General features: G+C 40.8%; 1 protein-coding gene across 2 annotated transcripts; it reads left to right on the plus strand.

The window, feature by feature from the left end:
* The first annotated feature begins 16,644 nt into the window (after positions 1-16,644).
* Positions 16,645-42,584, plus strand: DYRK2 (dual specificity tyrosine phosphorylation regulated kinase 2). Of its 2 annotated transcripts, XM_060777492.2 has the most exons (3): positions 16,645-16,815; positions 17,894-18,060; positions 39,036-42,584. In XM_060777492.2, exons 1-3 carry the CDS (start codon positions 16,764-16,766, stop codon positions 40,635-40,637), a joined length of 1,821 nt encoding a protein of 606 aa, XP_060633475.2. In that variant the 5' UTR covers positions 16,645-16,763; the 3' UTR covers positions 40,638-42,584. The 2 variants fall into 2 exon arrangements, with proteins under 2 accessions (XP_060633475.2, XP_060633476.1); XM_060777493.2 differs by lacking the exons at positions 16,645-16,815; positions 17,894-18,060 and adding an exon at positions 18,442-18,565.
* The last annotated feature ends 29,505 nt before the right edge of the window (positions 42,585-72,089 follow it).

Raw genomic sequence — 72,089 nt, forward strand, 5'->3', positions numbered from 1 at the left:
GAGATGTCAGAGAGTAAGTGAACAAGGATAGGCATCTGCCCACTTTGGAATAAATCCTTCTTAGGCTACAAGACATGATAATGTAGGCTGGGAAATATTGAGAGCAATGTTATAAGAAAGTGATTTCTCCAAGTTTTGATTTTGGCTATGACCCCACTTTATTTTAAATCCATTCCTTCTTACTGTTAACATTCAGCCCTTGTCCAATACCACACATACACAGCTTCCTAAGCTTACCAACCTTCTTTCAAATCCAGAGTGACACCTTTTAAAGGATGTTGTATTTGACAGAAACAGGAGATGCTGCATGCTTTCCATAGGGATCATTCACACATTTCTATACTGCTTCCAAATGACCCTACTTCTGGTCTTCTTCCCAGATTCTAGTTTTAGGCTGATTTCAGGGTGGGACTGTCAAACTTTGGACATACTGTATATACTTGAGTATATGCCTAGTTTTTCAGCGCATTTTAATGCTGAAAATAGCCTCCTTGGTTATACTCGAGTGAGGGTCCTGGAGGGAAGTCATAGGGCTGAAAGAAACCCTTTCCAGGGCTCCTACCAGCTGTGCCTCCTCCCCTTTTGGCACAGAAACCTAGCTGGATCTCTGTGCCAACAGAGGAAGAGAGGAGAAGCTGTATGCCTCAATTAATGTAATTTTATTGGTATCTAATTTTATTTTGAAATTTACCAGTAGCTGCTGCATTTCCTACCCTAGACTAAGTTTTCCCAGTCTTTTGTGGTAAAATTAGGTGTCTTGGCTTATATTTGGGTCGACTTATACTTGAGTATATACAGATATCATGAGAAGACATGACCCACTAGAAAGGACAATAATGCTCATTAAGATAGAAAGCATAAAGAAAAAAAGAAGACCACATTACAAATAGATGGCTCCAATCAAGGAAGCCATGTCCCTGAATCTGCAGGACCTGAGACGGATGGCAGAATTACTTGGAGGTTCTTCATCCATAAGTTTGCCATAAGTTGAAGCCGATTTCACAGAAGGTAGCAACAATAAATTAAGAATAACTGAACTTCCATGATATAATTTATCCAAGCATCACATCATACATATTCAATGGGTCATTTGCATCTAGTCAAAATTAAAAGTGTTTGACTGAAAAAAAAACCATGTGGATGATAAATTGGTTGGTAGCCGAAATTAGATTGGGTAAATATGACAGCAATCCTGTTTGGGCTCATCCAGAATGTAAAGCTTGGAAAAGTTACTTTCAGGAATAACAGACATTTCCTCCAAGGGCATTGGCTGTGCTGATTGGGTAACTCAATTGGGTAACTCAAGCAATTATCATCCAAAACATAACTTTGCTTAGAATATGTTTAACTTTGTGCATTGACTGGGACGTATTTCTGAGTAATGTATTGGACTGCCCAGCAATTGCAAAAGAGGAATCATTCTGTTATTACACTGAGACAATATTCTCTTGAAAGTCATGTCACTTGATATTTCTAATTAGATAGAGATGCTCCCTTTGAGTAATATTAAGTTTCTTCTCTGTTGTTGTGATGACTGATGAGGTTTCAGACCCATATATCATGACAATCAAAACAAAGGCATTTCACGGCCCTGCTAATTATTGAAGAGCTTTTACAGAACCTTCCTGAGATAGGAAGAATTGTGTTTGCTAACCAGACATGGACCTTGACAGCATTCCAGCTTAGCTTACCATGATGTAATAAAAACAAATTCAGAAGTGATAATGATTTGACATCTGTTTATTCACAAGTAGAGGGGTGATCTTATTCACTGATGTCTCAGGTGACAATAGCTACATAATCCAGATCTTTTTACCAGTTTTGCATCATGACAGCTTCAAATGTTGGACATCCTAGTCTTTAGCTGAGAAACATTATGGGAATTCAGAGTCCCCTAAATCAATTGAAAACTGCTCACTGTCCTTAAAAATAAACTCTTAGGTTTTAAACAAGGAAACACTGCTCCTCAAAAAGATTAGGAGTGATTACTTTCTTCCAAGGCAAGAAATAGGTATACCTTTTCCTAGTTTTCTCTACAAAATCCATTTTATTATTTATAGTTTTAGTAAAGGATAAAAAATATATTTTAAGTGAGTTGCAATCTGCAGCAAGTCCCAGGAGGTCTAAAACAGTTGTTCGTAAATGTACAAAACAAGGAGGAAAGAGATAGAAAGCTGAATAGACATGTAAAAATGCAAAACGTTTTCACTGATGGGAACACTGATGTAGAGACCTACTAGCTCACTACTAGTATTGATGAAGCCATTGAATAATGGGTTTTTCCTTAATGGTACATTACTATTAGAACAGTGATTCTCAACCTGTGGGTCCCTAGGGGTTTTGGCTACAACTCCCAGAAATCCCAGACAGTTTACCAGTGGTTAGGATTTCTTGGAGTTGAAGGCCAAAATATCTGGGGACCCACAGATTGAGAACCACTGTATTAGAACCAGGAAGATCCAATACGTGTAGTAATTGGTGTGCTGAGCAGATTCAAGTTACCACTAAGCCATAAAAATACTAGATGGTCTTGGGCCATTCATTCTCATCCACTCTGTCCTACTGCACCACATTTTTGTGATAATAAATCAGGGAGAACCAGACCTTTGTACAGCTGACCTTCTGTATCTACAGATTCTGTACAGCTAACCTTCAGCATCCACAGATTTAACCTTTCATGGTTTTAAAATACTCCTTTAAAAACCTTAGAAATAGCAACACTTGATTTTGGAATTTGATATAAGGGGTGCCATTTTGCTATGTCAATGTTTTCAATAGAATTTGCACATATATGGAGTTTGGTATCCATGAGGAACCAGCTCCCCGGCAGACATCAAGAGCAGCTCACTGTACATTGCCTTTACTTGTTCAAGAGAATGGGAGATGTAATGTAATAAATACATATTTAAACCACCTGAGGAGGAAATTCACTGCAAAAAAAGTTTCCAAGTCCACGAATACAGATGGATCAGGACTGTCAAATACAATAACTCTTCCTGAGCTCTTCAAATTGCTATGACTGGTCTAGAGCTGGTGAATCATGAGATGGAAGACAGAATAACAACATACATTTTGTTAATCCCACACATTGGCATTTGAAAAGGAAACAAATGACTCGAATGAAAAGAAGAGGGATTGGTGAACAGGATGCAGTCTGAAAAGACAGTAGGCTTGCATAGGGATTTTTAAAAAGAAAAACATGAAACTGCAAGTTTTAGAAGAGGGTAGAAGAAGCAATACTAACACATAAATGGACAGAAACGGAGCCTAGAAAGTGAAAGGGTATTATTTACCTTTTCATTCATCAGCATAATTTTCTTTCCCTCCTTTCTGTCTGACCTTGGGAAATGTTGCACTGCCTGTTGTGTCTACCCTTTGCCTCCCTTATCTGCAGAGAAAAGCAAGGACATTTTCTTGCTCAGCCTTTATGCAAATTCTTTCCTTAAGGGCAATAGTTTATTGTTCATGGCAGGCATTCCAGTCCCCCTTTTCCAAGTCCCATAAGTTCAGACACACAGCTGTATTTAGCAGGTGCCGATGCTGATGACCGATTCTCTCTCCCTCCTTCTTCACTTCAGTTCAATATCCCCGAGCAGGAGAAGACATAATTTATAGCACCATGCCAGGTTGATGCATTACTATAATGTATGGAATACATTTGAATATAAAAATGCTATGCCCTAGCATGCACATTGATTTTTTGTAAAACTGTAGTTCACAGGTTGATCTGCAAGTCTCAATATAAATTGTAAGTTATATTTGTTACTGACAATGACTGGCTTTTGTTTAATGTGAGTCCTTTCCTCTTTATTCATTGGTTGTATAGTTGGGAATCATGCAATTCTGCAGTTTTAGCCAATATAGTAAATGTTGAGGAATGCTGGGAGATGCAATTCCACAATATCTGGATGACTGCCTAATTCTCACCTTGATCTACAGCAGTGGTTCCCAACCTTTTTTTAACCAGAGTCCACTTGAATGTGGTTCACTTTGACCAGGAACCTCTCTCCAACAGTAGTACCAAAAGGGTTACAAATCAGGTTTTGGTCAACTTTCGATTTGGTTTGGTTATCAGAAAACTGCATTGGATAGACCACATCAACTCTAGTTTCGGATATAGAACATAAGTCATCCAGTAGTTTCCATCTGCTCACCCACAGAAAACCATATTTAATAATCTACAGCTGATGTGGTAGTGGTAATCTTTCCTGGATAGTCAGCCTCTCTCCTCCCAACATCCCCATTACCTCAGCACTATAAGAGGGTTTCATGAGACCAGTGGCTCTATGTTGCCACATGGTTTTGAGGCAACGGTGTAATAATGGTGAGGTCACTAACCATATTTTCATTCTTGCAGACCACTGATGGTGCATGGACCACAAGTTGGGAATCACTGATCTAAAGTGAAACTATTTTTCATCAGGCAGATCCAGGCCTAATGACTAAACAACATTGCTATGGAAAGGTCATTTTGTGTCTTTTCCTCCTTCCCCTTGAGTGAAGTATTTCCTTCTTTGATAAAGTATGGGAGTAATAAAGATTACAGTAGTTTCTATTGCTTAAAAACACCCACGCTTGTATGTACAGCTGTTGCCTTTGCAACAATCCTGCAGATACAAATGCCAATATTTCTAGACTAGAAGAGGTTCCAGAATACAAAGAAACTACCTTAAAACAAACATTTATATAATTATAGACAAATGTACTTAAAATGCAAGGTCCATGTAATTGGTCTTAGTTCAATGGGCAAGGGCTGAGAAATGTGCCATAATAATACATTAATGAAGGAGAGAAAAGTGTACATCTGCTGGATTTGCAGCATCTTGAACCTTGGACCTTAAATTGGGTGTGGTTGGAATACTATTTTTTGTTTTGACCCAAGCAGCAAAATACCATGTTTATCTATGATTCTATGATTCTCTCTCAGCCCCTTAGACTTGCAGTAATAGGTTCAGCAATATTTTTGCCACGAACTTTTTTTCTGCTACTTGTGTGATTGTCCAAATTGTCCAACTGTCTGAACTTGGCAGGGACAATCTCCATCATCAGCGGCTTTTAAAATGTCCCAGTTTCTCTCTCTTCTTCACACTTTTCTTCTTTTTCTTTTGCTCATTTTAATTTCTGCAAACTTAGTTCAAAGTGTCAACGTAGTTTGCATTCAATGTAAGACAACAAAATGGGGAATCCTGACCTTCTGTCAAAGTCAAGCAAAAGCATATTTGCCTGTTGCAGCATTATAGTTTCCTCCTCATGAATAAGTTTTGCCACATGTATCCCAGTTTTCATCTGCAAAATATTGGGGGATATGTCATAGAAATCTCTTGTTAATAAAAGCTGTCACTATTATGCCTTTAACCAGCGTAACTTTCAGGGCACTCTGCAGTAACACTGTCCTGGCAAACTTTTATTTCACTGCATAAATATTTCATGAGAGAGGTGTTAAGCCTTCTGCTTCCAAGTTCCTTAAGACCCGAATGTATACCGCTAAAATATTCTGTGTCCCTTCATCTCCAAACTTAAGACCCCAAAATAATAACACGGAACAAAGATGGAGAAGTAGAGACACTTCATATATTGCTGGACTACATTTTCCAGAATCCTATATCATTGTCATGCTGGCTGTGGAGGAAAGAGATGGACTCCATTGTCCAGTGAGCCACCCTTTCTTCATCCCTAGCACAGGAGCTATAAGCTACAGAAGTTTGTATGAGACTGAGCAGTATAAACTTCCAACCATTGACTTCTACAGCACAATAAAGAAATGAACACATAGACTTTCAAAATGAATATCAGTCTTAAGAGACTATCAGTACAAAAAACTTGAGATATACAGATGAACACACTCAAAAGATGTATAGGGACAAAGCCAGTTTAAATTTGGAAACCTGAAACTGTCTTGAAATGTGTTTATATTGAAAGAACTAACAAAACTGCTTTAACAAATACAACTGAAATGTGTGTGGGGGGATTGCTAATGCAGTAGCTTAGTATGCTGGGCATCCAGATAGAGTCAATTTATTCTCATAGCTAGGTGTCCCCCTGCCCCCTAATTCCCATTTTGTTAAGGCTAAGTTGATTCTGTCTCAATTCTGCATTATACTGGGGTTTCTATTTTCAAGTACATCATATTATATATTTTACTAACAAACAGACTTTTATATGCTTTTTTAGAAATGTGCACATTTTGAAGCACTCTACTTAAAACATTTTGTCCAAATGCATAACCTCTATTCAACCTTTTGAAAAATGTATGGAATTTAAGTGGATTTTTACAAAAAGAATTGCTGTGGTATTTTTGATATTTGGGTTGTTTGTGTGGTTTTGGTTTCACAGTACGATGAGGATACAGATTTGTAGGAAACCTGTGACTTATCCCACCTCTCAAAAAAAGAAGTTAAGTATTGAATGTAATAGTAAATCTGAACTGTCCTTATTGGTGGAAGGGTGAGGACAGTGACAACATACGCATCCAATGATGCCAAGGCAGATGATTCCATCAGCAGCTCTTTCGGAGCCTCCCCAAGAAGTTCAACTAGGGTTTGTGATTTTGCTGCATGTGCTACAAAAAACATGGTTTGATTGATGAGTACAGATTCAAAATGAACCACCTATACACCGACATCAGCTGCATTGTTGACTTCAACACTAGTCTATGCAGACCCACCATGCCTTGGTCACAGAAATATGATGGCATGATGAATTAAACCACTGAGCTGCTGAAATTGCTGACCAGGTTGGTGGTTCAAATCTGTGGGATGGGGCTGAGCTCCCACTGTTAGCTCCAGCTTTTGCCAACCTAGCAGTTTGAAAACATGCAAGCGGGAATAGATCAGTAGGTACCACATCGATGGGAAGGCAAACAGCGCTCCATGCAGTCATGCCGGCCACATAACCTAGGTGGTGTCTATGGACAACGCAGGCTCTTCGGCATCGAAATGGAAATGAGCACCACCCTCCAAAGCTGGAGATGAAAGGAGAATCCTTTACCTTTATCTGTGTATCTGTGTTTCATGGTTTGCCTTTATGTCTGTATATGCTGGAATCTGCTCTGAGTCCCCTTGGGGATATAGGGTGGAATACAAATATATTATTATTATTATTATTATTATTATTATTATTATTATCTACAGATATTTTTTTATGAGGCTACACTTGTTTTCTTTCCAGGTAAGCATCATCTTGGACTGAAAATAAATCTCATGTTTTTACGGAATGCCTCTGAGAGGACTCCTCACAGACCACTAAAACACCTATTATTATAGTTTAATGACACTATAAAAGTGACAGCTTTCCTAAAAGACAAGTAGACAAGAGCTTAGGAACAAGAATTAAATATGAGAATGTGTTCCCAGTATATCATTAAAACAGTGAACAAATGCCTGGAGATACTTGTACTTACTAATCCTGATGGGAATTCATCCCATCTGGATTAGTAGGTTTTCAGGGTCCAGGAACCATGGCTTATTAAAAGTTCTTGTGGAAAAAATTGATTAAATGTACTTGTCATGTCGCCAGCAAAAACTAGACCATGTCAGATTCACAGTGCATAGTGAGGGAGAGCAAAAAGAAGAAAAAAAAGCAGATGAAGCATATCAAGCATCTTTGGTACCAACAATTATTATTCCCTTCTAAGAGCTTTGAATGGTTTTAAGAATGATCCCCCACATAAAGTTAACTTAAGTCCTGTTTCTGAGTAGTACCGCAATATGTGTAAGGGATTCTGTCCCATTAAAATATATATATATATAATAAAGAGCCAAACCAAAACAGGGTTGAGGAACGGCTAGATTGCTCCAAAATCATTGCAATTTCACATAAGATGGACTCCTGCTTCATGACTGACTTGAATCAGTGAACTGTATCACACATATCATTTCTGAAATACGGTCTTCCTAATGTGTGTGTTTTTAAGGTGAAATTTCAGCTGGATTTTTTTTCGAGGAGCTGCTGTTCATTCAATTTGTATGAAGTGTATAAATTGCTTTAATGAGAGTCATAGCATCCTTTTTCTTTGTGGCAGAATTGATTCCCCCAAATTCCCAGTAGATATATTCTGCTGCTGGAAGGTGAGACTGGGAAGTGGGGTGGATTGAAAGTTCATCAATTGCAAATGTGAATATTGTGTAGATATGGGGCTAAAATTCTGAGAGTGCCTTGGACCACAAGAAGATCAAACCAGTCCATACTCAAGGAAATAATGTCCGAATCCTCATTGGAAGGAAAGATATTAAAGGCAAAGATGAAGTACTTTGGCCACATAATGAGAAGATGGAAAAGCTTGGAGAAAATAATGATGCTGCTGTGGAAAATTGAAGGAAAAAGGAAGAGGGGCCAACCAAGGGCAAGATATATGGATGGTATCCTTGAAGTGACTGCCTTGACCTTGAAGAAACTGGGGGTGGTGACGGGACAAGAAGCTATGGCATGGGCTGGTTCATGAAGTCATGAAGAGTCGGAAATGACTGAACGAATAAACAACAACATGGGATTAATTGTGTAGATCTGGCTGTTTGGACAGTGGGGGCCTATGAATACCCCCATGACATATTCTGATTTTAAAAAATGAGACATTTTCAAAGAGCAGACATTCCAAAAAGCAAGTTTTTAAAAAATATACAATCTTCTGTCCATTGAGAGCTTTTGTGGTAAAAGTGGTTCCAAAAGACACTGTCACCTTCACCATTTGAAGTTGCCCATTGATTATATACATTGTGGTGGCAATCTCTGAAACGTGTATTGTATCATATCTATAATATCCTATGTGATATTTGGTGCTAAATTCATAAATATAATAACTACTACATAACTTTACCATGTATTGAACTGCTTTTTCTGTTGATTTGTTGGAAAACATGATATTTTGGTGTTTAATTAGTAAAATCATAACGTAATTTGATGTTTAATAGGCTTTTCCTTAATCCCTCCTTATTATCCAACATTTTTGCTTATCCGTGATTAATAAGAACATCAGCCCTGGCCTTGTCTTACTCAACTGCTGAGTATGCCTGCCCTGTTTGGCATAGGTCTGCCCATGCAAAACAGGTGAACATAGCATTGAATGAAACATGCAGAATAATCACAGGGTGTCTTAAACCTACATCTGTTGATAAACTCTACAAGATAGCTGGCATTGCCACCCCCACCCCCCACCCCCATGTGCGCTGGGAAGTTGCTGCTACATGTGAGAGAAATAAGGTTGAACACTGTGAAAGTCACACACTGCATGACTATCAGCCTCCTCCCAGTAGACTCAAATAAAGGAAAAGCTTTATGAGATCTACCACTCCTCTTGGCGTCCCTCCAGCAACAGCAAGGATATCCCTCTGGGCAGCTAAATCAGGAAATCCCAACTGGATTGCCCCCTGTGAAGGTCTTCCTCCAGGGGCAAACCAAGAATGGGCAACCTGGAAGTCCCTGAATAGACTCAGAAATGGAGTGGGCAGATCAAAAGACAATCTGGCAAAATGGCACTACCTAAAAGAATCCCATACCTTGTGTGACTGTGGAGCAGAACAGACAACTCTGTATGTTTGTCCATTGTGCCCTGCCTTATGTACAGAGGATGAATTGTTGGAGGCTACAGACAATACCATTGTTGTTGCCCGTTTTTGGTCAAAAGATATTTATCGCCTGCACACCTTCTATTTTTATCAGTTTTATACTAATTTATGCAATGCTTTAATACAAAATAAATAAACTATATTTCAGTTCTTTTGTCAAACCACATTATACTTCTTTCTTTGCTGCACTTCCTGTGTGCTATTGTCTAGGAAGCATTTGTTGATATATAGGTTGCCAGGTGTTTCCTCTCAGGTTGTGTAATGCAAATACTTTCCCTTTCCTTTCCCTCAAAGCCAAATCAGCATTGATAACTGCTGTCAATTGGATCTGACAGTACTTTTCAAAACCCAAAAGACTGCCTTTCAGTATCTCTAATGTGAAGGACCAAGGAAGGCACACTGTTCAGACACATTGCTGTGAAATATCCACACATCCAAAAGTCCAGGACTATTTTCTTCCATTTAAACAGGATCTGAGATGTTTCTCTCAGTGAGGTTTTACTGTGCAATCACTCAGGGCCATTTGCAGAATTTTTCAAGGCTCCCATTTCTATCTGTCCTGTTGTTACTTCCATGTTCTTTCTTATCACATAAAATGCATTGAGAAAGAAACAGAATCGGTACATGGTGCATTTTGACTGGTAAAATTAGAAGTCCTCTGAAGCACCTTCAAAAGGTATTGAACCTTGTGCTGTCAACTCAAATTGAAAAAGTTTAGCACACACAAAAACAGAGAAGAGGTGCCTACATTTATGCTCTTCACTGTCCCTTCTTGTCATTTTGTTATTCTTGTGAGACTGTAAAGTTCAAGGTAAATTTTTAACTTTGTAACATTGGCCTCTCTCTGTAAGAAACTAATGCAGCATTCAGTACATTTCCACTCCCTTCCCTTGGAGTCTTTTCAGTGACCCTTGGTTAATATTGCAGCAAATTAACAGCCATTGCTCCAGTTTCCAGCAAATGCTTTAGGACTGGAGTCTTATCTCAAAGAAGGGGTTCTGTTTTAGGATGTTCATATTCTCACAATGCTATTAAAGCATTGCAGTTCTTCCCCACTTAACAGAACCACTCCTGAAGACTACATGGAATCCAAATGTCAGGAGTGCCTTGTGGTACGGAGAAACAAGACAGCTCCCCATTGTGTCCCCATAATTTCTGTTTGTCTTTTCAAGGAAAAAAGTTCCACTTCTCAATCAGAACATGAATGCATACAATCCTCAAAAGAAGTGGCAAGTGCCAACAAATGTATTTTCTATACACATTGTACTACACCACTGAACATAATGGGACTTGAGTATCCAGGGAACTAAACTCCAGTAGATGCCAAGGGCATACTGTATGGCCATACCATGAAATGTTAACTGCTATTATGTTGATATACTCTGAAGACACTTAAAATGAAGTTCTCAAGTGAAAGCTCTTCTGTGGAAATTTGAATATGTGACATTTCCCAGAAGATATTGTAAAATTCAGCTTCTGACTCTTGACTGGAACATTATATATTGTTGTTGTTGTGTGCCTTCTAGTTGTTTCTGACTTATGGCAACCCTAAGACAAACCTATCACAGGGCATTTTTGGGAGGATCTGTTCAGCAGGGTGAGAGTTCCCTTTGCTTTTCCCTGAGGTTGAGGAGAAGGTGACTTGACTAAGGTTGTCCAGTGATTTCCATGGCTGAGCAGGGATTCAAACCTTGGTCCCTAGTCATAATCCAAGACTCAAACCATTACACCATGTTGGCCCTCTAAAATCCTCTGAACAAATGTTCCATTGCAAAACCTAAAGTTCCGATATAGCAAAAGGTTTTGACAATATTTCCTATCAATATTTCCTATCATTTCCTATCGGTTTTTCTGTCTGTGGCCACTACAAGATAAAATATGCTTGAAACATTGTTGAAGGCTTTAATGGCCTGAATCACTGGGTTGCTGTGAGTTTTCTGTGTTGCTGTGAGTTTTCTTGACTGTATGGCCATGTTCCAGAAGCATTCTCTCCTGATGTTTCACATCTATGGCAGGCATCCTCATAGGTTGTGAGTCTTATATATCTGTGGAATGTCCAAGGTGGGAGAAAGAACAACACTCAGAAAACAGGGGAATTCTAGATAGGAAACAATCAGGGCTAACTAATACTTCCTAACAAAGGATTCCCCAAGGCAGGAAGCAGCCAGGCTTTGAGGTTGCAAGGCCATTCAATGCTAATCAAGGTGGCCAATTGTAACATTCACACTCACCTCCAACAGACAAGAGTTATTTCTTCCACCCTGGACATTCCACAGATATATAAACCCCACTTGCCTCATTACCAACACACCCCTCAACCTCTGAGGATGCCTGCCATAGATGTGGGTGAAATGTCAGGAGAGAATGCTTCTGAAACATGGCCATACAGCCTGGAAAACTCACAGCAACCCAATGCTTGAAACATACATTGACTTATTCTCTCACATTATTCTGACTACACTCTGAGCTTTTGTTATGGTGAAGAATAAAGTTAGAACTCTTGACTATTTCTTTAGGGGTTCCTTATTCTGCATAGTTACCAGTCTTGCCTCTTACTTATCTAGACTGAGACAGCTGCTTTTTCCTTCTTTCTTCACCAGCACATCCTTATCTCCCTCTCCCTTCAGCAATCCTATAAATGGACCACTCCTATCTGCCACATATACAGTAAGTTTAAAAGAAACATGCTCACTCAATAGTTAGCATTTGGCAAATTGCTGGAGTAAGTGTTGTACTGCTTACACTTTTATTCATTTCCACAATGGGAATATTTGTGTTTTATTAAGAGTATGTTTTGTTAAAGGAACAAGATCTCCCTCTTTACATTTCTTTTGCTGTTGCCATGTGCCTTCAAGTCATGTCTGACCTAGGGCTACCCTAAGGCAAAACTATCACAGGGCTTTCTTGACACAATTTGTCCAGAAGAGCTTTGCCATTGTTTTCCTCCGAGGCCAAGAGTGTGTGACATACCTAATGTGGGTTTTTGTGGTTTATAGGAGATTCACGTCTTGCTCTCCAGAGTCATAAGGTGCATCTACAGCAGGAATGGGCAAACTTTAGCCCTCCAGGTGTTTTGGGATTCAACTCCCACAATTCCTGAGGGCCGAAATTTGCACCTACCTGATCTACAGTGTAGAATGAATGCAATTTCATGTGGTGGCACAATGATCAGGACTGCTAACGGAAAGGTTGGTGGTTTGAATCCAGGGAGCAGGGTGAGCTCCTGACTGTCAGCTCCAGCTCCTCATGCCGGGACATGAGAGAAACTTCCCACAGGATGGTAAAACATCCTGACGTCCCCTGGGCAACATACTTGCAGACAGCAAATTCTCTCACACCAGAAGTGATTTGCAGTTTCTCAAAAATGAAAAAAAAACCTTTAACTGCCGTGGCTCAATGCTATGGATTCACAGAAGATGGCAGTTTTCAAGGGCTTTAGACATCTCTTCCAAAGAGCACTTGATGGGAGAGATCAAACTGCATCAAACTGTAATCCGCAGCATTCCATAGCATTACCTCCAGGAAGTTAAAGTGGTGTCAAACTGTCTTCATATTACAGTTTAGAGAGATATACCTTATGACTCTGGAGAACAGGGCTCCAGTCTCAAATCATATTGGAAACCCACCTGGAGACATTGGGCAAGCCACACTCTTGACTTCTGAGGAGGGTCGCAAGAAACCCCTTCTGGACAACTCTTGCCAAGAAGACATTGGGCATGTGGATGTCCCACACCCCAACATTCAAACCACTACACTATGCTGCCTCCAAAGCTTTCCTTTGCCCTCTTTCGAAAGGGAAAGCACAAACCCAAAGAAGGACAAGAGATAACTTATCATCCTCCCTGTTCCCTGCTTATCTCACACTAAAGTTTTTTTTCTCTTTCTCTCTAGAGTTTCAGAAGGAAGTTCTTCCTTCTGCCTTTCCAGTGCATTGTTTATAAACAACTCTCCGCCCACGAAGAGAGGGAGGGATTCCTTCAAGTAGCAGGCAAAGAAGGGGGGTGAGAGGTTTTCTCCTTTGGGCTCTGGAGAAGGAACACAGAGCAAGATTTCCCCATAGAGAAAGACACTTCTACAGCCTTAGAAGAGGTCACTTAGGTTGGGCAATGGGCATCCTCTCAGTGTGGCTTCAAAAATAACCTGCTAAGAGTCCACCTTGCATCTCAGTTACAAGATTATGATAGAATAATAATGATAGAATGAAGCTTCCCTTGATTTTTCCAGGGTCTATCCTAGGCATGGGCAAACTTAGGCCCTCTGGGTGTTTTGGACTTAAGCGGCTGAGGGGGAAAAGAAAGGGGCCTGAGGCTGTTAGGAATGGTGGGAGTTGAAGTCCAAAACACCCAGAGGGCCCAAGTTGGCCCATGCCTGGTCTAGCCTTTTTTCTCCAGAGGAAAATCCAGTCCATCTTTCCCCACTCTGTCCTAGACCTGACCTTCATCAGAGATGTTTCATCTTTAGAGATGTGCTCACCAAGGCTTCCTCACCAGATGTTCACCAATGCTTCCTCTTCATCCTGGAAAGAAGTGATGGGTGGAGTGCCACAGGGTTCCCTCCTGGGCCCGGTCCTGTTCAACATCTTTATTAATGACTTGGATTTTTTTTTTGTCGTGTCAGGAGCGACTTGAGAAACTGCAAGTTGCTTCTGGTGTGAGAGAATAGACCATCTGCAAGGACGTTGCCCAGGGGACGCCCAGATGTTTTTGATGTTTTATCATCCTTGTAGGAGGCTTCTCTCATGTCCCCGCATGAGGAGCTGGAGCTGATAGAGGGAGCTCCTCTGCGCTTTCCCCTGATTCGAACATGCGACCTGTTGGTCTTCAGTCCTGTCGGCACAGGGGTTTAACCCACTGCGCCACTGGGGGCTCCTAATGACTTAGATGAAGGGTTGGAAGTCATGATCATCAAGTTTGCAGACGACACCAAATTGGGAGAGAGAGCCAATACTCCAGAAGACAGGAGCGGAATTCACAAGGATCTTAATAGATTAGAGAGATGGGCCAAAACTAACAAAATGAAGTTCAACAGTGACAAATGCAAAATACTCCACTTAGACAGAAAAAAATGAAATGCAAAGAATGGAGGATGTGTGACTCGATAGCAGTATGTGTGAAAAAGATATTGGAGTCCTCATGGGCAACAAGTTAAACATGAGCCAACAATGTCATGTGGTGGCAAAAAAAAAAAAAAGGCCAATGAGATTTTGGCCTGTATAAATAGGAATCTAGTGTCTGTATCCAAGGAAGTAATGCTACCCCTCTATTCTGCCTTGGCTAGATCACACCTGGAATACTGTGTCCAATTCTGGGCACTGCAATAGAAGGGAGATGTTGACAATCTGGAATGTGTCCAGAGGAGGGTGACTAAAATGATCATGAGTCTGGAGAACAAACCCTATGAGGAGCGGCTTAAAGAGTTGGGCATGTTTAGCCTGCAGAAGATAAGGCTGAGAGGAGACATGATAGCCATGTATAAATATGTGAGGGGAAGTCATAGGGAGGAGGGAGCAAGCTTGTTTTCAGCTGCCCTGGAGACTAGGATGCAGAAACATGGCTTCAAACTACAGAAAAGAACATTCCACTGAACATTAGGGAGAACTGTGAGAGCTGTCGAAGGCTTTCATGGCTGGAATCACTAGGTTCTTGTGGGTTTTTTCGGGCTATATGGCCATGTTCTAGAGGCATTTCTCCTGACGTTTCGCCTGCATCTATAGCAAGCATCCTCTGAGGATGCTTGCCATAGATGCAGGCGAAACGTCAGGAGAAATGCCTCTAGAACATGGCCATATAGCCCGAAAAAACCCACAAGAACCAACTGTGAGAGCTGTTCAGCAGTGGAACTCTCTGCCTTGGAGTGTGGTGGAGGCTCCTTCTTTGGAGGCTTTTAAGCAGAGACTGGATGGCCATCTGTCGGGGGTGCTTTGAATGCGATTTTCCTGCTTCTAGGCAAGGGGTTGGACTGGATGGCCCATGAGGTCTCTCCCAACTCTATGATTCTATGATGTGGTAACCCGCCTCGAGCCACGAGGAGATTTGGGCAGGAAATACTACTATTGTTAGGATGCTGATTGCGTCTCCTCGCCCCCTCCTTCTATGGCCTCGCGCCCCATTTGGAAGAGCGGCTCCTTTTCTCTTTCAGGACGTGCCCCACGTTATTTGGCCTCCCTACAATCTGAAATCTTTTGTTTCTCGTCGACGGCCGCTCTCTCTTCTCACAAAGTGAAGGCGCCGCGGGGGGGAAAGGAGAAAGGGCCTGAGGCGAGCACCCTCTTCCCCCTCTTTTGCGTGGCCCGGGGCGAGCAGTAGCCACTGCCTACGTGTGTGGAGGAGGAGGAGAAGGAGGAGGAGGAAGGGAAGAGGGAGGGGCTGCACATCGCCGCCTCCCTCGCCTTTCAATTCAATCCAGGGCCGGGGAGGGGCTGCCACTCTGTCAGATCCAAGCCAGTGAGTGAGGAGAGAGTTCGGGGAAAGTGTGAGGGGCGGGGCCAAGGGCGAGGGGCGGGGCTTGGCTTGCTAGCCCCTCTCCTTGGGCTCGAGGCGGTCGCTCCGCCTGTGTTTGCCTCTTTGAAGGGGAGAGTGTGTCGCGCCGGGGAGGGGCTGCCATTCTGTCAGATCCGAGCCAGGGAGTGAGAGGAGAGGGTTCGGGGAAAGTGTGAGGGGCGGGGCTAAGGGCGAGGGGGCGGGGCTTAACTTGGCTGCCCCCCTCCCTCCTTGGGCTCGAGGCGGTCGCTCCGCCTGTGTTTGTCTCTCTGAAGGGGAGGAGAACGAGAAGGAAGGCAAGAGGGAGGGAGGGAGGTGGAAGAAGGGAGCCCCTCATGCTGCCGCCCCCCTCCCCTTCCTCCCGCGAAGGCACCGGGGGACCCTGGACGCTGCCCGGGTGATGCCTTTGGTGCCTCCGGAGCAAGGAGGAGAGGAGGAGGAGGAGGAGGAGGAGGAGAAGGGGAAGGAGGAGAGAGCGGAGGCCGAGGCCGGGCGGGGCGCGCGGGGCTGCTTCTGCCCGGCGGCGGGCCCGGGCTCTTGGGGGACGGATGCCGCGGAGGGGCCGGGGCCTGGGGGCTCGCGAGGCAACGCCGGCGCCCAGCGCGGAGGAGAGGAGCGCCAGGAGGAAGAGAAGGAGGCGGAGGAGGAGGAGGCGCAGGCGGAGCAGCAGCAGCAGCAGCAGCAGCCCTGAGATGCGCTCCCCAGTCCTTCCCCACCAGCGGCCATGTTAACCACCAGGAAACCTGCTGCCGGGGCTGGAGGAGCCGCTGCTGCTGGTGAGATTGAGCGAGGGGTTGGACAGGGCAGCGGGGCCCAGCCCCCAGTGGGAAAGGCCCTTGGAGGAAGGCCCGGCGCCGCAGGTCCAAGGGCAACCCTACAGCCCAGAAGATCCAGGCAGAAAATCCCACAATATCTGAGCGTGGGCTTAGGGCCCTTCCACGCAGCCCTATATCCCAGAAGATCAAGGCGGAAGATCTGAATGTGGACTTAGGGCCCTTCCACACAGCCCCAGAAGATCAAGGCAGAAAATGCCACAATATCTGAGTGCGGACTCAGGGCCCTTCCACACAGCCCTATATCCCAGAAGATCAAGGCAGAAGATCTGAATGTGGACTTAGGGCCCTTCCACACAGCCCCAGAATATCAAGGCAGAACATCCCACAATATCTGCTTTGAACTGAGTCCACATTCAGATAATATGGGATTTATGCCTTGATCTTCTGGGAGATAGGGCTGTGTGGAAGGGCCCTCAGATAACCCAGTTCAAAGCAGATATTGTGGCATTTTCTGCCTTGTTCTTCTGGGCTATAGGGCTGTGTGGAAGGGCCCTAAGTCCACACTCCGATATTGTGGCATTTTCTGCCTTGATCTTCTGGGCTATAGGGCTGTGTGGAAGGGCTCCTAGAGGACAGCGACGCTTCTATAGTCGGCGTTGCAGGGTCATCTCTTCCCCCCTTGAGGGAAACGGGGACAGGCAAAAACCCACTTGGAGTGGGGTTCCTGGGCTGGCCTTGGATCGGGCTCTGCGTGAAGACCCTTCCCTGCCATCGAGGCCCCAGACCAAGCGGAGAAAGGAGGGGGGAGGGAGGAGGGGACTGCACGCCACTCAAATCCCCCCTGGCTTCTCCCTTCTGCCTCTGCGGCGTGTGGGTTGACCGTGGATGAAGGAAGGTTGACCCGAGGGGAAGGGATCGCCCCTCCCTCCCCTCGCGAGCACCCCATCCCCCACCCCTCCGCAATAGAGGAGGGGGCGGGGGGGCTCCCTCTGTTGTGTTTCCCCCCCACTTCCTCTTCCTGGACCCTCTCAGGCTCTCCTCTTTAGCCTCTCTCTTCTGGCTTCTTCTCCCTCCTCAGGCAGCAGGGCAGTAGCAGGAGGAGGAGGAGGAGGGGAGGGCGCCCTCCAGTGCCAGCCTTCGCCAGGCCTCGGCGCCGGAGGGGCCTCCCGGGCCGGACCGGGCACCGCTGGACCGCCTTCGCCCATCGCTTTGCCGCCGCTCAAGCCCAGCAGCGCTGCCCACACGGTGAGGAAGAGCGAGGCCGGGATTTAAGGGTGGGGGCTTTGGAGGGATGGGTATATATATATGATCTGCTCAGTGTCAACCTTGGACTCTCCCTCGCTCTATCTCTCTCTCCCTCCCCTCCATCCCCATCCCCAGAAGATTTGAATGCCAGCTTCTCATAAGCCCCCCCCAACTGCCTCCCCCAATTGCTTCTGCTCTCCCCCCCCCCGTGCCAACCTTGGACCCTCCTCCCTCCCATCCATCCCCAGAAGACTTGAATGCCAGCCACTCATAAGCCCCCCCCCCTCCACTGCCTCCCCCAATTGCTTCTGCTCCTCCTTCTCCTCCTTTCCTGGGTATTAATAGCAAGCAATCTGCAAGGTACAGTCAGGCTGCCAGCCAGCCTGTCTGAGTGGGAGGTGGGCATGAGCTTGCTTTCCAGGGCATGGAGGAGCCCCATTAATTCCCCGCCACCGCCGGCATGTCTCAACACGTCCTAGTCCTCTTCCCTGTCTGGTTTCAACAGGTACTTGTGATTTCGTTGTAGAGGGGCAGAAGGGTAAGAGGGGAGAAGCAAGGTCTGGAGGCGCTCTGGAGACTGATGAACGCTCTGGGCCACTTTGGCAAGGAGAGATGGAGCCCTCCAGTCAGGTCACCTGTGTGAGCCATGCAAGGGTGTTGCATCGCTCACATCACAACTGGAGGAGGCTTTTGCATCTTTCTCTCTGAGGCTCATTCAAGATTTCAGTGCTGGGTGATGGATTTGAAACAAAGGAAAATAAAAAGGGGCCTGCTCAGGAGGTTGACGAGGTGAGAAAGAACGGTCCTTGTGGCTGGACTGAAAAGCCACTGCTGGTTTGGTCATCTTTCTGGTGGCTGTCATTTTCTCAACAAGTTTTTGGTACAGTCTAGTCAATGCAGTGTGGTTATAAGAGTGTTTCTGGAAGATGTAGTTAGTCGTTTTATGACAAAGGATTCACCTCTCAGAACTAAAAGAAAAGTTCTTATTTTGGGTTGCTGTGAATTTTACGGGATGTATGGCCATGTTCCAGAAGCATTCTCTCCTGATGTTTCACCCACATTGATGGCAGGCATCCTCAGAGGTTGAGGGATCTGTTGGAAACAAGGCAACTGGGGTTTATATATCTGTTGAATGTCCAGGGTGGGAGAAAGAACTCTTGTCTGCTTGAGGCAAGTGTGAATGTTGGAATTGGCCACCTTGATTAGCTTTGAATGGCCTTGCAGCTTCAAAGTCTGGCAAGTTGCTGTCGGGGGGGGGGGATTCTTTGTTGGGAGACGTTAGCTGGCCTTGATTGATTCTTGTCTGGATTTCCCTGCTTTTTGGGTGTTGCTCTTTCTTTACTGTCCTGATTTTAGACTAGTTGTTAGACCACCCCAGACCTGATGATCCATTTCCAGTGGAACAGCCAGAGACAGTAAAGTAGGCTGGAGTGTGACACTGCCCTTGTAAACACCATTCACTAGGGAAACAGGTGTTGGCATTATTTGCAAGGCTGTGGTTTCTCACATAATCTTCAAGTTGCAGCTAATCTGCTACAAGGGAGGGAACTTCTCAAGCATGATGATCTATTTATGGAAGGTGGAGAAGGGCAGAATATATTTCTAGGTGGGTAGAAATAAGGTCTGTTGAGGTTTTATGCATTGATTCTAGCTGTTGCATCAAACCTGAAAAATATGTTGGACTGTAAAAGAGATTTTAGAATCTAAATTATGATGCCTTCTGATGCAAAGACAGCTCCTCGGTCTAGAATCTCCCTTCTCTGATGGATTTGTTGCTGGCAGTGTGGCACTCTGTATATATTTAGGGGCATTCAACTTTCTAGCTTACATGTTTTGAAACTGATCCCTGGAACTAAAAATCTGTTCCAGAGCCAAGCTTTGCAATGCTGTGGCTCGAATTAGGGTTGTGTGGAGAGGGAGATACTGTCTGCATTTGGATTTCAGTATTGGGTGATCTTCCAGAGTTGCAACAACATTGGAATGATATCACCTGCAAAAGTTAATCATTTTGATGCACACCCATTCCATTAAGAAGCATGTCATGCATTGGCTTCTGTTAGCCTGCATCAAAACTGTGACCATGCAGTAATGCACATGTTCACACCAGTATGTTTTGCATTCATGCTGTATGATCAAATTGGTGAAAGGGTTATGTGTCATTTAAATATTCTAAGTAGACCAAAATATTCCATCTTCATACTGGCATTGAATGTTTGCCTTTTATGTTTGGAATCCACCCTGAATCCCTTTGGGGAGATAGAGTGGATTATATATAACGTTTATTATTATTATTATTATTATTATTATTATTATTACTGCTTTTCAAGGTTATAGACAGATAAATATACCCCTGGTGGTGCAATGGGTTAAACCCTTGTGCTGGCAGAACTGCTGACCAAAAGGTTGGCAGTTTGAATCTAGGGAGCAGGGTGAGCTCCCATCTGTCAGCTCCAGCTTCTCATATGGGGACATGAGAGGATGGTAAAACATCTGGGTGTTTTACCACAGGATGGTAAAACATCTGGGTGTCCTCTGGGCAACATCCTTGCAGACGGCCAATTCTCTCACACCAGAAGCGACTTGCAGTTCCTCAAGTCGCTCCTGACACACACACACACACACACACACACACACACCTGTCAATTCACATTTCACTTTGATTTTCCCTTTCATTTTTTTAAGTGTCCACGAGGCCCTTTTCCCATCAAGCTCTTTTTCCAAGAGTGGTTCCTTCTCACCTTTTTCCACCTCTGAGGTTTCTCCCTTACACAGTAAGCTAGTGCCATTGGCATAGTATTTCTCACAACTGCGCAAAAATGGAACAATTGATATTATACTTTTTGCATTAAGGTTTTGTGTAATTAACTTGTAAGTTATACTCCTTAATGAAATATTGACTGTCATGTCCCTGTCTGATTTATTTAGTGTGCCTGTTGTTTTGTCTCTTCAAAAATTGTCCTTTTAAATGAGTCCAGGATTGATTTTTGTCATAGAATGAAAGTACAGGAGCTTGAAGTCTGAGCTTTCTGAAATGCCTGAGTGAGCTCATGTGGGGAAGTGCTGTGTACTATAAAAAAAACTGGGATTTCTGCTCTGTATTTATGGCAACCTGTGTTGCTAAGCAGATGGTCATCTGTGTGTTGCAAGTGGAGCTGTCTTCAGACTGCAGTTTGTTCCCCAGCCCACATTTTCATTGCCTTGCAATTGCAGTCAGGGAGTTTCTCATCATATTTAAGGCTCCATCGCACTTTTATTTTATGGATTTTTTTTACTTTGGGAGCATTATTTCACAGCCCATCTCTTTCCTGAATAATATGATTAATTGGATAGAATGTCATAACCCTGTTCGGACATAAACATTGGTAAATGGTCTTTGGTGAACCTTTCTTAGCCTTAGTCCCATCTGTAAAATGGAAACCAAATGCCTGTTGTCAGTGATGCATTCATTCTAAAGGAACTTTGTGAGAGTAATGGTAATAATAGTAGCAAGAATAGGAATTATAACACAGATTTTTTTTTTAGAGACGTGGTGGTGCAATGGGTTAAACCTTTGTGCTGGCTGAACTGCTGACCTGAAGGTTGGTGGTTCAAATCCACGAGATGGGGTGAGCTCCCATCTGTCAGCTCCAGCTTCCCATGCGGGGACATGAGAGAACTTCCTACAGTATGGTAACACATCCAGGCGTTGCCTGGGCAATGTCTCTGCAGATGGCCAATTCTCTCACACCAGAAGCAACTTGCAGTTTCTCAAGTTGCTTCTGACATGGTAAAAAAAAGAATAAAGATAATTTGTGATCATCTTTGCTATTGCTTGAATCACAGCTACCTTGTCTTCAGCTTCCCAACTTGTTTCTGGTATCCCTGCAATATACTAAGGGAAAGACTATATGTCCACCCACTTTCTGTACAGAGCAATGTTCTACTTTCATTCTCATCATTCTTTCTTTTCATACCAAATGTGAACATTTCTTTTACTTTTGAGAACTTGCCCTTTCCATATGGATTGCTTTCTGTGCTACCTGTCATCTCATGCTTTCCCTGCTTCTTCTTAAAATACTTCATTCAATTTCTCTGTCATTTGTCCTAACAATTCTCTCCATATTCAGGCTCTTCTTTGGTCTGGATGACATGTTAGGTCCATTATGGATGGAAGCTGTGCCAGATTTGGTGTTTGTAGTTCTTTCAGTGGAATGGATGAGCTACTTGCTATGCATTAACTACCTATGATAGCCATAGTATGTCAAATATTTGACCATTGTCTCTTTTATGTAGTGATAGCTATGTGATTATTAACTTTAAGTCAAGAGAGAAGTTAAGTATGAAATCTGGGAGGTCTGATAAAGCTGAGTCTTGGTATTTGAAAAAATGTCCAGATACAAAACTTAGGGGATTATAAGGCAGCTTTTCCCAGCCTGTGATTCCCAATCCCTGATCACTGGCTGTGCTTGTAAGGACTCATTGGAGTTACAGTCTAAGAGCAACTGGATATCTTAGCCCAGTGGTTCTCAACCTGTGGGTCCCCAGATGTTTTGGCCTTCAACTCCCAGAAATCCTAACAGCTGGTAAACTGGCTGAGATTTCTTGGAATTGTAGGCCAAAACACCTGGGGATCAACAGGTTGAAAACCACTGTCTTAGACTATGATGTAGTTCCCAGAGCTTGGAAAGCAAATTTTCTGGCTACAGCTTTTAGGATTGCTATTCCAGAGTTAACCATATTGGATGGGAGATTCTTGGAGTTGTATTCATTGAGCTACTTTTATCTCCTGAATCTAATAGAAGAATCATGGAATCATAGGTCTGGGGTCAATATTCTGCCAACATAGGATGAAACAGCTAAAGTGTTTCATGCATGGTGTCCAGTGGTTCTCAACCTGTGAGTCCCCAGATGTTTTGGTCTTCAACTCCCAGAAATCCTAACAGCTGGTAAACTGGGATTTCTGGGAGTTGTAGGCCAAAACACCTGGGACCCATAGGTTGAGAACCAATGTTCTGACCTCTACTTCATAGCCTTCATTGAAAGAGAGTCTACTGCCCTTCAAGCTAGTCTGTTTCAATGTTGAACAACTGTTGTAGTCAGGATGTCCTTCCTAGTAGGAACTAGAACTGAACATCTCTCCTCTTCTTTATGATATCTTTACAATGCACAATATTTTTTTCAGATCAGTAAACTTTCTAAAGTGATCCGTTGAGAGGCAAACTCGTTGGTTTACATGAGGGTCCTCTGTCATGAAATACATATTCTTTCTGCACAAGCATGCTCACCAGCTGGTTGCTATAACAACTACTGTAGAACGTATTGATTTGCAATGAGATTGAGCGCCCATACAACCTCTGATTGAAACCTTTGGACATTTATCTCACGTGCCTTTTATACTGAAGAATGGTGTCTTCTCTGAGACAGATTTTCCCCTCTTTCCTCACATACAAGGATAATTAAGCAGCATGTTAGCAGTGTAGTCCTGTGCTTGTTTTTTTATGACAGTCATTCATGAGCGTCAGGCATGTAGCGGGGGGGGGGGGGGGCTTAAGGGGTTTCAGCCTCCCCCCCCCCCCCCCCAAATTCTGATGGTGGTCTGCGAGAATGCCTTACTGGTGCATTATTTAAACTGTTATGTTTATTCATATTATGATCTGATCACCATACTCAATATATCCCATATGCATGGGGGTATTGGGGTAACAATACAAAAGGTTTGCTAGGGTAGACCTTCACAAAACAGATTCAGCCCCTCCCCCCGAATCAAAATCCTGGCTACGGCCTGATGAGCAGGGAACATACATAACAATAAATATCAAACCTGCTTCTACAAATCACAGAATCCCCAGTGCCTGTTACATTAAAGGAAATAGGCATCATAGGCAAATCAGCAGTCAAAAACATAGTTTTATCTATTTTCTTTGTTTTGTACAATAACAATAAGTAAAAGCTTTTGAACAGAGTTTCTCTGAAGCTTTCAGTAATTCCAGTAACTAGGAGATATAATTCCTACTTTAAAAGACACTGAAATGAATTACAATGCTATAGTATTTTTAAAAGAAATACACATAGAACCAGGAGTATTCAAACAGATCACAAGGGCAATACAGATGGAATGAAGGAAAGAAAAAGAAACAAATGGCAAAGAACTTCTCTCTGTCCACAGAATTTGTGTTAAAATATTTTATTTCTCTTTCTTCTGTGTGTGCTTTCACCAGCACCCCTGCTCACATACCCCAAGACGGCAGATTAAATAAATGGAAAAGGAGCATACTTCACCTGATACCCCCATAAGCTCCTGTATATGATGACCAGCACAGCTGCGACCAGCTGTCTTGAACAATCTGAGAGAAAAAAGTAACTCAGAGAATGGTCTTTCTGCGAGCATACTATTGCTTTCCCAGCCTGTCTCCTTTTTTGGATACTGAGACCTTAGGCATATTCAGAAGCTTGGGAAAATACTTGGACTACAGGTCCCAGAATTGCCTAAATAGTGTGATCATTCTGGACCTCATTGTTGCTATTACTGTTGTTCCATGCTCTTTCCCTAAGATTGGAATACAAGGCAGCTTAAAAATCAAAATAATTACAGTATATTTTAAAAACATACAGAAAAAATGGAACCACACTGTTAACAACATCAAAACAGTTGAAAACATACACTTAGAATGATAAAAAGTAGTTGATAACAGTACCATCTCAAGGCTCTTCCCTTCAATCTTAAAAGTCTGTTGGAATAGAAAAGTACTTGCTTGCCAACAGAAGGACAAGAAGGAGGAAACCATTCTGGCTTCTCTAAGGAAGGAGTTCCAGAGCCAATGGGCAGTAATTGAAAAAGTCCCTATCTTGTGTTCCAATAACCATACTTCTAAACGTGGTGGGACTGAATGAGGAATCTCTCCTAATCTCAGGGTCTGGACAGACCCATAGGGCGATAGGGTGTGCCAGGAAGCCTGGACCTAAGCCATCTAGGACTTTATAGGTCATAACAAGTACTTTGAATAATACTGAAAAAACGAACTAGCAGCCAGAGGATCTATTGCAACAGGGGAGTTGTATGATCCCTGTAACCAGCTGCAGCTAACATAACACATACTGACATAAGTTAAGAACCACGATGGTGTAATAGTTTGTGTGGTGGCCTGTGACTCTGGAAGGCAAGTTTAGAATCCTTGCTGAGCTATGGAAACCCACTGGGTGACGTTTGGCAAATCACTCTCTCTCAGCCTCAGAAGTTAATGGTAAATCTGCGTTGATGAAACCTTTTTAAGAAAACGGTATGAAAAGTTCATATTGGTGTCACCATATTTTGGTAGTGGCTTGAAGGTATACAACAGCAACGCTTACTTTGCCCTATCGTTAATGAACTTCAGATACAATGTCTCTTGGAAATGCAAACACATAAGAAGTATTTAAGGTTGAGGAAAAAATACAGTGTAGCATTAATGGTGGATCTATTTCTACAAGGATGGTATATCCATGATGGATTTTACCACTGCTCCTCCTGCATATGCCTCACGTTGAACAGGAAAACTTTCTACACTGCCCTGTATCCCAGGATCTGATCCCAGATTGTCTGTTTTGAATTGGGTTATATGAGTCTACACTGCCAGATAATCTGGGATAAACAGATAATCAGGGATCAGATCCTGGGATATAGGGCAGTGTGGAAGGGGCCTATGAAATTAGTTCATTTCAGAGCTTCTGCATAAAAGAATAGCAATAAATTCCAGAGTGGATTCTTTGCCTGCTCTTATGTAGCTTGCTGGTAGGAAGTTTCCTTATGAGGCACCTATCCAAATATTTTGCACTGGCTTTCATGAGAAAATTATAGTATCAATTTAGGAGACTCAATTAAAGTTATCACTGATGTGAAATTGTCAAAGTCATCATTGCTGATTATTTGTACATTTTTGATAGGAATTTCTCAGGTGTGAAAAATATATGTGTTGTTGAAGGCTTTCATGGCCAGAATCACTGGGTTGCTGTGAGTTTTTCGGGCTGTATGGCTATGTTCCAGTAGTATTCTTTCCTCACGTATCACCTGCATCTCGGGCAAGCATCCTCAGAGGTTTGCCTGAACAAACCTCTGAGGATGCTTGCCACAGGTGCAGGCAAAATGTCAGGAGAGAATGCTACTGGACATAACCATACAGCCTGAAAAACTCACAGCAACCCAGGAAAAATATAGCACATCTATTTACTGGAGGTTTGATAGGGGTCAGCCTGGCATTGATTATCATTTTCAGGTATTGATACTTTCCTTTGGAAATTCAAATAATTGAAAGAAATATCCAAATATAGTTTAATATTGTGTATTATTTTCTGTATTGTTAGTCCATGTAGAAGAAGGGAGTGCAACTTAATACCACTGTAAGCAATTAGTGCAGAACCAAGGAGAGGGTGACACACTGACAAGGATAAAGAGAAAAAGGGGATAGAAAAAGAAAGTGAAGGACAAGGGAAGTTTCTGTCCGTATGTTACTATCCACCCACCCACCCCAGATAAGTAAAATTTCTACTTTGACAACCTGGATTATCTGGCAGTGTAGAAGGGGCATAAGACTTCTGAAATCATGAATAATAGTGAATCCTATATATTGGCTATACCTGGGCTAGAAGCACGCTATATTGGACCAAGACAGGTCAACAAACACTTCCAGGGGAATATGTTTTGAAGCTTGGATAAGTGAAGCCATGTATATTGAATCTGTTTGTTGGCTGGCCTCATTTTGTAATGTCATGAGAGGCCAGTGTGCCTGTCACATAGACAGGCTGTGGGCAGTAATCACCTGGCTCAAGGCCTCCCGCGGTGGGATCTGCCTTGTCTAGCACAGACAGATGGAATTTCTTCTTTCAGAGAGGCAGGAGAGATTGACACCCACTCTTTGCTTCTAATCTTTTAGATCTACAGTCTGTTTCCAGAATTGGCTAAAGATGATGTCAGACTTCCATCACTGTGTGAAATCAGTTCTTATTGGAGACCTTTAATATTGTCTCTGCCTCTCAGGAGGTAACTGCTTTGGTTATCAACCCCCTTTCCAGGCTTTCTATTAAGTATTCAGGACTAAAACACTGTTCTTTGTGAGATCTGTACGCTGTCTCCAGAAACCCAGATTGCATACAGTGGGCCTTTTTATCTGTTGGGATTTCATTCCATAGATACCAAAAAACAAAAATGTTCAAGTCCCATTATATATACAATGGCATAGTAAAATGCTGTCCCTTACATAAGATGGTAAAATAAAGTTTTGGGTTTTGGACATTTAAAAAAATCATTTTCAAGCTGTGGGTAGTGGAATCTTTGGGTGTGGAATACATGGATATGGAGGGTCAACTGTATTGGGGAACAACAGAAGAAATGAGATGCTGCTTTCATGTCTGACTTTGTGGGCTTCCTGTACCCAGCCAGTCAGTCATTAGAGGAAACAGGATGGGAGACTAGATAAGCTTTTCACCTGGTTCAGCAGGGCTTTTGTTATATCATCTGTTTTGGAAAGTCAAAACATTTTTTTAAAGTAAAGGTTTCCCCTTGACATTAAGTCTAGTTGTGTCCGACTCTGGGGGGTGGTGCTCATCTCCATTTCTAAGTCGAAGAGCCGGCGTTGTCCGTAGATGCCTCCAAGGTCATATGACCAGCATGACTGCATGACTGCATGGAGCTCTGCTACCTTCCCCGCAGAAGGGGTACCTATTGATCTACTCACATTTGCATGTTTTCAAACTGCTAGGTTGGCAGAAGCTAGGACTAACAATGGAAGCTCACCCCACTCCCTAGATTCAAACTGCCAACCTTTTGGTCAGCAAGTTCAGTAGCTCAGTACTTTAACCCTGTTGTTCATTAGGCATATTGATAAGATGAGGATAGGGATGTTGTGTGTTTTATCCATGAAAATTTACATGTATGTTCCTTTCTGATATATGTGATTTGACATAACTTGAGACATTGTTCTAACTAGTAACATTGCAACCTCAAAAAGTTCTCAAAAATTTAACAAAACGTACTTCAGCTAGGGAAACACAAGCATTTAACACAAGCATTTTTTCCCTGCTTACCAATAAATTTGGCAGTAATTTCAAACTGAGTGCCAGCAATATCCAGCAATTCTCCACAAGCTTATCCAGAATTCTTAAGTGGGAATATTAGTAATCTCAAGCAAACTTCATTGAAAGAATGTGGGTGTTTTCAGGTGAATGGCCCCTGGTGTTACCAATCTGAAGGCCAATGTACACCTGTTCTCGCTTGTTCTCTGTCATGACAAGATAATTGAAAAAAGCTGGGAAGGCCATGAGAAGTTTTGAATTGCAGGTGGCAATATCTAGAGCCTCTTGTAAAGTTGATTGTAAGATAAAAAACCTCATGTTAAAGCATCCTACTCCTCCCAGAATTAACTTCTCAAGCTGTGCAAGCATAGAGTATGTTCTAGGAAAGTGCAAGATATATTCCTGGTAAGAGCTAAACCTTTTTACAAAAAGGTTTGCAACAGTCATTGCTGAAGAAATTATGTCTGGATCATGTATGGATGGATATAGGAAATAACATTTTGAAAATCACCGTTCCTTGTAGTGGTGTACTTTTCATACCGACAGACAACTGGAAAATGTCTCTATGTTTTTGCTCCATTCATCAGTCTGACCTTTTAGTAAAGAAGTAAAACCATGGGCCCTTCCACACAACCATATAAACCAGAACATCAAGGCAGAAAATCACACAATATCTACTTTGAACTGGCTTATCTGACTCCACACTGCTATATATTCCAGTTCAAAGCAGAAAATGTGGGATTGTATTCAGCTGTGTGGAAGGGGCCTGTTCTAACCCTCAGGATATGCTTATTTATGCAGCTGGCTGTTTTAGTGACTGACCAGCAACTTTTGATTCAGCATGTGGTTAGTGAGTGTGTGATTAACTTCCTCTATCTTATTCATGTTCTAAAAGTAGCAGAATGTCTCTTCTCTTAAGGGTTTTCAGAATGTCTGGGTTTAGAGGAATAGGCAGGGCTACCTTCCTGAACTTGGTACACTCTTGATATCTTGGACAACAACCCCCCCCCCCCCCCCAACCTCCAGAATTATAGCTATTTAGCCACTCCCCTCATGAAGAGTATTCCACTATAGCATAGATGTACATATGGAAATAGTATTTGGATTTGTCTATTTTCTTTCTAAAGAATCACATGTGTATGATTTTCTACATGTTACAGAAGCCCTTAGTCTGATACAATGAAGCCTGCAATACACACCTGAAGTTTTCTGGATATGTTGTCTCCTCTATGTATTACTGAAACCACGTCTACTGGCACTTGTACCTGTGGTCCATTCTATAGTAAGGGGTACTCTTATATGGTGGGAATAGTCCCTTAGACTAGTCTTCAAACTACTGTATTCATTTAGTTCTAAGATACCCCTTGTTTTCCTATATAAACATCTTTGAAAGTGGGCCATGTCTTAGAATTGCAGGAGTGTTTTATTTGCGGTGGAAGTACAAAAAAGTAGGGTGTGTCATACAATTGATGGCAACTTGTAATTAAAGAAATACTATGTATCTCCCCAAGAAATATTCAGTGCTTGAGGAAGTCTGCCACCCATAAGTGAAGACTTCATGCATACCAGAGATTTAATTGGATAAATATATTATAATGAGTCATTAAAAAATCAAAATGCACATCCCTCTTGATCACTTTTATAGGCATGCCAAGTTTTTGGTATGTATATTTCATGACCTTGCAGCTATATTTCTAGCAGAGAGACAGGTTTGTTTATTGTTACAGATGTATGGTTGCCAACATTTATTTCAGTACAAAGTTGAGCAAACCCTAAATAGGGATAGGAATTTCCAGTTCATGTTGGATTATAGTTTCTGTCAGTCCTACCACTGGATTGTACTTGGAGTTGCAATCCCAAAACATCAAGAGAGCCACACATTTCTTACAATCTACAGGCAGTTTTTTTTCCCAGAATAGAAGCTGAATATTAATTTGAAGCATATTTATCCTTTTCACTTCACCCTATCTCAAGCTCATTGTCTCTTCTTTTTTTGTAAAATAGTAGTTTTCTACATCCTGCCCATTGCAAACGGAAGCAGGACATAACTTTGTCTTAATCCTTGGAAGATGATGGAAACATCAAGGCATTGTGAGATGGGTTCATGGCTTAACCACATGGCCAAATACACAGCTGTATTGATTTTAAGTGCTGAAGTGCTCTGGCCAGCCACACTTAACAAACATGTGATTTACAACTTCTTGGACTGCAATATAGAGCTCATTTACATTCAGAAATGTCCTGGGCTTTTAAAATTTCAATACATCATGTCAGAGACAACTGCTGGGACTTATGGACCAGATGGGAAACCTCTATGGGACACAAGTTCTCATCTCTGCTGTATGTCAACAATGTCACTTTCTTAAAGAGAATGAGTTTTGAAATTACATATCCCTTCAACTGAAGTAATGCCAGAAGACGATTCATGTGTGATGGGGTATCATTCAGTTCATATTACAGACAATTAGTTGCTTATTGGAAATCTGCCAGTGGGGTGTCAGTATAACAATGCCTGGAATAAAGAGAAATGATTCTTCTGATACTGAAAACAGTCACATTCATTGTTTTATTTTTATGGAATTACTGTGCAGCTAGTTTACTTCAAGATTAGAATTTAGAAGGATTAGTTTTGTGGGTTACAGTTCCAGAACCCCTAGTAGGCTTTTAGCTTCCTACCCTCTAGAATATGGTCTGATGAAATACCTTTAAAAATACCTTGATAATATTATCTATAAAGAAACAGATTTAGGATGAAAACCACTACTGATTACAACTAACATGAACAGAAAGCCCTTAAAGAAATCAAAATACCCAAGGGTTATAATCCTTCCCACACAATATATTTTCCAAGCCAGATCCTACTACATTTCAGATTTGGCCACACTCCAAGAGTTGGCAGGCTCCTTCCCAGCATGAATGAAAAGTACATCCAGAGTTTATCACTTAGTTTCACATCTTACAGCCATCCTAACTGTCAGTGCTCACATTCTACTTCCAGACAGTGGTAACATTTGTATGTGCAGATACATCTATGCCAGCATCTGGAGTTTTGGAGTATGGTATCACTATATGCAGATGATGCCCAGCTATACTAAACCTTTCCACTTAAAGCCAAGGAAGCTGTCCTGACCCTAAACCAGTGCCTGTCATCAGTAATGGACTGGATGAGGACAAATAAATTGAAAGTTAATCCAGACATGAGAGATGCTCCTGGTCAGTCAGAAGGTAGACCAGGGAACAGGACCCAGCCTATGTTGGATGGGGTCACATTCTCTCTGAATGCACAGGTCTGCAATTTATGGGTTCTCCTGGACTCAACATTGAATCTGGAGTTCCAGGTATCTGTAGTGACCAGGAGGGCCTTTGCACAATTAAAACTTTGTTTGCCAGCTGTTCCCATTCCTTGAGAAGCCAAATCTGGCCACTGTGGTACAAGCCATAGTTACATTCTGTCTGGATTACTGTAACATGCTCTACAAGGGGCTGCCTCTGAAAAGTGCTTGGAAACTTCAGCTGGTCCAAAGAGCTGCAGCCAGGTTGCTCACTGGGGCTGGATACTGGGAGCAGACAACCCCCCTGTTGCAGCAGCTTTAGTGGCTGCCAATCTGTTTCTGGGCACAATTCAAAGTGCTGGTTATGATCTTTAAAGCCCTCAACAGTTCAGGTCCAGGCTGTTTGACAGACTGCATCCCCTTGTACGAACCTGCCTGGGTCATGAGATCTTCAGGAGAGGCCCTTCTCGGTGGCTGCCCCAGGAATCTAGAACTCCCTGCTCAGGGGAGCTGGAATGCCCCCTCCCTGCTATCTTTCTGGCAGCAGGCAAAAAACTTATTATTCAGGCAGGCGTTTATAGATTGAGTTCTTTAAGATCTAGTCAGAGTGTGCAGTGATTTTTAACTTTGAATATGTTATGATGGATTTTAAATATGATTTTTTTAGTGTTGTGTTTAATTCTGTTTAATGGTTACATATTTGTATATTTTAAATTGTATACTAATGCTTTTATGTCAATAATAATAATAATAATTTGACTTTAAATAAATGCATATCCATAACATTAGTCATATAAAATATAATTTTTCCACAGTGATTTCTAGCAGAGAGTACTCTTAGTGGGCCTTTTTGAGAACTTCCAAATGATGTTTTAAGGCCCTTCTGGACAGGCCCTATATCCCAGGATCTGATCCTAGGTTTTCTGTTTATTCCAGATTATCTGGCACTCATCAGTTTAAAGCAAGAAAACCTTGGATCAGATTTTGGGATATAGGGACTATGTGAAAGGGCCCTTAGAAATAAATGCATGTATGTGCAGACGTCTTTTTTAGATATAGTGCCAGTAGCCAAAAGTCAGCATGGGCAGATCTAATGATGGAACAGACAAGAAACTGCGTCTGCAGTCAGTGTTGTGTTTAATATTGGGCATAGATTAGAAAAATTTAAGTAGCTCATTGCTGCAGCTGATATCATTGCAGTACTAATTGAATTCAACATAGTGTTCCTACAAAATTTGCTCTTTTATATTTTTTCTCAAGTACCAATGGCTGCTACAGTAATCCTGGCCATGCTGGCTGGAGTATTCTGGAAGTTGTAAACTAAAAATATTAACTGACATCCTGTTAGTTACAGTGTTGTAAGTTATACTTATAACCTTGTAACTGTAGCCTATTCACATTTATAAACATAATACCATTGCCATGAATATAAATGACTGTGAAAGTAGGCTGCACCAAAAGACATCTAGCCCCTTACTTACAGCAAGTTATGGTGCACCAGGGGATTGCTATGTGACCCCACATGAGGCTCTGCTTTTGATGTTGCCCATTTGGTGGAAATGTGTTGGGCAACTTGACAGAACTGTGTTTTAAGGGTCAGGTGGAAACATGTCTGATGGGGGCGTCTTGGTCAATTTTTTTTCTAAACTCTTGTAAAGATGGATCACTTGAAGACCCCATCTACACTGTTTGAAACTGCATTATATGGTCAGCGTAGACACATATAATGCAGTCCAGTGCAATTAAACTGTATTATATAAGTCTACAAACACCATATAAGGTAGTTCTAAACTTAATTTTATGGCACTGTAGATGGAGCTGAAAAAGGCTAAATATTGTTTCTTTCTCTGTGCATCGTCTTCTTGAGTGAAAGTCATGGGCCAGACATTGTTGTGATTGAATGTGAATGAACTGTAAAGTGTATGAGCTTTTAAGCAGATTAATATATATATTCCTGTTACATGATGAAGTAGGCTTTCTTACTAGATTCAGGTGATAGAATAATAGCTGAGTAACATTGAGATAAAATAATTGGATTAGTTGTCCCATAATCATATTATTGCATAATTGGATTTTTCTGTGCAGCAAAACCTTTTATTCATTCAACTTGTTAGCCACTGTACAACCAAAGCTCTCAGATCAATGTTCATGATTCTGATATTGTAATTTCTGCAATATATAACTCATAAATGTATACCTGTGAAGTTATCTCAAGTGTCATGCAATGACTGCCATCCTTCTGAAGCTGCCAAAAACTGCAAGAATGGCATATAAAGAAATAAATAAGTCTGGCTGTAGTGTTTCAAGTAGCTCAATACATTATCTTCATCTTGTGTGCAGTCACTGAGGTGGGAGAATTCTTATTTGGAAGGGCACTGCTCACATTTTACTATCCTGTCCCCTAAGTTATATACCGGTATTTATTCATATCCCTACTGCTAGAAATGTCTAGGTATAGTTGCAGTTCCTGCAATGTATTTCCTCCACAAACAGTTCAAAATGAGCATTTGTTGGTTAACTGGTTTTTCTGCCTATCACCATTGCGGTATTATTTCTAAAGGATGGGGGCGGCCGTTATATAATAAATCTAAAGCTGTTGGGGACAGTGCACTGCCAATTTCAGTCTGTTTTCTTGAGACAAAGAAAGTGAAAATGCGAATAGATGTATTCAACGGTTTTCAGCTTAATGAGATGGCATCACCATCTTTATTCTTGTAGTCAAAACAAGTTTCCAGGAAACAGATGTAAAACAAACAACAAGTGGCTTTCCTTTCACACATCCCACCCCATTCCTTGCAGTGACAAAGGCTGATGAAGGTTGGAGTGAGAGAGATCTTGGTAGCTTAATGTTTTGAAATTTTTATTTCCTTTATTCTAAATTAATAAAAATGTTTTATTAATTGGGCTTGTTGAATGTGTGCCAGTGAGACTAATGCATGTTTCCCCCCACCCTGAAAGTATATTTTTAACTACCTCTATTCATGTACACTGCCAGATGGTGGGTTTTGGATAAAAATAAGAGCAAGGCTTGCCAAGTCAACCTTAATCGTAATAGCATGAATTCTTAAGCTGATACTTTAGATAGATCAGAACTGGAGAACATGTGAGTCTCCAGGTGCTATTAGACTCCAATACCCATAAAGTCCAGCATTGCAAGTGGCATGAGATTTGCCCTATTTCGTCAGTTTTGTTTGTTTTGTCGTGTCAGAGCAACCAGTCCATTATATTACATTTCTAACAGAACAAAGCAAACAAACAGACAAATACAAAACTTGTGAGTTTGTAGTTGATTAAATGTCCTTTGACCAGTATCTGGCCACTTGGAGTGCTTCCGGTGTTGCTGCAAGAAGGTCCTCCATTGTGCATGTTGCAGGGCTCAGGTTGCATTGCAGCAGGTGGTCAGTGGTTTGCTCTTCTCCATACTCGCATGTCAAGGATTCCACTTTGTAGCCCCATTTCTCAAGGTTGGCCCTGCATCTCGTGGTGCCAGAGCGCAGTCTGTTCAGTGCCTTCCAAGTTGCCCAGTCTTCTGTGTGCCCAGGAGGGAGTCTCTCATTTGGTATCAGCCATTGGTTGAGGTGCTGGATTTGAGCCTGCCACTTTTGGACTCTCGCTTGCTGAGGTGTTCCAGTGAGTGTCTCTGTAGATCTTAGAAAACTATGTCTGGATTTAAGTCATTGACGTGCTGGCTGATACCCAAACAGGGGATGAGCTGGAGATGTCTCTGCCTTGGTCCTTTCACTATTGGCTGCTACTTCCCGGCGGATGTCAGGTGGTGTAATACCGGCTAAGCAGTGTAATTTCTCCAGTGGTGTGGGGCGCAGGCATGTCTCATTAAGAGCCATATCCACTGTTTTAGTGTGGTGAGATGTGTTCCACACTGGGCATGCATACTCAGCAGCAGAGTAGCACAGCGCAAGGGCAGATGTCTTCACTGTATCTGGTTGTGATCCCCAGGTTGTGCCAGTCAGCTTTCGTATGATATTGTTTCTGGCACCCACTTTTTGCTTGATGTTCAGGCAGTGCTTCTTGTAGGTAAGAGCATGGTCCAGGTTGACTCCCAGGTATTTGGGTGCGCTGCAATGCTCCAGTGGGATTCCTTCCCAGGTGATCTTCAGAGCTCGGGATGCTTCTCTGTTCTTGAGATGAAAGGCACATGTCTGTGTTTTAGATGGGTTAGGGATCAGCTGGTTTTCCCTGTAGTAGGCAGTAAGAGCACCTAGAGCTTCGGAGAGCTTCTGTTCTACCGTCTCAAAGCTCCCTGCTTGAGCAGTAATGGCACGATCATCAGCATAGATGAAACTCTCTGTCCCTTCTGGCAGTGGCTGGTCATTTGTGTAGATGTTGAACATGGATGGAGCAAGCACGCTCAGAGGCAGTCCTTTCTTCTGTTTCCGCCATCTGCTTCTCTGGCCCTGGAACTCAACAAAAAAGCTCCTGTTTTGTAGCAGGTTTCCTATGAGGCGGGTGAGGTGGTAGTCCTTTGTGATATTATTCATTTTTCTCAGGAGGAGGCGGTAATCTGTCGGAATCAATCTGAAAAAACATAGCAGAAAAGGAATAATTGGACAAAGGATTTTAATTGTGTTTTCTATTTACTGCTATTTTATATGTTGCGGAGGTACTGTTTTTACATGCAATTGGAAAATCAGTATGCATTACATCAGCTAAAATCTTGTGAGAACAGTAGACTTCCAGGCTAAAAAACTGTAATATGAAGTTCAACCTAAAAGAAGGACCAAGCCCCTCTACTCTCCCTCCACTATGGTGTCCCTTCTGCCTTTTTGAATGTCTGGGTTGGGAAATGGTGGGGGCAGCAGCCAGGACAGCGGGACTCTGAGGTAGAATTGGTACTTTCACTTCTGTGTGGAATGAACCTTGACTTACTCACAGGTCATACAAAAAATACACAAGGAAGGTTTGGCCTGGAACCTTCCTTGACTAATAATAATAATAATAATAATAGTAATAGTAATAATAACAACAACAGCAATTTTATTCACAGCAACCCAATAATTTTATTTCTTACCCGCCTCTCTTGTGAATTGACACAGGTTATGACATAGTTAAAAACATTTAATTATTGTAAACATTCTATAAAATACATAAATTAAAATGTATTTCTGTAAACTACATATCAAAATATACAGAACAAAGATTACAACACACGACATAAGTTTAAAATTCGTGGTTAAAACTGACTTTTTTTTCATGTCAAAAGTGACTTGAGAAACTACAAGTCGCTTCTGGTGTGAGAGAATTGGCCGTCTGCAAGGACATTGCTTAGGGGACACCTGGATATCTTACCATCCTGTGGTAAGCTTCTCTCATTTCCCCACATGAGAAGCTGGATCTGACAGAAGGGAGCTCACCCCCTACCCAGATTCAAACTGCTGACCTTTCAGTCAGCAGTCCTGCCAGCACAAGGGTTTAATCCATTGCATCACTGGGGGCTGACAGGGTAGGCATGCTGGAAGAGATAGGTCTTATACATAACAGTTTGTAACAAAATTTGAATTTTTTTCTGTTCCTGATTTGAAAGTGTTATTTCCTGTTTAATTGTGCATTACTTACTTTGAAAGTAGTTATACTCCAGAAACTTCATTTTTGTTTTTCATCCTTCTATTACCTGAAACCCAAAAGTTTGTAATTGTCCTTAATGAAAATATGCCATTGTGCAGATCTCAAAAACAAAGTTTTTTAATTTTAATAAACCTTCCCCATGTTTTTATCTTAGAACCAATTAGGAAATTACATTTATAACCCAGGAACAAAAATGTGTTACATAGTGTAATCAACTTATACATAAAGTCAATTATACATGAATATTTGTAGTAAGGTTGCATTGAGAGACCAGTCTCACATGTGTGTCAGAAAGAAGACAGCCTAAAAATATGTGATGAGTCCAAGAACCACAACTGATTTGTGTGCAATTACTTAAGTAGTTATAGTTGTCAGACTTTAGCTGATAAGGATGTTGTCCTCCCTCTGTAATGAAACATGAATCCAATCATATTTTGTGATGTGCTTTCCACAGCAATGTGAGCACATCCGAAAACCTAAGCAGTTGCCAGCAGAATTTTCCTAGCACCCAGGAATCCTTTTGGATGTTCTCACACAAGCCTTTCAAAGTCATAAAATGTTTACTTTGGATTGCCGAGGGTACTAAATATTTTTCTGCTTCTGGAAAACCAACTGAAAGAAACAGGATGCCATTTAGAAACTTGAATTTGCTGTGATGGAAACTCAATGGTTCATTCCCATTCTTGCCATGCAAGGAGATGTGGTTCTGCTTATCTGCATGGTTTGGAAATATGTACCAGATGTACTATAACTGATACATGGGAGATGCCAGTTTAGGGCAAGTTTTGGGCTAATTAAAGTTGGACCTCTCCATATTAATCTGCCATGAACATCTTTGCGAGATACATTTTTATAAGGCAGGGTTTTCTTTTAGAAGCAAGACTGATTCATTTCATAGATCAGGAATTCCCAAATGAAAAGTCAGATTAAATTGCCAGAAAATAAATGTATATGGCTTTGAAATAAAAGGTCTTATAACTGAGACTACTTTATGAATTCAGCCTTCGCAAATTCTGATGCAAACTGACTTAATCCCCTGGACTAATATATCTACTTATTGCTCAAACCCATCAGTATACATTAAAATTCATATTTCAAGATAAAAGTGATTTTAAAATAATTTGTTGTTATGTACCTTCAAATCATTTCTATCCTATGGGAACCCTAAGGCAATCCTACAATGGGATTTTCTTGGCAATATTTGTTTAGAAGAGGTTTGGCTTTGCCTTCCTCTGAGGCTCAGAGAGTATGACTTGTCCAATGTCACCCAGTAGGTTTTTGTGGCTCAGCAGAGATTCAAACCCTAGTCTCTAGAACTGTAAGCCAGCAGTCAAACCAAATTACCAAATTCATTTAAATACAGTGACCTAGTCTCAGATAGAGTTAACACTGTTGAATCAATTGTGTGTACGTATGTGTTGACAGAATCAACGTCAATACAATGAGTTTATTTTAGTTTAACTAATTGGATATGGGATAATCAGACCAAATGGCTCCAGGAAAATATTCCAGAAGGACCATCTCTGGGATAAAAAGCCTATTAGCAGACTAATGGCAGTAGGCCTGTGGTACTATGGGTTGGATGCACTATGAAAGCAAATGAGGGCCAGGAAAGGTTTGCACCAGAAGAAGAGGGGAATGCAATTTTGCCACTTCTCTGTGCAAGTCCTAACATAGGATGGAGAATGTGTAGCCCTATGGGTGACGGTGTACTATAAATCCCATCAGTCCTAGCCATTGTCTGTACTGTCTAAGTGCGATGGAACTTACTATCTTCAAAGTCTGGACTAGCATATGTTCAATCTATGTGTATGAGCAGCACCTTCCATGCTGCTCCAGTAGGTACAAAAAATCTAGGAGTCGATTTTGGAAATCAGCAAGCTGCAGAAAGGAATGGGAAAACAGCAAAGACGTTTCCTTGCTTTTTCCAGCAGAAGAGTCGCATGCTGAACTTGTATCCATTGGTGGTCTGGATTCAACCCAATTGAGTTTATTATTGGGATGGACAAGTGAATTGGGGTGTGGGAAAGATGAATTCTGTTTCTGTGCTTACAGCCTGTTCCTCTCTAATGGGAAAATTGTGTTTTTTTATTTTAGGTTGGAGGAAATAAGCACACAATGAATGAACACCTCCACGTCACAAGCCATGGGCAAATCCAGGTCCAGCAGCTGTTTGAAGAAAACAGCAACAAAAGGACGGTCCTGACAACACAACCAAATGGGCTTACAACAGTAGCAAAATCAGGATTGCCAATTGGGCAAGACAGACTATTCGACTTTGTTGCAAGGCGGCAGGCAAGTGCCAGCTCTTTAAAGTCGACTGATGGGCCCGGGAAGCTGAAAGCCTCTCTGATGACACCTGAGCAAGCCATGAAGCAATACATGCAAAAACTAACCGCCTTTGAGCATCATGAGATCTTCAGTTACCCTGAAATATACTTTTTGGGTCCAAATGCAAAGAAGAGACAAGGTGTAATTGGTGGTCCAAACAATAATGGATATGATGATGACCAGGGCTCTTATATACAAGTACCCCATGATCATATATCATACAGATATGAAGTCTTGAAGGTGATAGGAAAAGGGAGCTTTGGGCAAGTGGTGAAGGCCTACGACCACAAGATGCATCAACACGTAGCCCTAAAAATGGTAAGAAATGAGAAACGTTTTCACCGTCAGGCTGCCGAAGAAATCAGGATTCTGGAGCACCTAAAAAAGCAGGATAAGGATAACAACATGAACGTGATACATATGCTGGAAAATTTCACATTCCGCAACCATATCTGTATGACCTTTGAGTTGTTGAGCATGAACCTTTATGAGCTTATAAAGAAAAACAAATTTCAGGGCTTTAGCCTGCTGCTGGTTCGCAAGTTCGCCCACTCCATTTTGCAGTGCTTGGATGCTTTGCACAAAAACAGAATCATTCACTGTGACCTTAAGCCAGAGAACATTCTGTTGAAGCAACAGGGTAGGAGTGGGATAAAGGTAATTGATTTTGGCTCTAGTTGTTACGAGCATCAGCGGGTCTACACTTACATTCAGTCACGTTTTTACCGTGCTCCAGAAGTCATCCTCGGTGCTCGTTATGGGATGCCCATAGATATGTGGAGCCTTGGTTGCATTCTAGCTGAGCTCTTGACAGGTTATCCTCTCCTCCCGGGAGAAGATGAGGGAGATCAGCTAGCTTGTATGATAGAACTGTTGGGCATGCCTTCCCAGAAACTATTAGATTCATCCAAAAGAGCAAAAAATTTTGTGAGCTCAAAAGGTTATCCCCGATACTGTACCGTTACTACCTTGTCCGATGGATCTGTAGTGCTCAATGGTGGTCGTTCCCGGCGGGGCAAACTGCGTGGCCCACCAGAGAGTCGGGAGTGGGGGAGTGCACTCAAAGGATGTGATGATCCTCACTTCCTTGACTTCTTGAAACAGTGTTTAGAGTGGGATCCTGCATTGCGCATGACACCGGGTCAGGCTTTACGGCACCCCTGGCTAAGGAGGCGCTTGCCAAAGCCTCCAGTTGGGGAGAAGACATCAGCAAAAAGAATAACAGAAAGCACTGGTGCTATCACGTCAATTTCCAAGTTACCTCCAACCTCAAACTCAGCTTCCAAACTGAGGACTAATCTGGCACAGATGACAGATGCCAATGGGAATATTCAGCAGAGGACTGTGTTGCCAAAACTGGTTAGCTGAGTTTGAATAATCCAATGCTGATAAATAAACATACAAGAGATACTACATCACTGAGCCTTATTCGTATGGAAAAGCAGCTCAGATTTCTATTTTTATTTGCTTGGTAACTTTAAACATTTGTATTTTTTCAGTACTCACTTTAAATGTGTAAGAAAAGTTGGGTTTGATTTTATAAAAAATAACATGGGGACAATGCTTTAAGTTTTTACACTTTTTTTAAAGGAATTGTTTTTTCTTATAAATAATAGTCAGCCTTACTATGGGATTAGTGTGGCACAATAATAATAGTGTCAGTGGCAGGCCACTGGTGATGACCGAACCATCGTATCTAATAGCTTGATGGGGAGGACGCCCGAGTCCCTACCCACCCCATAGTTCATATTGGCTTTTCTTTGGAGTGGATTTGTAACACTTTCCTAGTTATTTCTGTTTGTTTTTGTTCTGGCACTAGAACCCAGTCCTACAAACATTTCCCTGCATTTTAATTTTATTTTTAATTTTTTTGCTTTTGATGATACCGAAAACATTCAGGGGTACAAGTGAGATTCCATATGACTATAGATGTTGCATACAGAATATGGATAATTTCTGGATTTATGCATAATACTGTCTATAAATATTTATCATATAACAATAAAAGTTGCATCCCCCTAGAGCACTTCCATCTCATGCTAGTCAATATACAGAGCTTGGAAAAGTTGTTCCTATGGACCTTAACTTCCAGAATCCCTCAGATGACAAAGGGGATTTTAGGAGCTGTAGCCCAAAACTCTGTCCTTGCCTTTACCCCTCATTTCACTCAGCTCTTCCATATAATGTGTCCAGAGGATGGAGTGGAAATGTTGAGAAAAACTGAAATATATGCAATGCTTACTTACAAAATATAAACTTAAGGAGATTTAATTTGTGACTTGGCATTTAACACTATGCTATTTAGCACATCTGTTAACCGGACAGAGCGATCATGTGCATGTTTATGCATAAATATGACTCACATGCATATGGAATTGCAACCTGAAAAGTATAAATGCCTTAGGTTCCAGGGCTATTTACTCCTCATACTGGGACTAAGTTCCATTGAAGTTGACTGTAACAAACAACAGTAGATCTGTTGTGCTGTTCATTTTGTGATAAGATGGCCGTTTCACACTCTGTGCATAGGATTAGTGAAAAGGACTACATGGAATTCAAGGGTCTTTTCATAATACATAATTATAGCAATGTATTCCACTTATGCCATCTTCCTATGGAATCCTCGGGTTTGCATTTTTAAGGAGGGGTATTATGAATTCTGAACCAGAGAGCTCTAGTGCTTCACCAGCCTGAAGTCCCTAGGACTCTAAAGGATGCAGCCTTGGCAGTCAAAGTGGAATATAGCTCTATAGTTGTGTACTATGAATTCCAAAAGTCAAAAAGGATAGAAGTCAAGCAGTAATTAACAAACAAGGAATGCCTTTTGTGGTTTTCTGGCAAAAATGGCAACACCCTCTTGGTCAGATAAATGACTCAATGGCTTTTTGATTTTTTGTACTACATTCTCACTCACAAACTAGGATGTCTCAAGATGCCTTGAACTTCGTATCACATAATTCCTAACCATGGGCCCAAGGTCAGGAATTATGGGATATGTATTCCAAGGCATCTGGAGACTTCCCAGGTTGACTGTTCCTGCTCTAAGTACAGTAAATCATCCTGGATTGGAATTTTTAAAATGTGTTGACACTTTTCATGTGTCCAAATGCGTTCCATGAGCAAAATGTTACAAGAAGTAGGTGGTACAGTGAAGAAGGTTGTGGGGAAGGCTGACTTGACATTGCAGCGATCAGAGAAGCTTTTCCCCCCTCACCCACTTTCTTTTTGTAACAGTTTGCCCGGTTTGGGTTCACGGAAACTTGCACACATGTGTGTGTACTTTTTGTTTGGCCTAATAAAAGTATTCTACTCCTACAGATTTTGGTTTTTTTCTTATGGCTAACATCTTTGCCCTATTAAAAATATGAGTGTGGCACATAACTGTGCATTAAACATGGGAAGTAACATTCTGTAAGCTAAAGTAGAGCAATTTGTGCCCCCCTTGGTGCTGTTGGACTACAACTCCCACATTCCCTCGCTATTTTCTGTGCTTGGGCATTTTAATCCAGCATCATCTGAAGGGCACATGTTGCCCATTGCAAATGCTTTCTATTGCTTTAGGTAAAAGATGGGCAAAATGGGTGGCCTGTAACCTCCCAACAAAAAGAACCTTGTTTTGAAAAATGCTCTGAAATGGCCAAAAATTATACCCGAGTGAAAGGTATTTCCACCAAGTTTGGGGTCTCCCTTAGCATCCCCTCCCAATCAAAACAAAATTTTGCAGAACAAATGTTCTCTGCTTCAAAATATCCCAAATTGCCTCAATGGGCCAGACAAACAAAGCAAAAGCCTTATATGTCTGAGAGGGGATGAGGGGCAGGGGCACTTGAGGGATGCTGCCCTCCCAAGATGGTTTGGAAGGCTAATGTGGCCTCATAGTCTTCCAGAGTTACCTGTGCTGTGAGTAAAATCATTACATGTTTTGAGTGAATCTTTCCTCTCAAAGGTAGTTTGCATGATCTAAAACATATTATATAGTAGATTCTTCCACCCCACCCCAGTTCCCAAAAATTCAGATTTTGGGGAAGAGGAACCACTTCATCTGCTTTCCCTCCTATGGGCCTTGATTCTATGGCTCCAAGCAGAGACTTGCTACTACTATACTATCAGCTTTCTATGCTGTGTAGTGATAATGGGGGTCCATCAGTCTTAAGTACCTGGCTGCTAAAGAGTCAGTTTGTGATCTCTTACAGGTTTAACCACTACTCCTGATTCTTTATCCACCGCCACTTAGGTCCATTGATATATAGGTACCATTTTTTAAGGTATCAGATATAGGTATCAATTTTATGCATACTATTTTTTTAAAAAATGGCTGTGAATAGCTGTTTGCATATAAGTCATTCAGTCTTATTAGGTGTCAACTCTTGCGTTGACATCTAGATGCAAATTCATAGTATCTAATATAACTCAATGCACAAATTGAGTTGATTCCTCTCCAGAACTGACACCTGAATCATTTAATTGCATGGACTTGCCAAGACTGGGCTTTAAGCTTAGTGTTTTACTTTATGATGTCAACACACAATACTAGAATTCCAAATCTTGACACAGAATTAAGACTGATGTAGCCCAATATGGCGTTCTCTATGTGTGTGCATAGATTTCCAAAATTCAGTAAACCTTTCAGTAATTTTCCAAAACATATGCAGAAATAATTTCAGTAAATACTACAATGGTCTTTAAGAAAAATGCTATAAACATTGCTAAATATGAACAAAATATTATTCAGAAATGATCTAGCATCTTTACTTGGATAATAGATTGTGTGTGATTTTTTTTAAAGTGGAAAGATGAATGAAAGTGAGGTGGACGAATGATTCTTTAAAATGGTGATTGCTAAAGTCAAAATTGTGTTGCAAAATTGTGGCTTTCATGGCCGGAATCACTGGTTGCTGTGAGTTTTCCAGGCTGTATGGCCATGTTCCAGGAACATTCCTCACAACCTCTGAGGATGCTTGCCATAGATGTGAGCGAAACGTCAGAAGAGAACACTTCAGGGACATGGCCAAACAGCCCAGAAAACTCACAGCAACCCAGTGTCAAATTTGTTTGAAGCAAAATATTTAATGCCTGGATCATACATTGCAAACTTATGAAATGCATTTTGGGTCTTTTTATTTTCTTTTGCATCCTGTGTCTACATGAAAGAGAGATCTTTACATTGTCTGTTCAGGAGATTTGTCTGATCTGAACCTGGATCTTCCAGACTTCTACATATATTTTTGCTGGGTACAGCTTCTAAATCGAGTCCAACTTACCCAAGAGCATCATTATCTTCATTCATCTCAAAGGATAATCATGCTGTTGAATTTGACCTATCTGATGTGTCATAGCTTCATCAACATACTGTATTTTCAACCTTTTGAGATGAATATTGTGTAGCTCTTTCTGTCAACTAGCTGGGTTTTTAAAGGGGGGAAATCATTAGAAAGCAATACACTAAATAAAAGAGCAGTTCTTCTCCATTGACCATTGTTGCAGGGTACATGTTTAAGCACCCCTGTAAAAATAACTGGAAAGCCTGGGCCAAGTTGGGTTTCACAAACCAGGATGGAGTGTTTAAATAAGTGTTCACATTGCTTCAACATTTTGTGTATTTATTGCCAGTGCAAGTGCTAGTAATCAGCAGAGCTACATCTATTCGTCTATGTCCTTCTTTATGAGGAATATGCCAGATTGAAGACTTTGTCCAAATGTAGACTGGTACTCATTGTAGGATATCCTTCACAGTTCTAGTATTCTTGAGAAGCTTTTATATGCAGAAAATTGAATGAAAATTGCAGTATCTTGTTAATTCTGTACCCTGATGGTTATTTGAAATTATAGGAGAGAGCAGACATTTCTGCAGTTTTTTGTGTTTACATTATTGTGTTTACATTCTGATCATTGAAACAGACACACTCTTTTCCTGACTGGAAAACAGACTGTTTTATATATATATATATATAGATAGGATCCCTTGATCAGTTCACTTATTTCTTTTGTACTAGAACAAGAAAGTCTTGATTCAGTAGATATCACTGGCAGATAAAGGCAGTTTAATGTGTTGTCAAAGGCTTTCATGGCCAGAATCACTGGGTTGCTATGAGTTTTCCAGGCTGTATGGCCATGTTCCAGAAGCATTTTCTCCTGATGTTTCACCCACACCTATGGCAGGCATCCTCAGAGATTGTGAGGATGCCTGCCATAGATGTGGGTGAAATGTACGGAGAGAATGCTTCCGGAACATGGCCATACAGCCTGGAAAACTCACAGCAACCCAAATGTAGTTTAGTCTGATACACTTACTACTGTCTTTACATGGAAAAGAATAGTCAAAACATTTTAAAAGAGTAGCAAGTTAATTCAGTTCTGCAACATTGCTTTCCAAAGCAAACCAATGTTAAAATCAATGTCATATATATATATATTGATTATGGCTATCATTTTTAAGGAGACTGTGGCATTAATGGAAGGGTTTGTGGATGCTAGAACAAGGAGCAATTTGATATGGTAGCAGAAAGTTTCAGGAGCCATGTTCATAGCCGTTGATGCACAAATCAAATTATAAGAATTGTCTTTTTACTACTTAAAGCATAGTCCCCAGAAAGGCCAATAAAGTTTCCGGTCAATCTCTTTTTAATGAAATTTACATGTTTTTGTTACCGTTCAGTGTTGGAAATGGGCATAAATAACAAATGAGGAATTCTCAGGAAACACTACTTGCCAAAAAGAAAAACCAGCAAAACAAAACAAAACAAAACAAAAAAGCTGAAGAGTCCCTTCTTGACAAATAATTTATGGAGATGCATAACTTTACCGTGTCCCTTTTTTGCATATGTAACTCTTTGTCTCCAAACAATGCTGAATTATTTATATTAAATGTACACCATTCTGTAGTGTGTGGCTATGCAATATGTATGTGTATTAGTAATAGTGGCTTTGGGATCTAAGGATCCATAGCTTATCAGGATGATTTGTTGTTTACTTTGACTCTGGTCCCAGTACTCACATGGAGTTCATGTACTCTTATGTGTAACCTTCCATATTGCTTCAAATGGCAAGGCAGTCCTCTAAGGTTCTGTATAGAGAACTACAACCTGTGTTGAAATTAATTAGGAAATCTTCACATTTGTGAAGATCAGATATACACAGAAATGCACCTGTATCTATGGGTGTCCTGGTTGGCTCCATGATTTTCTTTTCAGCCCCCCAAGAAAGCCCATTAATTGTATTTAAATGAATAAATGTGTCCATTTTATTGTTCAATACAAGTTCAAAGATGTTAACATACATCCACACGGATAATTCACAACAATCATGTATCTTGCATGAACTAAAATCCTCTTCAGACAACCAGGTTTTAAATGCCAGTCGTGCATTTATGATTGATCATATTCATAATGCTACCGGAAACTTTTAGGCCAAAATTCAGTGTGAACTATTTTCTTTAACTTCCCGAATAATGAAACCTGTATGCTTTCACGTGAAAAGAGACCGCCACCTAGGAGTGTTCAGTCCCTTGGTTGTTTATTGTCGTATCTTTATAGATTGGGGAAAGGGAGGAGAAAGTAGGAAAGGAAAAAGAAACTTTCTAAAGGATCTCGCTTTGACATGATTTTGTTTCTAAGGGATCTAATTAGTCAGGCTAATTGATGTTGGCTTGGAAACTTTGCTTAGTCTCACATGTTACCGTTATCAGGGGACTGAGCTACTTTGCAGGAGTAGTAACAGCACAGTATTATCTTGCTTTTGGTTGCAGTCTCATTTTTGCCCACTCTTGCACCCACTGGAGTGTTGGATGATTTGCTGCGTCGGTATAGTGGTACAGCTAGGGGACAACAGCGTGCAAGACGCATGGAAGAACTGTGGAGAATACAATTGTGCCCTTGATGTTAACAATGTGCCTTCTGTTACAAACAACACCACGTCGTGGAGCATGCAACATTGTCTCTTTAACCTTTTGAATGCTGTGCTATGTAGTCAGATTAGAACTATTTTTTTATAGAAATACTCGATTCGTCCTTAATATATTGTCTTGTGCATAAGACACCTAGAGACTCTCCTTGTTTTTCCTGCGGTGAAATTAATGATAGCTCTGCAAGACTCTTTGACTTGCGTTCTTGGCTGACTCTCATTTGTTTCATTTGGGCAGCGGCAGGGGATGTTTCTGGTTGATTTTGCCCTGCATTTCCAAGGCCTTAATATAGATCGTAAGGCAATTGTACTACTTAGCAGAGACAAAATACTCTTGTGGTAGGACTTTTTGTGCGGCTTTAAAGGTTAAAGTTGGCACTTTGTAGTAATTAGTTAGCTGTAACCTTAATATCCGACAGGTTTTTTAGGAACTACTTTTCTTTTTGTTACAACAGCACTCAACAGAATCAATGGCATTTGTTTAAAAAGGAAGTAAAATTACCTCAGACTCATTATTTTATAATAAGATTTCATCCCAGGGCATTTGGTATGAACCAAAGTGCATTCCTTTTTCTACGTGTCCGGCTCCAATAACATGTGGCCAGGGATTTTTACACACTTGGGTGCAAGGCATTTAATGCTGCTGTTACCTTAGTGGGTGGTTTGGGGGTCATGAAAGACCCCCAAGGTGTCTTTATTTTCTTTCTTGTTTTTAAAATAGTAGTTCATGGCTTCTGCAAGGCAGCCTCCGTTGATTAGAATCGGGCTTGTGCAAAACCTTGTGCAGTTGCCGTTGAAGTGAACGGAATCGCAACAGAGCTTCAGGAACTGTGTAGCAATGGGCTGTATTGGACTCTTTAGACACGCGTCGGAGTTTTTTGATTCTGTCTATTTTCCATCCGAAACATCCCCTCCTAATCAAAAGTAGATGGTGAATATTCTAAATTCATTTCTCAAAATGTAAAAGAAAAGGTTTCTGTGTCAGTAAAGATTTTAGTACTGCCCATTTGAAATAGTGGTAATATTGAAATTTTAAAAAATCATTTGTGGATTACGTTGTTTCTAGGAGCGTGTACATCTCTTCTGCAAAACACAAAGTAATATTAAAGGAAGTCATTGTATTTACTTGGCTCCGCTCAACTGCTACAATTATGTCTAAGGTGTATATTGGGTTTTCTTTTCTTTCTTTCTTTTTTTAAAATAATAATAAAACCGAGCAACAACTTAGACACGTGACTGTAATATGCTGCAACTGTGTGTACTGAAAAACATGTGAAAAAAAGATTGAATGTGGATTGTGTATATATGTATGTAAAATTTTATGTGAAACGCTGCTGTTGTCACAGCCCCACTTCACATTAAATATATTGTAGGGGGTTTTAATCCTTGTGCCCAGTTTTATGATACTAAACGTATTGTATAGCTGATGGCAGGAGTTAAGACAATTTTAGTGAATATTTGTTACATTTATTGTTGTGGCCAGAGATCATTTCAGAATAAAATTTTATGTCCTATATAAACCTCTTTCTTTTGTATTTTTAGGTTTTGTGATTATAAAAGCCTCTTTCTAAGGGCCATTCAGTGGGACTAGTAATATTACATGATCTTGATTTTGTATTAGGTATAGATATTTTGAATGATTAAAAATAGGTATTTTGTGTTTAAGCAAAATTGGCAATATGGCTTCATGGGGAGAATATGTCAATAGCAATAGCCCCACAAACAAAGGAGGAAATACCTGGAAAAAAATGCCACTTCCTATGTGTATGGTTATTTTAAATTCATTGTAATATTTATACCTTGGAAAAGTATTGACTTTTTCAGGCATTTGTTGGAAGGCTCTATACACATATAATTCCTCCAGAAGAAGGCTTGTTAGATGGAAGCTTTGTACCTTTAAAACCATGGTTCCCAACCTGTTGTCCATGGACCACCACTGGTCCACAAGAATGAAAATATGGTCCATAGCCTCACCGTTACTACACCGTTGCCTCAAAACCATGTGACAACGAGAGCAGCTGATCTCGCAAAACTCTATTTTAGTGCCGAGGCAACAGGGATGTCAGAAGGGGAGAGGCTGACTACCCATGAAAGATTACTACTACATCAGCTCTAGATTATTAAATATGGTTTTCTGTGGGCAAGCAGATGGCGACTACTAGATGGCATATGTTCTGTATCAGAAAGTAGAGGTGATGTGGTCGATCCAATGCAGTTTTCTGAATCAGCACCCTAAATAACCCCAAATAACCAAACTGAATCTAAAGTTGATCAAAAACTGATTTGTAACCCTTTTGGTACTAATGTTGGAGAGTGGTCCCTGGTCAAAGCCGTCCCTGTTCAAGTGGTCCCTGGTCAAAAAAAGGTTGAGAATCACTGCTTTAAAAAGAATCCTTACCCTCCCAGAATTTGGAAACTTGCTTTTTGGATTGCAACTCTCAACCCCCCTCTCCTAAATCAAGTAACTTGTCCGTGCATTTAGTAGTTGCATGGCATTTATTCTTGCTCTCATACATCTAGAAATCCCATCTCCAGTATATCTTCCTTCAGCAACACTACTTTCCAACTCTGTGGCTTGGCTCATGTTCTACTGTGAATCATACCTACTCTATGTGTTTAGAGTAGATAGAAAGCATAATAATGTATTTTATTGAATCTAAGATGCACTTCTACCCATTTGAGGGACTTCAAAAACAGGGTGCACCTCAGATTTGCTGGTTTGTCTTGTTTCTGAGAGAGGAGAAGAAAGGGCTCCAGCCACAAATGGCTCTACCATTTTGTCATTGGCCAAATAGCTGTTTACGTCTGGCTGAGTTAAGTGTCACTCCTTGCTTTCTCTGCCTTCCCAAAGGGCCTGTAGACTTAATAAAATAGACTCATGCAGACATGAGGACCTCTTTACACTCCCTCCTCACTTCACAGGAAGGAGTGCACCACAAAACTGATTTGAAACAAAACAAGGTACTGTGTATGCAGAGGAAACTCTAAAAATATTATAGCTTTGGGGTTTTTTCCCCAAAATTGAAGCTTCAAAAATAGGATGTAACTTATATTTGAGTGTGGCTTAGATTTGGTAAAATATGGTATTTGAATTTAATCTTATGAGCCAAGTGAACCTAGAGGTGCATCTACACCAGGCATGGGCAAACTTCGGCCCTCCATCTGTTAGGAATTGTGGTAGTCCAAAACACCTGGGGGGGGGGGCGTTTGCCCATGCCTGATCTACACCTGGTGAATTAATGTAGTTTGACACCATTTTAACTGCCATGGTACTATGCAATGGAATCCTGGGAGTTTGGTGAGGCACCAGCACTCTTTGGCAAAGAAGGCTCAGGACCTTGTAAAACTACAGCTCCCATAATTCCAAAGTATTGAGCCATGGCAATTAAAGTGGTGTCAAACTGAATTAACTGTTACAGTGTAGATGCACCTAGGCTGAAGTTGTGTATCTATTTACCTGAAAGTAAGCCTCATCGAACTTACTGGGGCTTACTTCTGAGCAAACAAATATAGGAGTGCAGTATTAGCATAGGTCCAAACATCTGGAGTCCACTGTCATAGTCATGGGTACGTAATTTAGAGATAAGTACCTGTAACTGATTTGTATGATCCATGCAAATTCACAAAACAAATGTCTAACTTGAGCCTATAATTGTCAGCAGTATCAGAAAGAAAGCAAACTTTTAAAGAGACTTCAGTGCATTGTCACATATTGGTGAATGAGACCAGCATCTGAGAACAAATCGATACGGCTTTACTTTTCTGCCATTGGAAATCCAGAATAATGCGATTCAGTCCATGTTTTATTAAATCACCGTCCTGTGCAAAAGACATAAATATGCCTGCATCTGCTCTGTCTGTCTAAATTGGCTTAGATGGAGGTCACACTTCAGCCAAATTTAGCCATTAAATTCCATTAATTTTAATGAGACAGAGAAGCATGTGTTTAATTATCCTTCCCTTGGAAATTAATGGGAATTATGGGCACTGGTAGTCTATACCCAGAATGAATTTGCAGATTTAAAGTTCAACATCTCTCAGACAACTTTAAATTAACTGAAACTGGGTCTGCATTTGATGCGCAAAAGAACATTTTGCATTGGAAACTGCAACAGGTGTTGATTTTTATGGACTCCCACATAAATGTGCACATGATTGATACATGATAGATTGTGTTAACACCAAGTAAGAGTTTCTTTTACCAGCATCACAACCTCTTTCATGACAGGACAAACACTGCTGTGTTGTTTGCTGTTGGTTTTTGAAAGTTTCCCTCCTGTCCCCCTTTTGTTCCTCAGAATAGTCTGTCTTTCCAGAAACAGCCCACTTGATTCCTTCTTCTTCTCCTCCCTCATTAGCACATGTCAGAAAGTGTTGTAGCACTTTCAATATGAAATAAAGATGAAAAAGTGTCAGGAAAAATGGCGGTGGACAATGAAATGCCACCTTTGCTTGCTGTTTTTGTCTTATTCTCTTGCTGAAATGGTTTCATCATGTCCTGTGTTCTAAAGCAGAGAATGGCAGAGTATGGCAGCAGCATAACAAAGGTTGACTATAGTTTTTCAGTTATTTTATTTGCTTTATTTGCAAAAGAAAGAACATCCACCACACACCCACATCTGGGACAAGCATAATGTTGAGAAATTCATAGACAGCACAAATATTTTACAGTAAGTCCTTGGTCACTGCTGGGGTTCAACTCAAACACATCACAAACACACCCACACAGCATGGATACCAAGCTTCAGCCCAGTCTAATTCATTGAAGGGTGTTTATAGTTCAACTAAAAAAAGTACAATGGGAAATAAAACAACTCTTGTCTTTAGCCTCACAGGATGCATCTACATTGTAGAATTAATGTAGATCCGACTCTTCGTGACCTCATGGATCAGCACATGCCAGAGCTCCCTGTTGGCCATCACCACCTCCAGCTCCTTCAAGGTCAATCCAGTCACTTCAAGGATGCCATCCATCCATCTTGCCCTTGGTTGGCCCCTCTTCCTTTTTCCTTCCATTTCCTCAGCATCATTGTCTTCTCTAAGCTTTCCTGTCTTCTCATGATGTGGCCAAAGTATTTCATCTTTGCCTCTAATATCCTTCCCTCCAGTGAGCATTATTTCCTGGAGTATGGAGTCCTTGAATCTTCTTGCAGTTCAAGGCACTCTCAGAATTTTTTTCCAACACCACAGTTCAAAAAATCTATCTTCCTTCACTCAGCCTTCCTTATGGTCCAGCTTACTACGGGGAATACCATTGCTTTAACTATGTGGGTCCTCGTTGCCAGTGTGTTGTCTCTATTCTTAACTATTTTATCGAGATTGGTCATTGCTCTTCTCCCAAGAGCAATGATTTCTGATTTCCTGGCTGCAATATGCATCTGCAGTAATCTTTGTGCTTAGAAATACAAAGTCTGTCACTGCTTCCACGTTTTCTCCCTCTATTTGCCAGTTATCATTCAGTCTGGTTGCCATAATCTTGGTTTTTTTGATGTTTAACTGCAACCCAGCTTTTGCACTTTCTTGTTTCACCTTGGTTAGAAGGCTCCTCAGCTCCTCCTCGCTTTCAGCCATTAGAGTGGTATCATCTGCATATCAAAGGTTGTTATGTTTCATCCAGCAATTTTATCCCCAGCCTTGGATTCATCAAGCCCTGCACATCACATGATGTGTTCTGCACACAAGTTGAATAGGTCAGGTGAGTGTATGTAGCCCTGCCATACTCCTTTTCCAATCTTGAACCAGTCTGTTGTTCCGTGGTCTGTTCTTACTGTTACTACTTGGTCATTATACAGATTCCTTGGGAGACAGACAAGGTGACTTGGTATCTCCATACCACCAATAACTTGCCACAATATATTATGATCCACACAGTCAATGGCTCAGTGCTATAGAATCATGGAACCTGTAGTTTTAGAAGGTATTTAGCCTTCTCTCCCAAAGAATGCTAGTGCTTCAACATACAACAAACCCCAGGATTCCAAAGTATTGAACCATGACAGTTAAAGCAGGGTAAGATTGCATTAATTCTGCTATGTAGATTCACCCACAACTTAAAGGAAGGGGTTTGGAGGGAGTCATCATAGCAGTGAGATAAAAGTAACTCCAGTTTAAAGAAAAAAGAAGTCGGCAGTTTCTGGTCCCTCAGCCAAACTGATAGAAAGGATCTGCTCTTCGGTTCCTTATTCTGAAATTTGATAGAATAGCCATGACAAGCAGTGGATTAAAAACCTACAGAAGACTCATTTAGCAATATTCAATGCATTCATTTTTAATAGGACCACCACAAGAGAAATGATTTCCATTTCTCTTATCAGCCATAATTGCATAAAAAATCCCTACATGATGCAGACAGCGATGGGAGACATCCAAAAGAAAGCAGATGGTGGCACACTGCAAACCCCGCTTTTTCCTGTTGGCTTTCTATTGGCAGACAGGAACCGTGATTTAGGTAGAACATTGGTAGTAAGATGGATTTTAATTGAAGTGGGTTTTGTTCCTTTTATTGATCTGTTTTTAATTGCATTTTAACCTGGTTTAATTTTTAATTATCTTTATTTTTCACTTGAATGTCAGTGTTGTTAACTACTTTGAATACGCACCATTAATCCCATCTCAGCAAGTTGTCCTGAACAGTGTCATAGATGACCCTCAAACTATTTAGAGTGTTTTAACCTTCTCCCAGATACCCATGCTTAGTTACATTTTTTTTCATTTTATTAAGGATGTTCTGTGACCTTCTATGAAATCCAAAACGTCCAGTATGTTGACTTGGAAATCTCTAACATGCAAACAGAAGGGTATATATTAAAACTCATTGGACTGCTGAATTTTTTGGAATATTTACATATTAACACAATAGATTTGGTTTTATTCTGAACTCTTTTTGTCTTTTGTTTCTTACATTGAGGTTGTGGCAAAGCAGTGCTAATTTTTTGGCAATGTTATACATTGCCAAAATCAAAGCTTTTCTTTCTGCTTCCTCTCTTTATTTCATGTTTTGGTTGCTTCCCACCTTGATGATTGTAATCTTCTTATGATTGGTCTTCTTCTCCATAGTCCTTTGGATTCCATTCAACATTCTGCTGCTTGTTGTGATGGCGTGTCTTCAGCTTATTTCTGGTTTATGGGATTTTAATACCCTTTATGCCTTGGAGGGAGCCCCTGATGGTGCAGCGAGTTAAACTGCTAAGTTGCTGAACTTGCTGACTGAAAGGTCGGTGGTTCAAATCTGGGGAGTAGGGTGAGCTCCCACTGTTAGCCCCAGCTTCTGCCAACCTAGCAATTAAAAATGCAAATGTGAGTAGATCAATAGTTACCGGTTTAGTGGAAAGATATCAGTGCCCCATACAGTCATGCCGGACACATGACCTTGGAGGCGTCCATGGACAATGCCAGCTTAGAAATAGAGATGAGCAGACTTAATGTCAAAGGAAAACCTTTACTTTTACTATGCCCTGGAGACTAGGACTCAGAGCAATGGGTTCAAATTACATGAAAGCAGATTCCACCTGAACATATGAGCTGTTCAACAGTGGAACTCTCCGCCTCAAAGTGTGGTGGAAGCTCCTTCCTTGAAGATTTTTAAACTGAGGCTGGGTGGCCATTTGCCCAAGCTCACCCAATGAGTTTCATGGTTGGAAGAGACCTCATGGGCCATCCACTCCAACTCCCTGCCAAGAAACAAGAAAATCACCTTCAAATCACCCCAGGCAGATGGCCATCCATCCTCTGTTTAAAAGACTCTAAAGAAGGAGCCTGCACCACACTCCAGGCAAGAGAGTTCCACTGCTGAAGAGCTCTCACATATAAGAAGTTCTTCTGCATGTTCAGGTAAAATCTCCTTTCCTGTAGTTTGAAACCATTGTTCCGTGTCCTAGTCTCTAAGGCAGCAGAAAACAGGATTTTAATCATGTTACCATATGTTTGATAAGTCCCCATTCCTTCTAGGATTCATTGCAAGCTTCTTGTTTCAAAGCCATACAGAACCTTGAGCCTCTTTGTATTTCAGCCCTTATTTCTTTTTACCTGCCCACTCAAGATCTGTGTTCAAATTGTATGGAGAGGTTTCGGGTTTTAAAATAAATAAAGATAAATCTAAATTTATTACAAAAAATTTAGACACTAAAATTATTAGGAAATTAGAGGAAGTGGCTAACTGTAAAGTAGTCCCGAAGATAAAATATTTGGGAATAACTATCACAAGCAAGAACATCGACTTGTTTCAAAATAATTATGTGAAGACATGGTCGAAGATCAAAGGAAATTTGAACAATTGGCAAAAGCTACCATTAACATGGCTGGGCAGGATTGCAATTATTAAGATGATGATACTTCCCAAAATGCTTTTCTTTTTTCAAAGCATACCTATTATTAAAGGGACTAAAATTTTCAATTTGTGGAAGAGGGATATCATGAATTTCATTTGGGCAGGGAAAAAAGCCAGGATTGCTTACAAAAATTTAATTGATACCAAAGAGAGGGGAGGACTAAATTTACCAGATTTAAAAACCTACTATGAGGCCGCCTGCATGAGCTGGCTCAAAGATTGGATACAATTCCGGAACATAAATCTACTAAATTTATAAGGACATGGAATCAGATATGGATGGCATTCTTACCTCTGGTATGAAGGAGAGAGATTAAATAAGGCATTCAATAAACATGTAATTAGGGGAAGCTTAATAGATGTTTGGAAAAGATACAAATTAGGGATGGAACCCAAAACACCCCTGTGGCTGAGGCCAATAGAAGCCATTGGGAGACCCACCTGCAAGGATGATGTCAGAACATACGGGGAACTACTTATCAGGTCCAATGGCCAATGGGCACTGAGGGGAAAAGACGAATTGGGTATTAAAGATTGGTTCCGATATCATCAATTATACAATAGATTCAAAAAAGATGAGAAGAGGGGATTTGCTTCCAAAAAATCAGATCTGGAAACTATATTAGATAAAGGGGAAAAAGGATTAATAGCCAGATTATACAAATATATTCTACACTATAATTTGGAAGATAATCGTGTTAAAATCCCCATGATCTCATGGGCAAAAGATTTAGGGAGAAGCATAGATTTTGACATCTGGGAAAACCTGTGGAACAATGGATTTAAATTTACAGTGGCAGCTTCAATTAGAGATAATGTATACAAAATGTTCTACAAATGCTACATAACTCCAGCCCTCCTAGCCAAAATGGACAAGTCACAAACAGGATCCTGTTGGAGATGCAAAAGAAAGAAAGGGACTTTCTTTCACGTATGGTGGTCGTGTGAACTGGTGCAGATCTATTGGAAAAGAATAATAAAGGAAACAAATAAAATGATTTACAACAAAGTAAAAAAGAACCCAGGGATGTGCCTATTAGGGATATTCAGAGACAGCTTAGAACAGCCAGAGAGAGAAATCTGCTTGTACAGCTTTGCGGCTGCACGCATTACAATTGCCAAAAATTGGAAAGGGGAGAAAACATTAAGCATCAAAGATTGGAAGGATAAATTGTGGGATTATGCACAGATGGCTAAGATTTCAAGCAATTTGAAATATCAAAATAATGAAATATTTGAAAGAAACTGGAAGCTGGCCTTAGCATACTTGACGGGAGAGCTAAAGAAATAAAAACAAGAGGAATTTATTGAATTAGAAGTATAGAGGGTTAAATAAGTTGTGCATAAATCCTGCGTGGATTAGTGACGGAAGTCAAGGTGGTGGGTAGCACTGGGGGTGGGTGGAGGGGTAACTGTATGGAGGGTTGTTTGTGTATGTGTGTTTGTTTGTGTATGTGTACATTTTTGCAACATATATGGTTGGTGTATTATCTTTTCAAAATAAAATTTAATTAAAAAAAAAAGATCTGTGTTCTAGGAATTCTAAGCCTCTCACCCATTCAAGGGTTTCCTCTTCCTTGGTCTGGCTTCATCATTTTTTCACTCATTCAACATTTCCGAATTTCTCCTTCCCATGTTAATTTTAAATCTTGATTAAATCATCCTTGTTTTTTTAGAGCTTTGACATTTTAGTTTAATACTGTTTTAGAATCTAACATATTGTAATTACAGGTACTAATCAATTTGCTTTATATGTTTAGATATGGATACTTTGTTTTACAGTTGTATAGTTTTATATATTATTATTCTTTCCGGAGCCCCAGTGGCACAGTGGGTTAAACCCTTTGACCAGCAGGACTGATGACTTGAAGGTTGGATTGCTGACCTGAGCGTTGCCTGTTTGAATCCAACCCAGGGAAAGCACAACTGAGCTCCCTCTATCAGCTCCAGCTCCATGTGGAGACATGAGAGAAGCCTCCCACAAGGATGGTAAAAACATCAAAAAAAACATCCAGGTGTTCCCTGAACAATGTCCTTGCCGGCTAATTCTCTCACAACAGAAGTGTCTTGCAGTTTCTCAAGTTGCTCCTGAGACACACAAAAAAATTATTTCCCTCTGCATGTGTATATGTATTTTAAATTGGACCCACTTCCAGTGGTTTTTATGTACAGTGCATATAAATCCACAGGGATATTAAACCTCAGTTCTACATGCTTAACTCAAGATATAAAGCCCTAAATTGTATCAAATTAAAGTTGCTCATCAAGGATATGAATTTGGACAGCAGGGAGAAATAAGCAAATGCACATGCTCCTATTTTAATATTTTTACTGCAATGATTCCATACAAATAACAAATAATGCTGAGAACAACAACAACAACAACTTCAATTCTTCATGCTTAAAGTTTTTTCCACCCCACATTATTTAAAAGAGTGATTCCTGGTTCCTCAAATTACAGTACATGTTTTGAGAGTTTATCCCAAACCTTTCTCCCTCCTAAAACCATAATGCACATTAACTGAAAAATGCAAAGAAAACTTCTCAACAGATATTCCCAGAAAAGCCAACCCTCCACAGAAGAGCCTTGGTTCAGATGGTGGTGTCTCTCTCTCTCATAATGGTGCAAGGCGCAACAGCGGCAACCAGCAGCATCTCAGAACGCCTCTTTGTTCACATTTTTTCCCACTGACATTTCATATTCTCTTCTGGTGTGGGTGACTGGATTTCTAGGGCTGTTTATCAAGTCGTACATCCTCCCCCACCATAGAACGGCTAGTTGTGTCCTCCGCACAGATGCTGTCAAATCTGTTCAGTTTTTGCTTGAGAAGACAGCTCTCGCTGGTAAACAGAATCCAGAAAAAATAAAATCCTGTTTTTCTTTTAAAAATATCTGAAGGAGTGTTGGCAAACTTGGGAGGAAAACACGTTTGTGTACTTGAAGCTAAAATAAGTGCTGTTGTTTCACACGCTGCAGAGGCTTAATCAAAAGGGAATCACAAACAATGTATCTTTCTGCTAATTGTGTCTTTATGATGGACATATTTTCCAACACTTGTTTTTCAAGACCACACTAGATAAAATTGTAAATAAACCTACACATTTTAGAACATGAAAAGCCATTCCAGGAATATGAAATAAGGAGTTGAAGTGTTTCTTTGGAGTGGGATTAACCATGGGCCTTATCACATTGGGATATAATCCGTTTATATCAGTATGCATCCCATATTTTTTTAGGACTCAATGCATACTGTATTGAGATGGGATGCATACTCTCCTTATCATACCTGATTATTACGATTCTTATGATTTGAAAATAGTGCACTTTGACTCATCATACCATGGAAGGCTAGCTCCTCCTAATCCACTCAAAACACCTCCTACATAACTCTATGACCTTTTAAAAAGTATCATTGCTGAGGGGATGCACACAGATTTTCTTATCACACACAAAAACAGTGCTCCAGCAATGGAAGAATCTGTAGTATTTCAAAATCATAGATCATAGAATCAAAGAGTTGGAAGGGACCTCATGGGCCATCCAGTCCAACCCCCTGCCAAGAAGCAGGAATATTGAATTCAAATCACCCCTGACAGATGGCCATCCAGCCTCTGTCAGGGGTGATTTGAATTAGAATTCTGTCTGTAAAGTAATTCATTTCTACAATGCTTTGCAGACTGATTCTGACAGAATACTGACAGGATGGGGCAAATGTCATGTGATGGGACCCATTCGAAATCATTCTCAAATTGAGTATTTCCTAATGTGATAAGGTCCCATATTCTCCACCCCATTCCCTCCTTTTCCTTTTAAAGAAGAAGCAGTCATGAGTGCACAATGAGAGAAAGAACTCAAAATTACCCTTCTTGCTGGTCTTCAGCTTATAACCACAGACTTTCATGGCTGCCTAGAGAATGTTAGATAGGACTAAGGACGTTACCTAGGCTGGAAAACATGGGTGTCATCATGCCACAAAACTTTTCTATGCCAAAACATGAAGAACTCAGTGTGGTTTGTATGTGTGTGTCAGGAGTGACTTGAGAAATTGCAAGTCATTTTTGGTGTGAAAGAATTGGCTGTCTGCAAGTAAGTTTGCTTAGGGGATGCCCAGATGTTTTGATGTTTTACCATCCTTGTGGGAGGTTTCTCTCGTGTCCCCACATGGGATGCCGGAGCTAATGGTGGGAGCTCATCCGCGCTCTCCCCGGATTTGAATCTCCGACCTGTCAGTCTTCAGTCCTGCCGGCCACTGCGCCACTGGGGGCTCCACTCAGTGTGATGACCGCATGCTATCCACAGTACAGCAACAAGAAAGGCAAGAAACGACAGCAATGTGTTTGTCAATTAATAATGCAAATTCACAACATTAATGGAGACAGCATAAGGGTGTAGAGTAGAGACTTTGTGTTTTCTGTCCTAAAGTTATGGACTTCTGGAAAAATATTTTCAACTGGTTAAATAGAATGATAAAACAAAAGAATGTTTTCTTGATCTCTTTGTTGTTCTTTTTGACAAAGAACATACAGAATTGCCCCATAAAGATTTTATCTCAAACTATCCCTCTGATGTTAACTGAACCGTATTAGTAGACTGCTCTAGCTAAAAAAATGATGATGAAACTATGAGAAACAACAAACGATAACATTGCAAAAGCATAGAGCCCTTTTATATCCCAAGCTTCAGGTTTAACAATGGATCAAAGCCCACTGTTATCACAAAGAACTGTTGTGTATTTTTTAAAACAAAAAACAGAAGTGTATGACAACTATTATGAAGGAGGTTATTTGAACAAGAGAGTAGTGTTTCATTGGTAATGTAAATTGTAACATTAAAAATAATGATAAATAAATAAAACCAACAACAAAGTATATCCCAGTTTTGTATGGGCAAAGGAAATGATACACTGTAAAGTTCAGATAAAGAGAGGTGTTCCCAACATTCCCACATTCAAAATAGCAACTAATTTGTAACTATTTTTAAATAATATATTTTGCAGCTTCAATGGCAAATTATTTACATTTTTACTCCAATATAAATAATATTAAAGAATCAGGATTTAAACATATATGGCAAGAATCCTGCATCATGGGGCGGGGGGGGGGGGGGGTAATAATGGAAAGCTGTATGCCCATCATTTTTGTTCATTGCCCCTTCCTTCTGTGACGACTGTCCAAAATGTCCTAAAGTGTTGTAACTATTTTGCTGTTTATTTGTTTAGTCACGTCTGACTCTTCAAGATCTCATGGACCAGCCCATGCCAGAGCTCCCTCTCGGCCGTTACCTCCCCCAGCTCCTTCAGAGTCAAGCCAATCACTTCAAGGATGCCATCCATCCATCTTGCCCTTGGTCGGTCCCTCTTCCTTTTTCCTTCCATTTTCCCCAGCATCATTGTCTTCTCTAAGCTTTCCTGTCTTCTCATTATGTGGTCAAAGTACTTCATCTTTGCCTCTAATATCCTTCCCTCTAATGAGCAGTCAGGCTTTATTTCCTGAAGTATGGACTGGTTGGATCTTCTGGCGGTCCATGGCACTCTCCTCAGCCTTCCTTATGGTGCAGCTCTCACATCCATAGGTGGCTATGGGGAATACCATTGCTTTAACTATTACACATCGTAAAAGACAACCAGGTGCAAATATTTCTTCAGCCATGAAGTTCTATAGAAGGCAATAGTCATACCTAGTAATAAGAAATTGTTTTCTGGCTTTCTTAAACAGATTTTGATCTTCAACTATGACCTGGAAACCGTCAAGATAAGCTGGATGGTAACTTTAATGAACCAGTCACTGAAAATACACCCAGTCACAGAATTTATTCCTTTCCCAGAGGACTCTTTTGTTTACATATGAAAATGCTGGGTTTGCCTAAGGCAATTATTCTTAAGTCAATTAGACACTTGCTTTGTAATGTGGTGAGGAACCCCTCTGGACTTCCACTGAATCTGATCAAAGCAGGTTTATGAATACATGGTTTTATTTTAAATAACATGCCTGGGAATCCAAATAATGGATCTGCTCCTCTCATAATTCTGCTCTGTTGTGGAAATTATATATATATATATATATATATATATATATATATATATATATATATTAAATAGATCTCTTCCCTTTATGACCCCTTGATCTTACTTGCTTGCAAGCTTCATACTGCCGTAAAAGGTAAAGATTTCCCTTGACATTAAGTCTATTCATGTCTGACTCTGGGGGGTGGTGCTCATCTCCATCTCTAAGCCAAAGAGCTGGCGTCATCTGTAGACGCCTCCAAAGTCATGTGGCTGGCATGACTGTGTGGCCTGTTACCTTCCCACTGGAGCAGTACCTATTGATCTCACATCTGCATGCTTTTGAACTGCTAGTTTGGCAGAAGCTGGGGCTAACAGCAGGAGGTCACCCTGCTCCCTGGATTCGAGTTGCCAACCTTTCGGTCTGCAAGTTAAGCAGCTCATGTTTTAACCCACTGTGTTGCCGTAGTCAGTGGTAAAAGTTCAAAGGTCCTAACTTGACCTTTGAATGTCAATCATCCTTGTACCGAATCAATATACTTATATCCATACACAAAAAGTGATTATGGAATGTTATACAGTAAGCTCTTTGATTCATAGATTCCAGAATTTGTGGATGCTCAAGCTTAATAAAATGAAGTCCTTTATATGAAATGATGAACAATCCAAAGCAGTGCTAGTGAAAGTCTGAAGATCTGTGAAATGGCAGGAGGCTACCGCAGGGTATGCCTTCACAACAGTGTAGTGCTTGGAAAATGGCAAAAGCAAGGTTTGCTTTTTGGAATTATTCCCAAATATCTTTGAGCCATGATTGGTTCAATCCATGGAGCCCATGGCTATAGAGGACCCACTGCATTCATGCTCTTCCACAGTCTATGGATCAGATTTCATACTCTTCTTTAGCCAATAAAACAACCATGGTATTTCAAGTACTGCTTTCAAGTGAACTTCCTTTGCTGATTTTCCCTAAAGAATCTAGCAATCTGAGGCTATTATTCTATATATATCATGTTTGTACAATTCATGGACATGAGGGAAACTGAGTTGTCAGATTGGACACAGATCTTATGAGGTGGAGCCCCTGGTGGCGCAGTGGGTTAATCCGCTGAGCTTTGTTGACCGAAAGGTCGCAGGTTCGAATCCGGGGAGCAGCATGAGCTTCCACTGTCAGCCCCAGCTTCTGCCAACCTAGCAGTTCAAAAATATGCAAATGTGAGTAGATCAATAGGAAGGTAACAGCACTCCATGCAGTCATGCCGGCCACATGACCTTGGAGGTGTCTACGGACAACGCCAGCTCTTCAGCTTAGAAATGAAAATGTGCACCACACCCCAGAGTCGGATGCGACTGGACTTAATGTCGGGGGGAAATCTTTACCTTTACTTAGATCTGTTTTTTAAAGAACTTTGGTACTCTTGTGTCATTATTGGGAGAGGGATGGAATATTCGAATCCTGCAGTCAATTAAAAGTGAAATAGTCATCCGATCTTTAAATATTTAAATGTATTCCCTGCAATAAAAAGAATAATCAAACAAAGTTTGCAAGCAACCCTTGCAAATGGTTGGTTACAGTCTGAATCCTGTTGTTCACTCCCAGACAGAGCAGAGCCAGCATGGTGTAATGGTTTCAGTGTTGCACTGGATTAAAATCCCTGCTGGACCATGGAAATCTGCTGGGTGACCTTGCACAAGTCACACACTCTCAGCCTCAGAGAAACACATGCACACAGCAAAACAAATTATGGCAAGAAAACCCCATGATAAATTCACCTTAGGGTTGCTATAAATTGGATATGACTTAAAGTCCCAAAGAAACAAGAGTAGATCCATTGAATCATTTTGAATGGGAAGTCAACCCTGACATAAATGTCATTGATTTGATCAGTCTACTCTAGTTGGGACTGCCAATAGGAGCAGAGAAGACAAGCATACTGATCTCAAGTTAATTTCCAGTGGGAGCTGATTATATATAACTATGATTGTATGTGTCATATATTCTAAACACCAGAAAACTGGGAAAAAAAACATTTTTGACTACTACTAATTGACTGTGGTATGAGGAAACATTCATCAAGCTGAAACAGAAATTAAACAGTTACCACAAACATTACCTAGTACTTTCGGAGGATGTCTTTATTAGCTAATATATTGTCATACATGGTGCCTGAAAATAGTACATACCTAATACAGTCAATGTCTCATTCAGTGGAACAGAAGCATATGCAGTGGAAGCTGTTGACCTCAATGTCAGAAGAGCAGGGAATTCAATTCAGGTTCTGTATTGAATTTAAAAGGTGCTATGTAAGGTGATGAAACTATTTCAGCAATAGGGTTCAACACCATTGATGCAGGAGCTAAAAGCTAAAAGTCAGGGGCTTTGAAGTGTGGGCTAAATGTAGATTTACCACCTCACGACATGCAAGTTCCAAGCTTCCATTGAAAGAAATGCAATGTATTACGTTTATAATATGAAAAGAAGAACACTTTAACATCCATGTAATAAAAAGGTAGAGGTTGTTCTTCTCACAAATAACCTTTCGTTTTACAGATTCACAATTTCTTCTTAGTACAAAATCTACTGCACTCATGAAACCTAGAACCATGCTAAAACAGTGGCTCTTAATGAGACATGCCACATTATCACAGATGTCTGTGCCCTACACCACTGGAGAAATTACACTGTTTAGCCAGTATCACCCCACCTGACATTTGCTGGGAAGCAGCAGCCAATAATGAAAGGACCGAAGCAGTGACATCTCCGGTCCATCCCCTGTTCAGATATCAGCCAGCACGCCAATGCCTTAAATCAAGAAACACTTTTCTAAGATCTACAGAGATAGTCACAGGAACACCTCAGCAAGCAACAGTCCAAAAGTGGCAGGCTAAAACTCGGAACCTCAAGCCATGGCTGATACCAAATGAGAGACTCCCTCCTGGGCACACAGAAGACTGGGAAACTTGGAAAGCACTGAACAGACTGTGCTCTGGCACCATGAGATGCAGAGTCAACCTTAAGAAATGGGGCCACAAAGTGGAGCCCACGACATGCGTAGAAGAGCAAACCACAGACCACCTATTACAATGCAGCCCGAGCCTTGCCACATGCACAATGGAGGACCTTCTTATAGCAACATCAGAGGCACTCCAAATGGCCAGCACTGTACAAGTCAAAGGACATTTAATATAATGCCAAGTTTTCAAACTTTGTGGGTTTTTAAAAATGCATTGCAACTGTACCCTTGGTTTTCTCCTGATACGATAAATAAAAATACCTAGAACCATCTGTCCATCACCATGGAGTCTCTTACCTGTGTAACTGTACATTCCCAATTTGATCTGCGCTTATCTTGACAGCAAAATAGAGCTACTACTATATATGTTTATGACTAGCTTGATACTGTTGGTACAATGTGAACATATTTCAGGAAGATTGGGATGCGTGGGTAAGCCGAAGAACTGGCGTTGTCCGTAAACACCTCCAAAGTCATGTGGCCTGCATGACTGCCTGGAGCGCAGTTCTATAGATATCCCATTAATGTTTGCTTGAGTTAATATTTCATGTTGTCTTTCATACAGCTGCCTTTTTAACTATCTGAATGTGTAGTGACTTGAGATCAGTTTTTCCTTCGAAGTCAATGACTAACTCCTAAAGCAGGGGTCCTCAAACTAAGGCCCGGGGACCAGATACAGCCCTCCAAGGTCATTTACTTGGCCCTCACTCAGGGTCAACCTACGTCTGAAATGACTTGAAAGCGCACAACAACAATAATCCTGTCTCATCAGCCAAAAGCAAGTCCACACTTCCCATTCAAATACTAATAAGTTTATATTTGTTAACATTGTTTTTCATTTTAATTATTCTATTGTTTTTAAGTATTTTTTGCATCATAAATAAGATGTGTGCATGGAAATTCATTCATGTTTTTTTTTTCCAAATTATAATCCGCACTTTGAGGGACTGTGACATGGCCCTCTGTTTAAAAAGTTTGAGGATCCCTGTCCTAAAATAAGAATTTAACACAAAATGTAAAATGTATCTCCTACTCTTGTGCCTAGGATCTACAATATGGGCCAAAATCTGAATGAACCAAAGTTTGTCTTAGCTTTGCAATATCAGAAGACAGAAATGCTTTTGTATACTGAGAAACAGTCGTATTTAAATACTGGAGAGAAAGAGTGGTTGCAGTGTTGTCATTTAGAATAACATCCTTTGGAAGGAGGAGGAGGAGGATCAGGAGGAGGACTTGATGTGATGCCAAACTGCAAAGGAGGAAGCATAATTCATTTCCATGTCTCTCAAAGGTGTGGATGCTCATTCAATCATTTCATGCCTGTCTGTCAAAAGAAGAGGAGGAAATTGACAAGGCTGTTTCAAAGGACAAAGTGAATCTAAGTTGATTACAATCAATTTAATAGAAAATAAGACTCAATATCAACGTCACTGCTAAAGGGTGTCAGTTATGTTGCCTTGACACCAGCACTTTAATGTGACTGAAATTGATGCCCCCATTTTAATCAGCAGATATTGCTGCATTTTATTGAGTGTTTTATTTAAATTAGTAGGGGTTTTATATGCTGTTTAATATATATTTCTTTTATGTTAATTTATGTTATTGCTTTATACATGTTTATGTATTTTACTGTATTTTGTATATTCTGCTGCATTACTAAGTGCTTCATAAGCCGCCCGAGTCCCTTTTGGGAAATGGTGGAAGGAAATAAATAAAATTATTATTATTATTATTATTATTATTATTATTATTATTATTATTTGAAACACAACAAGATGAGTCCGCAGTAGGCAAGATAACTCTGCTGGCTGTTGTATTGGATCACACATCGGACACTTCCCCATAATAAATTATTATTGTTATTGTTGTTGTTGTTGTTGTTGTTGTTTGATACATAACAAAATTAGTTCACAGCAAACAGGATCACTATGCTGGCTTTTGCATTTGATCACATGTTTGACACTTCCCAAGTGTCTAGGACTGTGTGATATATTGGTGAATAATGTGTGCAGTTCCAAGTTGGGTGGCCTTTTGCAGATGACAGATGGTATTTTTTTCAGCACCAATTGTTTTTAAGTGCAGGCTAAGGCCTTTAGGCACTGCACCCAGTGTGCCAATCACCACTGGGACCACCTTTACTGGTTTGTGCCAGAGTCTTTGAAGTTCTATCTTTATATCGTGTAAGCTTTTCCAGTTGCTTCTTCTCAATCCTGCTGGCTCCTGGAATTGCAACATTGATGATCCATACTACTATTATTACTTCTTCTTCTTCTTCTTCTTCTTCTTCTTCCTCCTCCTCCTCCTGTTGTTGTTGTTGTTGTTGTTGTTGTTGTTGTTGTTATTATTGTAAGCTATCCAGTACAGTTCTGCACCCATAGATACAACTATCCAGAGCTTTAAAAATACTTTTTAAAGCTAAAAAGCTAAAAAGCAAACCTTTGTTTTTTCATTTTATATAAGGAACACTATTTTACTAAGTCATTGTATATATTGGGATTTGAGAATCCACAAGGGGTCTTGGAACCAAACCTCAGCAAATGCAAAGGTCCCATTCTACATAAACAAAGACTTTAGGCATACACAAAGTATAGTGTGTCTTCAAAGCACTCAGTGAGGGCTGAGCACTGACTGTAGGGTGAGTGGAGGACAGGAAAATGTTGTTGGAGAGATGGAGTAGATGAAAGAAGACATGACTTGCGGGTTGAAATCCTGAAAAACAGCACTTTCCACATGGCAGCATCTTCTTACACAGGGCATTTGTGTTTTAAATTATATAGGGCGAAAACGGACACCGATAATACGAGCAAGGAGAAAATAGCTGGGATGTTATTCACTAGTAACATCACATGTATTGCTGAGTTGGGACTGCTACCATTTGTGCATCCCCATTCACACACATTTCTCATCATATTGGGAGAGGTGTGTTTTCCCAGGAAGAAAATACCAACATATTGCTGATCCAGCTGGATCAGAACAAAGGTCTATTTAATGTAACATCCTGTTTCCAATACCAGCTGGGCAGACAACTCTGTATAGGTCAGGAGGAAACATTCCTCCCCCATGGTTTCCTTTTGTTGACAGATTTATCCCATAACGTGGAAACGCTACTCTTTAGACCACAGCTTTTAGAATTCCCATAGCCTGCCTTATGTTTTCCTGATTGCTATTGTTCTTTTTATTTAATTATACTTGTTCATGTAAGTCAGATCCACTGGGTGGCTTGTCAGCTCTAAAGTGGCATACAAAAAGCATAAACTTGTCATCTAATTCTCTATTCCAGCGTTTTTCAACCTTCCCAATGCGATGAACCCATAATAAAGTTCCACATGTTGTGGTGACTCCCAACCATAAAATTATTTTCATTGCTACTTTCATACCTGTAATTTTTCTACTGTTATGAATCGTAATGTCGCAATGTAAATATCTTGTATGCAGGATCAGGCATGTAGCCGGGGGGTGGGGGGGGGGTTGGGGTTGAGGGGCTTCAGCCCCCCACCCCCCGAAATTCTCAGGGTGGTCCACGAGAAGGCCTTACTTAAACTGTTATGTTTATTCATATCATGATCTGATCACCATGCTCAATATATCCCATATGCATGGGGGTACTGGGATAACGATACAAAAAGTTTGCTAAGGTAGATCCTCACCACCACCACCACCCCAAATCAAACTCAGCCCCCCCCCCCCCCCCCCGAATCAAAATCCTGGGTACGGGCCTGTGCAGGATGTATTCTCATGCACTGAGTCAAATCTGGCACAAATACATGATGCCACAAATTTGAATACTGGTGTTGTGGGGATTGACATCAGGCACAAAGGTATCATGATACTATACATCAGTGTTTCTCAACCTTCCTAATGCAACGACCCCTTAATACAGTTCCTCATGCTGTGGTGACTACCAACCATCAAATTATTTTCGTTGCTACTTCATAACTGGGGCCAGAATAAAGAAGGGGAGCCAGGAGGACGTTGCCATCTTGTCCCCTGTGACATCAGTGCCCCTCCCCCAACACCAACGGCCACTCTGGGGCCAGAATTGTTTTTATACTATGTCTTGAATTTTGTTGTTCCTATGTTGTACATCGCTGTGAGTCGCCCCTGGGCTGAGAACAGAGGTATATAAGCAAAGTAAATAAATAAATAAATAAATAACTGTAATTTTGCTACTGTTATGAATCGTAATGTAAATATCGGATATGCAGGATGTATTTTCATTCACTGTACCAAATTTGAAACAAATACCTGATACATCCAAATTTGAATACTGGTGGGGTTGATGGGATTGATTTTGTCATTTGGGAGTTGTAGTTGCTGGGATTTATAGTTCATCTACAATGAAAGAGCATTCTGAACTCCACCTTTGATGGAATCAAACCAAACTTGGCACAGAACTCCCATGACCAACAGAAAATACTGGAAGGGTTTGGTGGCATTAACCTTGAGTTTTTAAATTGTAGTTCATCTACATCTAGAGAGCACTGTGGACTCAAACAATGCCAGATCTGCACCAAACTTGGTGCTAATAATCAATATGCCCAAATGTGAACACTGGGGGAAATAGAGCTTGAGATGTGGGAGTTGTTGTTGCTGAGATTTATAGTTCACCTACAACCAAAGAGCATTTTGAACCCCACCAATGATAGAATTGGGCCAGAATCCCCATGACCAACAGAAAATACTGTGCTTTCTGATGGTCTTTAGCGACCCCTATGACACCCCCTCGTGACCCCCACAGGGTTGAGAAACGCTGCTGTATATTGTACACAGGCAGTGAAATCAGAGGCTATTTAAGCTCCCCTCTATCTTTTTACATCTCCTTTGCTGGCACCTTGAGTTGGTGGTGAGATTCTTGGATCTAACTTCCAGAAGATGGCCAGTAATTTGGAAAAAAAAATTGGTGCCCAGGTGGTTTGCCCAGAGGAAGACCGAGGAGGAATTCAAGGGTGACATATGTCTCAGCTGATCCCACATGAGGTTGCGCTCCCTTTTTGTCAATTTCCATGTTCAATTGTTTTAGGTAAAACAAGGCAGTCCTTATTCAACCCAGTTCTCTGCATCGTCTCGCTCTTCCATGGTTGGTCAGCAAATCCATGCATATGACAGCATAGCACAGATTAAAAATATATCAAATGAAACCAAGATCAAAATGCAGCAGCAATTATAAACAAAGCACACTGCATAAAAGCAAGCAGAGATCAGTCATAAAATATTGGATGAACGAAAAGGATATTCAGTAACTCTCAGGAAACCTGAATAGAGGAAATATGGTGAGTCATACCAATGAGAAATAGAATTCAGTAGTAGTTTGTTTGCTTCAATAAATGTAGTAAATGAGTCAAGGGGCCCTTCCACACAGTCATATAACCCAGAATATCAAGGCAGAAAATCCCACAATATCTGCTTTGAACTGGGTTATCTGAGTCCACACTGCCATATTTTCCAGTTCAAAGCAGAAAATGTGGGATTTTATTTAGCTCTGTGGATGGGGCTTGGGATACAACTGGCTATCCGTATCCATAGATTCCATATGTGCTGAGTCAACTGTTAATGGCTTTAAATATGTTTGCAAACATCCAAAAAGCAAAACTTGATTTTGCTGTATTAAATAAAGGACATCATTTTACTAGAACACCATTGCATATAAGGCAACTTGAGCATCTATGGATTCTGATATTCATGGAAGGTGCTGGAACCCCAGCTGATACCAAGGGACAATTGTAGCTCCTATATCTAAGTCTAGACATTATCAATTTGACTTAAAAACAGTTTCTCAAATTTAAATGAGATAAACTTCATACTAGGGGAGTCTGGAATAAGTTTTAACTGTGCAAGGGTATATTTGGTTTTCTTCTGATGTTCTTAAGCTATGCCATTATTGAAATCTGCAGTATTAAAATATATTTCACTTCTGCTTTGTGGCAGAATGAAAATCACGCGTACTTCACATCTTTACCAATCTACACCCTGGCCTGCTAGAGAAAAGATATATCACACAGATGATCAGTAAAGAATAAGGTGTTTACTTTTTGTTATGCAGAGCAACATATTTACAGCCATGTGAACAGCTGCATTGACTCACACAATGTCCTTTGAGAGAGATTAAAATTTTCCTTGGGTGTTCATTTGAAGGATGGAAACAGAAAATATTCTGCAGCTCAGAAGCAGAAAATATACTAGTCTTGGCAAGTATACTTGTCCTGCATAGAAAACGTAAACTTGTAACTGTTGCCAAAACTCCCAGGCTCAGCTAGCATCCTGGTCGTAGCCCAACCAATCAATCAGCTTTGTGCTTTGCATTTTTCAGTTAACACGCCCACCAACTGATTTTTACACGTTCCAACGTTCTTAGGCCCGTCATTTCCAAATTTGGCCTCTCCAAACATTTGTCTGTAAATAATGACCCCTTTACCTCTCATGATTCTTCATTATTGGTTGTACTGCCTGGGGATTATAGGAGTTTCAGTCTAGAGATCTAAGTTTTTTTTGTCCCCTCCAAGCAATTATTCTTTTTACTCAAATGCATTTGGTTCATTCATTAAATGCCATTGCTGTTCTATGGTTACCACAGACATTCTTAAATAGGCGACCCCCTAAAGGTGACAAACTACAACTCCCATCACTCAAAGAATGCATCGCCACCATGGCCTAGCATTTTTGGAAGTGACCAAATTTGAGGATGTTTGATGAAAACAATGAGCTTTCTAAATCAGAATCATAGAGTTGGAAGAGACCTCATGGGCCATCCAGTCCAACCCCCTTCCAAGAAGTAGGCAAATTGCATTCAAAGCACCCCTGCTTCAAAGCCTCCAAAGAAGGACCCTCCACCACACTCTGGGGCAGAGAGTTCCACTGCTGAACAGCTCTAACAGAGAAATAATTGTTCTCAATGCATTCAAATCCCTACCTGCTTGTTATATTAAAACAGACAAGACTTTACGGATATGGTTAGCCTAATATTTTATTGCATTCCGGCGAATTACAATTGATTGGACCAAAGCATTATACATCTTAGGAAGTCTTTTAATAAATTCCTAAAATTAATGCAGGCTCATTTTGTACAGAAAATGTAATAAGCCCTTAAGCCAGTCTTGGAAAGGTTAGATTCATATTAAATTCCATGTATTAAAGAAGGAAGAGAAAAACTATTTTAAAATACTGCTGCAGCTGAATGTATAATAATTTGCTTTAATTTATGTTTGATTCTCCAAAATATGGTTCATTGGTCTAAATGTGAATCAAATGCCATTATCTGTAAATGTCCATTAATGCTAAGTACTGCATTTTCAATGTTTGCTACTTATGTTTTGGAATTTCCATGTACTGATGGGTTGTTATTCTTTGTCCAAGTATCAGGGAAATGATTCCACAAAATACATTTTCATTTGTCGCTATCTATCAACTCATCTACCTATCTGCACAGATAAGTATATGCCTTTCTTTTTTTATATTCCTTTTTATATCTTGTGATTTAAATGAAAACTTACACAGCATTTTCCCATCACAGCTCATATATATTAATTATTATTTTAAAAAATTCAGCTGTTCTTTCTGAAAGATCCATACATTTAAATGCTCAAGA

The sequence above is a fragment of the Anolis sagrei genome, chromosome 5 (assembly GCF_037176765.1).
Source record: "Anolis sagrei isolate rAnoSag1 chromosome 5, rAnoSag1.mat, whole genome shotgun sequence".
NCBI lineage: Eukaryota > Metazoa > Chordata > Lepidosauria > Squamata > Dactyloidae > Anolis > Anolis sagrei.

Bases quoted from the DNA above. Each gene is read 5' to 3' on its own strand.
- DYRK2 (XM_060777492.2), top strand. From the start codon at position 16,764: ATGTTAACCACCAGGAAACCTGCTGCCGGGGCTGGAGGAGCCGCTGCT. The intron at 16,816-17,893 runs GTGAGATTGAGC...CTCCCTCCTCAG, and splicing joins TGGAGGAGCCGCTGCTGCTG to GCAGCAGGGCAGTAGCAGGA. The intron at 18,061-39,035 runs GTGAGGAAGAGC...TTTTTATTTTAG, and splicing joins CCAGCAGCGCTGCCCACACG to GTTGGAGGAAATAAGCACAC.